The sequence below is a fragment of the Venturia canescens genome, chromosome 4 (genome assembly GCF_019457755.1).
Source record: "Venturia canescens isolate UGA chromosome 4, ASM1945775v1, whole genome shotgun sequence".
NCBI classification, from domain to species: domain Eukaryota; kingdom Metazoa; phylum Arthropoda; class Insecta; order Hymenoptera; family Ichneumonidae; genus Venturia; species Venturia canescens.
The window spans coordinates 5913402-5978221 of record NC_057424.1 but is presented as its reverse complement, the minus strand read 5'-3'; the positions used below and the strand labels follow the sequence as shown (position 1 = coordinate 5978221).

Sequence of the window (64820 nt, the reverse complement as noted above, 5' to 3'; positions counted from 1 at the left end):
GAGATCCCAGGAGCTTAGCAAAATGAGAGTGAGTAAGATGTTAAAAGGAGGCTCTTTTTACAGGCGCAAAAACTCACGATTTTTTCCTGATCGTTTGTTGTTTCATAGCAAATACTTTCACACGATATCGTCCCTTATTCTGGAATCTCTGGTCAAATATTTTGAACATTCGTTTGCACCGTTTTTTCATCAAAACTGAACTCGCATGATGAAAATATTCAATTTTTGTATTCAAACAAACTTTCACAACATTACGAGCATTCTCTGAAGAAAAATTAAAAAATTTAAATGAGTAAAAGACACCAAAAAAAACAAACATCGCTGACCATCGATCGATAAATCAATTATAAATTTCGTAAATTACACACCTAGAGCAGGAAAATAAGGAAAGTCTCAGATCACATTTAATTGTCGGCCGAGGCTGACAAACATGCGGTCTGAGGCTTTACTTTTTCCTGCCCGAGGTGTGTATACGATTTTTCTGTCCGACGCAGGCGGAATGCGGCAACTTCGGCCCGGAGGACAGAAAATAAATATTTTGTACTCCGGTGAATAGTTCGAAAGAGAAAAATATAGTATATTACACTACAATGGTAGAAAGTTTGATACTCCCTGCATTGCGCGTCGCAATTGACACGCAGTTCAGGGCTATCAAACTTCTGCACGTGTGGTGTATACTATTTTTCTTCACAGCCGGTCGAAAGTGCGTTTCTTTCGAAATATGCATAAAAAAAAAACAAGATTAGCAACGATAATTTGTATATGAATATTAGCATTCCTTTGAGTCTGAAAATAGATCATTATTCCGAACGACAATATTCATTTTATCAATCTGGTCACTTTATTTTTGGCCTTCGCATTGATTTTATCTGGAAAATGTAATAATAAATCCGTTATTCGTTCAGATCTGTAGCAGTATGGTGCTGTTTTGATAATAATGCTTGAAAATAATATGACATTTCTACAACATTTATTTCCGAATGAATAACATAACCTTATTCGTACGATTTGCGGATGACTAGACACAACCTTTCAAAAAACACGTAGGCAATATCGATTCAAACGTCAAACGTCAAAAGTCAAAAAAATAATTACGTCAAACCTTTCGGAAAAAAGTTTTTGCTCCCGCTGAGACAAATGAAGCGCGTGCAGTTTTGACAGCGCAGAAATGTTATACCTTCGGCACTGAAATCGGTGCCGAAGGTACGCACTTTCGACCGAGGTGTGAAAAAAAATATTTGAGTAATTAAAAAAACAATTAAGTCAATTGAAATGCATTTTATCACTGCTGCACGATTATTACGAGTGATAATTTTTTTTCTCGCACAGTGCCTCACTCAGTTGAATTGCTCGCTGAAAATAATTTGCAAGGAAAATAGCATAAAATCGTGGAAATATCAGATTGTAAAATCCGACGAAATTGTTGAGCGATAAAAAGAGAGATGAAAATCGATTTAACGAAGGTTCAACGCCGACCTGTCAGCAGGACGCTATTCTGCAGGAACTTCGTTTATGAAAATTTGATATCGCTCATTGAAAAGTGATGACGAGCGAATCCTCCGCAGAAGTTAGTCACCAAATATAAATCGACATGTGCAAATTGAGATGCCTTATCAAACCAGTTTACGCCAAATTTAACGTCGCGCATAAATCCCTCGAAAAGTCTTGAGTTAATTACGAATTTTCCATAATTAAGAATAGCTCGTGCACTCATCAAAATTACCTTCGACATTTAGTCTTAATCGCTAACTTGAAAGCACTATTTCTGGATGTCTCTCGTAGAATAAATTTCAAGCCAAAAAAAGTGATGGCGCATCCTCGAGAGCAGAATTTTCCAAGCAGCTGAAAAATGTGAAACGATAAAAAAGATCGACGTCGAAGTGTTTTTCCTTTTTTTCAAGCCTCCCCCTTTCCTTTTTTCTTCTCGAGGGTCTATTTGCCCGATAGCGAAATCCTCGCAGATTTCAAAGGGACTCGAGGCAGGCTCATCATGTTGTTTTCTCGAGGCCTCTGTCGTCGAGGCTCATATACACGCGTGTATTTTCGAGCCCCGTCTCGTTCGCCTGTTATTTCTCAGGGCGAAAATCCCCGGAGAGTAGCGATGCGGAGGGTGGGAGTGGGCGAGGGTGAATTCCCGTGATCGTGCAAGTCTGACGGAACGGTTGAAGCATCGTGGACCAAGAGGCTGCGACTACTGATGCGGGAACAACGGGCCAACATCTACATTTTGTTTATACAAGAGACTCGAGGGCTACCAATCGGCGAGAAGCACATAGAGAGACGTCGAGCTCTCGAATGGTGGTCTTTCCCTCTCCTCCTTCCCAGCAGCGCGACTCGCTCGTGCTCGCTCTGCGACATCGTCGCAGTGACGCTTTAATATTTAATGCGATTAAACTCGTTTCGTCTCGGATCCGAGAAGCGGGTAATTGCTTTCTGATTAGCCAGCCAACTTCTGAGTGCATGTATCGAAGCCCTCGTGAGTGTGACGGCACACATCGGAATCATCTGCATTTTCAGCTATCCCGGTCCGTCAAGCAAACACGCGATATGCAAAAGTATCCGATCGATGATTAAAGCAAAATGGATGGTTGCACGAGCGACCGAAGAGCGTCACAAAATCGAGCAAAATATGCGCAAATGGCTCGCAGCTTTTTTTGGGTCCAACGCGCTATTTTGACTCGCGGATCATTCTCGCAGAATTTTATTCAGAGCCCCGTAGCAAGAAGCGATCGTATGCAAAATCGTTATTTCTTTAAAAGTGACGGAAGCTGCGTCTCTATTTTCGTATCGATTGTCTTCGACCTCGCATCCCGAGGACGATTCTCTCGTGGAGAACCCGACGTGTCTCGCCTCGGCGTCCGCATACACTCGAGCCCGGGAGGGTTCGATGGCACTCAGAAATGGATCCATACCGACTGTTAAGGCAGAATTATTTAAAGAATGTTTCGTCGAGTCGAACACTGCTCTTCAGCGTTCTGGGACCGAATCGATTCTCTCACTCGGAATCATTCTGTTCCTTTTATCAGTTGTAATTTGATTTGCGCTTTTCTTGTCACCCGAAAAAGAAACGAGTGACAATAAGAGAGCCACGCTTCCACGGCGAGTTTCGTGTACGTGTGTTTGTATTACGGGAGTAATCCTCGGACTCAACGGGTGTCTCTACTCGCCAAAGTTTCACTCCATCTTGCCGTTGACAGAGGAAATCCCCAGTGCTCTCAGCAACGCTGCCCGCACGGCGTCCCAAATAGCGAAGCGAAAGAGAGACAGCGCGAGAGAGGCTGATCCGTATCTATCGCGAGGCCGTTCGCCCACGTTGTCCAATTAGACCACGGCGAAAACTTAATTAACGCCGGGGTGGACGGGAGCTTGGCGGAGGAAAGCCGACGGGAGGGGGTAAGAGAAGCGAGGAGTGGGGGCTTCGTCATCCCTCGCGGCTAATCGATGAAAACCGATTGATTGTGATGACAAACCATCGCCAGATTTCTGTTATGTTGGCGACGAGTTATGGACCCTGGCTGATCGTTTCTCGCGCGGTGTCTGAAAGTAAATAATCGTTATTACTCCCAACGAAATGATCCGATTGAAGTAAATGTTGTTTCAGACTAGCTCAGAACACTGGGAATACAACTAAATCGTGTTTCAGATTAAGCTTCTTTAAATAGCTCCTTAAATAACGGTCTCCATCTTGCCGAACCAATCTACTAAATTAAAACTTGAATGAATAAATCCCAACAGCGGTGAGATTGAAATCATCTTAACTGAGCAAACTTTGTTTCTTTTGATAATATTTTTACATCGATTTGGACAACGAAGTATTTTGGACGAGGGACCAAATCTTTGGTGAATATCGATCCGAGTGGGGTCGGCGAACCCAACTAAATTTCGGTAAAGTCAAACGTTCATTTGTCGTTCATTTGACAAAGTACCAGTGAAATAGTGTTATTTCTGTTCAATTTCTCTTGCAAAGATTTTTTCTGCCTTAGGCAGCCGAGATTCCAGCGAGTATTTTATTTGAGTGACTAAGAAGTATGCGCAGGAAATTGTTTGAGTGATTCGAGCAAAATCGATTAGTTGCGATCGCCCATTTGCTTGAACTACAAGAAATTTCTGAGTTTTTGATTCAACAAAAGAATCGTTGGATCCATTATTTTCCAATTCCAATCGAACTCGGTTCCATGAAGTTTACTTCTTGTACCATGTTTATTCCAACAGACAAAAAAGTCTTCCTGGAAACGTTTACATCCATCGATAGTACTAGAGCACTGTAAAAAATGGGGAAAATTAACAAGTGCAGAAAGCCAGATCGACCAGCATTGTAATTCACTCACGAGTCCCAGGAACTCCGCTCATCTTCTCACCTCGCAGAATTAGTGGAAAATTATAAGTTGCGACGAATTAAGAAATTTTGAAAAATTCATTGAACATACAGGGAATTAATTGCATTAAATGATTTGATTTGTTTTATTTTACGCTTGCTCAATCATTATGAAACGATACAAACGAGACCACAAATTATTAACAACACAAAGAATCTAATAAAAAAATCTTACTCGAGTCATTAATTTAATTAAATTATCATTTTTGTCAGACGTTTCGATTGCTCAGTAACAAATTCAACCGGAAAATCAATGTCCTCGTATATTTTTATCCTGGCGATGAAAAAATCATAAAAATGTTAATTTTAATCATTTGGTCTACAATGAAGTCAAGGGCTTTGAGAACGAAAGAGCTTTGACGATTTTTTTCTCGAGCGTTTTATCAATGTCGATGATTCATGAGTTGCTTTGATACTAGTATCAATAATTGTCGTTGTTACTGTCGTATTCGGTGGATAACGAGCGACGGAAATGGCCGTCGGCCGGTGCGGTATCCTGCACTTTCTCTTCGTTCATGTTTCGACGACGAGCGTGAAGAAGATCGCAGGGCACGAGGTACAACTGAAAAATAAACGTTTCTATTTATCAATCGAGTCGTTTATCAAATTTTTCAGTTTTATAAGAAACTCGCGATAATCAGCAGTATTCAGTTACTAACTTATGAAATCATTTTCGATCAGCGATCTTTCGCAGATTGAAACATCAAAAATATGCACTGAGAAAAAAATTTGGTTGAAATACTCGAAAAATATTCAATTCAACTAAAATATTTAGATCCATAGGCACGACAAAATATTTGTTAAATTTCACAAAATATTTAGATCCAAATAGACAGCGATTTCGATTAACAAAATTAAGGGTTATGTGACGATGTATGGGTTACTCTAACGTCATATTTTATTGTTGCTAGAACTTTCTTTCGAGGTAAACATTTGTATAGACAATTGATTTGGTTCGTCATCGATAAAATTTTGTTAAGCTACACCAAAAAAAATCCGAATATCAAAATTAATTGTTATTTTCCACAAATTATGTTGGCTAAAGTAACGATAAATTTCAACAAATTTTGGGTTATATTGAACCGACCAGTATGATTCGATTCACTAAATATTTATCATTCTCAACAAAATCGTTTAGATACTTCAGTACTTTATATTCAAATCAATATATATTATAAAAGTGCATGTGAATTAAGTAGAAACAAACAATCGTTTCGAGTTCTGGGAACAAAAGATTTGGTTTCACTCGTTTAGTTAATTCATATAAACCAGATTGGGACGAATTAACTATTCCTTATTTATCGCAAGCGAGTGTTAGTTAGATCAAGCAACAAAAATATCAACCAAAGATATTGAGTTGTCGCAACGATTTTTTTTCTCAGTGTGCAAAAGATTTTCATTTTTTATTGAGCTACTCCCTTTCTTGCTCTCTGATCACCTCTGAGCTAATAATTTTGTGCAATAAATTATTTCTCGACGAAGATATTAATCTCATGATATTCGCTAGAAGCTTCTAATGCTGCACCTCAATTTGATACCTCCTAATATCATTATCCACATTAGCATGGTTTTCTGATAAAATGAATTATAGCGTAACCTGAATGTTAAATACAGGCCAAAAGGGATCAATATTATCGCGATTCTCCGAGGACTTGTCAGCACGTTCGCCGCAGGTTACTAACATCAGAAATGTATGTACATTTGTACAGATGCACTTCTATGTCGAGACTAATTTTAGAGGCGACGATTTGTCTGTGATAATTTACGTTCCGATACGTTCAATGATGGATCGCAACCTATCTCGTTGCTGATGTAAGTCGAAATGATTTATTTAGCTGACTGCAGCATCCATTATTCCTAATCAAACCTCGAGAGAATCGCATAAGATTGAGGCCCTATACGAAGATCTTAAAGTGACATTTTTAAACTTGGAATTTGGACGGTAAAGAAAAATTCATCGAATCAGAATTAGTTGCAAAATACTGATCGGAGTTACATTTTATTTGAGTTTTTATGAACTTTCGATAAGGAGCACACTAATTTTGTGGGAGAGAAGTGAAAACAATGTTTTTAGATATTCGGATTTGTTTCGTGGATCGAAAAAGTCGATGAAAAAGTTACTTCCGGTTTCGAGCTTCGATTTTCGTACGGATATATTGGTCTGTGTAGTAACCTGAGATTTTCCGTTGGTCTTGAGCAGTGCGACAGCCTTTTTCGTGGAGCAGCTGTCCTCGCAGCAGAAAGTCGACACTGTTTCGGTCGTGCGTAGATCGACACTGTGAGTTGGTAAATCCAAGAGTTTTGCGATCGATAATGTGGCGAAATCGTTGCTGCGTTTGCCATTCGTCCACCCTCGACTGTATTGAAAAGTTTGGCAGGCTGCGACGTTCAACACGACCGCGATCACCAGCAATCTCAAAATCGATTTTGCCATCTGCGTAACGAGACAATAAAATTGTTTTTTGTTTATTATTCGAATCAACGAAAATTTTTGTTTTACTGAAAATCGTTGCGAACAAAATAAAACTTTATTTCAACGAAAATTCGGTCGATTCACTCCCTTCATTAGCCACGCAAATATTTCGTGCTACACACAACAAACACATTTTTTAATCAAACAAAGTTTTTTGAATCAATAAATTTCATTTTGGTGGACCCACGATAATCAAGCAATCGACTTTTTGCTGGTCTAAATCGTATATGAGCACGAATAGTCGAAATTTAATGATGAAGTAATTCAAAATTCCCATTAGTGACATAAATCTGCTAAAATTTGACCAAAATTGATTTTTCTTTTCAGGCAAATATGCAGTTTGGTTCTGCCATGATTTCGTTCGTACACAGAGAAAAAAGATTCGATTTGTACAGTGTGAGAAATATATTATTTTTTAAGAATTTTCAATGCATTTAAGCACCGATTACAAACAGCATAGTACTTTTTGAATTTTACAATTTTCCGTCCCTTCAATTCTAAACAGCTTTATATCGATAGCAAAAACTGATGCACGTCAGGACTATATTTCGTATTGTTTTCGAGTGTTATTCCTCGTGTCAGATCAGCACTTACTGATAAGTGGAAATGTATTGTAAATCACAAATTTTCACTGTCAGCGTAGTAAATAATATGATAAATGCACGAATTTACACTGAATACGTGTGACATTTTACGAAACATATAGTTTTTTTCAGGGTTGCTCGAGCATACTTAATAATACAAACATTTGAAGTGACTGAAAATATTTTTTATCGTGCTTGTAGAGAAAAAGACTCTTGAGTCTTTTGAATAAAATTCTCATTACTGCTCTTCGAATTAAGGCTGCAATCCAGTATGTGTGTCCCCGAGATACTATATTCTTAGGACTTTCCTCTAGAATTTTCGGCCTCGTTCTCTTCGTGTATAATAAATAAATGCAAAATGACTGCAGAAAATTTTGCTTGTCCCGAGAGACGTCGAATTCATTCCGCAGAAATGAGTGTATTGTGCGATTAGAAAATCGATAAGAAATCGACCGGTCAATTTCCGCCTTGTCGATTTTTCTTCTTAATTAGGAGCTGACGTAACATTTCTGTCGAGCACTTGGTCTCTCTCTTTCTCGCTCTTTCTTCTGGCATTGATGATTTTACGATGCTGCTGGTTGCTGTTTAAATCTTCAGTGAGCAATGAGCGTGAACGGTGAAACAATGGAGTAACTCAGAGCCACGTCTCGGTTGACTCGTCGGTTCAACGATCCGTGAGAGTAAATGTGCATACAGAATGGCAGGACAAAAATGGCCGCGGAAAGTTGAAAGGTGCAAAATTGGTGTTTCGAGTCGTTCGAAATGGAAAATTGTATTGGAAAATCCCGAAGAAAAGCAGACTCGATCAGAGCTCGCTCCATATTAATCCGATTTCAATATTTCAGCAAAAATAAAATTGCATAAACCCTCGACAGAACGGATTTTCCTGCTTCCTCATCAACCCACGATTTTTCCCAAACTCCTTAACGAAAACAGAAAGAAATGAAATTTATGTCCGCGCTATTACGCGGAGGCGAGAAGGGTTGTTTTTTCCGTTGAAAATTTTTGGAGGGTAACCCTGGCCTCTGCCCCTCCGAAACGCTAATTTTAAGAGGCCATTAACGCTATACCCGCGCGCGTCCCTGGTCATTAAGATAAGAGTAAGTGCTACTAAGTGTCCCGGGGATAAGAGAAGGTGGAACGCGTCTCTGTCTCGCGCTGGAGACACCAGAGGGCGTATATGCTCGGATCGAAGGACCCTGGACTTTTAACTCCCTTAAGCTCTCTTCGATCTTTAAAATACACACAAACTACGAGGAACTTTATGGCTCATCGGCGGTAGCCAATATAATGCAGCTTTTCACTCTCTTTCCTCGAAGTTCGCGCAAATTCGGAGCGCTATTCCACCTCCGAATTATTCATCGTTATGCATATTTTTTCACTCGACGGAAAGTCCATGGAAATAAATCGATACAATTTAACAATTCATTCAATTTATATTCCGATTTAAAGTTTCCCGGCGGCTCTGAAAAAACGAATAAAAATTAAGCGCTCGAACAGCGCGGAACGATGGCCGGCAGTTTTCGCTCGCTGAAAATTCCCCTTTTTCGATCTCCACCGTGAAAATAACATCAACGAAGTTCGTTAGCGAAAAAAATCATTTTTTCCTCTGTCTTCAACGGTTTCCTAGCAGCAAATCCAGCAAAGTTGCGAGCTTCGAGAATCCCAGGTGAGCCAGAAATTTCGTACCGGTTTTTTGACACGAGTTCGAATCCCACCATATAAATAAATCGCGAAATTGAGTCTTATTCACATGGGCGCGCAGTTTTTATTACTCGTGGCGTTCGATCGCAGGGCCCCTCGGAAATGCATGTATAAATATGTACATAAGTCCGCACGTATGTTTTATGTATGCTATTCTCGGAAAGACGCGCCTTCCTTGCTGCGGTTTCCACCCATCAAGCGAAACGGCATAACGGCTCGACTGCATCACGAGACATTTCACCCAACTTTTCAAATCGATTTTGACTCCACGTTTTTTCCTCCCCATTTCTCGTTAACGCTGCACCCAATCGAGAATTTTTCAATTGCACGCTATTTTTTACGAGATACAAAAACGTTACGGGGAGAACGAAGGTCTGCAAAGCTGAGAAAGAATTTTACCAAATACGAGCACGATTGATATTCGCTGATAAACCAGTCAAATTTCCGATCAGTTTCAACTGAAATTCGTCGATCGGAATAAAGCTCAGCGATTGCATTTCCTTTCGCGAATGACGCAACGAAATGTCGACATTCGTGCAACGACGCTCTCAATTTATGAAGAATCGAGCATCGAGTTACGATCGACGAGTGTCGATGATATCGACAAAAGTTTATACCAAATCCCATCTGAAAGTTTATCATACTTTCCAGAGATTCCTTTGCCATTTTCTGTGGCTGATGTCGCATCTCACATTCAGGCATATTACCGCGTCCATAACTTTCTTTCCGATTCAATGCTATTATTTTTCAATCTTGACGTCTCAAGCGCTCCAAACACGTACGATGTTAATATGAATTTATATTTGTGCGATTTCTATCGCGTTGGACGTTATTCTCGTGCTCGTCGACAAGCAGCGTCGTCTTTCCTGCGATTTCGCAAAACTCTCGTAGCTTTTTAACGATCTGCTCGAGAGTTGCGGCTCGGATCGACCAACGGTCGATTTCGCACTTTCAATTTCAATCCGCGTAATCGATTGCGCGATACAACTTACGGGAATCGAGGAATTCAACTGATCGAGCTTCCAATTTGTTGGACTCGTACTCGAATTTTTGATGACTCAATTATTTTTCTTAGAACCAAAACTGGCGAGGAATTTCTCGAGAAAATCAATCTCGCCAACAAATATTGTTGACGCAGTTCATTTCCTTCTTATTTGATTTCTTTTTTTAGTTACAAATTGCGTGGAACGAGAAAATTCACTCTTCGGCATCGATCCCCTACGCAGTAGATTAGTTAATGTGTTTTTTTATGCGAGAGAAATAACGCACGAGGAGCTCAAAAGTATTGTTTCGCGATATTGATTTTCTCGTTATGCGAGTTACGATTTCAGGTCGTTTATTCGCGTTATCCAAGGAGTCTTATACAAGGTAATTCTCGCGGTCGATTGCACTATTGCGAAGTCGAATGTGCAACGTCTTTGAACGAGAATTGTGAAGTTTTCGAGAAATGCTTCGACGCGTCTACGCTCGCTCGTTGAAACAGAATATTTTGAGCGCGAAGCCGCTCGGTTCGGAATTTCTTCGTCAAAAATTGAGGAAAACGGATAAATCGAGATAAAAATGGAATTCAGTTTTTATCGACACAGTCTCGTCGTCTTGTAATTCCGTTTGAATATTCCGCAAAAGCCAATTTTTCGGATGACGTCAAATATTAAAAAGCCGAATAAATTAATCGAAAACCTTAATTTTATTTAATTTCCCTGCGTCAGCTTCGACTTTTTTAGAAAATTATAAAAAATTGTTAACTCCCGAAGGATTATTTCATCGCCATCTCTCGGCCGAGTTTACAACCCGAGGTGAGTCTCTCGGACGGGTGTTGTCCCTCGCCGGGTTCGAATTCCCGACCAACGGTCAGAACCCGTCGTTTATCTTCCGAGAAGACGAAAAACTCGGTTGGTAACGCGTTAAAGTATTTGAATAATGGCGCAGATAAAGAAACAGAAAAAACTGACAATCGGAATGATCCGCGAGGCTGATTGAACCGCTGAATCGATTGGTATTCGAAAGATCATGGACCACCGCTCCGAGCTAACGAAGTAATTCGGTTTCCTGTCACGATGAAATAATTGCGACTGAGAAACGCGTCCGGATATTAGAGGATTCCGTCACTGGTTTGTTCCACTGTGCATCAGCGCTTCCTTCAGATTCGAAGGATTAATGAAAGTCGCGGGCAAAAAAGCTCTCTTCAGATGTTGGCTAACATCGGTCCACTTATCGGATGAGACTAACGGCATAAAATATCAAAAGTGTTACATCATTTCGTCTCTCGAAGGACTCGAAGGACCGAAACAATTGATCAAGACAAATCGAGCACTCGGACATATTGAGGTAACATCTGAATCGAGCTTTTTCATGTTTTTAAGGTCCTCAATTCAATCGCCGATACTTTCAATCGCTTCCGGGTCAACCGTCAGGAAGGGCAGTCGCAGGGGCACATCTGTCCACTTTTTACAATTGATATTCACGCACGTTGGATAAGTGACACTCGATGATGCATGAGCAGAATGGAGGAACGTTGAAAAAAATATGAAATTATCCGCCCACCCGAAATTTTCATCGTCGCACCGAAAAAAAGATCGAAAACAAAGGAAACACCGGCCCGCGCGAGCACGAAACGCTTCTCGAACAATCAATGATCCGTTTTTCACGAAAAAGAGTTGTTCGATTCGCACCAACATCGAATAATTCTCAAACGAGCCCACTAGAAAAAAAACACACAAAAAATAATAAGAGACAACCGTATAAAGAAAATACGAGAATCGATCTCGATCTGCAAATATTCCTTAAGGTGGTTCCTCCGCGAGACAGTTAAATTAGGAAATCATTTAAATTTGGCATACGTATTTTTTAACATATGAACAACATCTCTACAAAATTTTAACAAGTTTCACCATCCCGAACCCGAGATATATGTAATTGAAGTTGACTCAATTAACACGTAACATATGGACCATGCATAGGCAAACGGCACATTATTAATTCTACCGCTAGTACTAAAATTAGGAAGTTTATAAAAAACGAGGAGGAGCTAGAGCAGGATATCACAGATATTGTGAAAAAAAATCAAGGTGATCGACCATCTAGTTTGACAAATATAGTCTCGAGAAGTACGAAGGTTCAGGCTGCATAGGATATATTTTGCAAGCGAACAAGCCAATGTCGTCTGTATGGGCAATCTTTTCTGTGTGTTGAAGCGTAGCCCGGATAGTTCCGTCAAAAAATTTACTCGCGACGTCAGATCAAAAATACTTTTAGAATAAATTTTACGAAAGCAAATGATATTTGTACAATATCTGCTGGCACCGAGTACGTATATGTAGGATCATTACAAAGTTATTGATTACGATCCGAACGAATTATCAACCCTTTTAATGTGCAGACGGTACATAACTTTTAATTGGGCTTGTCGTAGGGGATCGAGCTTAATAAAGCGATCACAACAGAGTTCTACCGATTGGTTGAGGCAATGAAAAAGGAACCGTTCAATGAAAATCCACAGACGTTCTGACCCACCTTACAAATTCCTTGCACCCGTCGAACGTTCTGAGCAGGAAAGCGGTGAGTTCGTAACGATGAAATAGCCGATCGACGAATCAAAGTCCGAGCAGCTTCTGGAGCAGTGACCGATTCGAGATCTCTCGACGATTCGATGTACGGACGTTTTGCAACTGTGAACATGGGCCACAAGAGCTGTTGCACGTTTAAATTCTGTGAGAGCAATGTTGCAGGTAATGGTGTCGGTCCTTTTATAAGACATCCCCCACGCATGTCTAACGATGGGAAACTCGCGGCGACCCCACTCCAGCTCTCCAGGCCAGAGGAAGCTCCTCACAAAAGCTCATTCTCTTCGTCCTTTCTGAAAGAGACTTCGAGATAAATAAGCTTGATGGCATACGATTATTGTTGTTGTCTAGTTGTTATCCCCATGCCTCCCGACACATAGTTACGACTCGCTCATCTCAGGTGGCAACGCGAATGCCACATGACACCTCGCATTTTGTTAATGCCACAGGGCAAAGGTGGCAATCAAACTCTAATTAGCATTAGTTACCCATTGTGAAAATCACGAATGAGCGAGACGCTTTTTCCAACAGAAATAACACTTACGTCGCTTTTAAAGTTATGTCATGGTTTACGGTATTCTCGAAAGCTCTCGTTGGAGCTTCCCACAATATTCGGATGAGATGACAGCGGCGCCGAGAACCACACGTTTCGTCTCGTCCCTATTTTTCTTTTAATTGTGATATGGGCACCAGAATTCGACGCGGAATTAGGGAACTCGAAATTAATCGGCGACGAAGTTGACGATCGTCGTCGCAGCTTCTGGGAGAAAACTTTGCTTTTTTGGAGTTTCCGCAATTCCGAATATAAACTTTTAATTTGCTTATTTTGCTCTGACGAAGGTTTAAACTGCTATTTTTTCCTATACGTAATTGATCGAGGAAACACTGTAAAATTTATGTTGACTCGATGATGATCTCTAAAGTAGAATTATCATGTCGTTTTGCTATGCTTAGTACTGTTTTCACAATTTTAATTTACAGTTGAGCATAGTCGAATTTGAGGAGCTCGAACACAAGCATCGATCATGCGCCAAAGTGTTTAGACATTTATTAGACAGAATTTTGTTTTGACATCACACATCAATTTTCATCGAATTCTCGCTTCACAAAAAATTATTATGTGTTTTCGTAATTCTTAATTCGTAATAATTCGTAAGAATTAATAAATATTACGATATATAAAGCATTTTTTAAATTTCTTTTCCTACGGCTATAAATCACTAAAGAGTTTTGGGTTTTTACTGTGAAATGAGAAAAATCGAGGTATAATTTCATCCATTTTTCAATAGTCGTCGAATGAAGTTTCTGTTTTGATGATATTTTTTAAATTAGAACGATCGATCGGAAAATTCGTTATAAATATTTGTGAACAAAAATAGAAAAAGCAGTTGAAATTATCGGAGGTTGAGCTTGTGTTGAAAAATGTTGAGGAATTTGTCGGAGCCCCAAAACTCAGTTGCATTCTCGAGAAAATTAGACGACCTTGAGGGAAGAAAAATGCTTGCATTCGATAATTTCCAATCAAAAGAATTGCAAGAGGATCGCCATAATGGAGTTCCTCGATGGAGATTGCGAGTGGTAGAACTGAATTCGCATGCGTTGGTACTTCGCTACAACGTCATCGATGCTGTTGTACGAATATAATTAAAAGTGTAAAAAAAGGGAGTGCAGTTTAGTGCTGGTTCATTATCGAAATTGATCCCCGTTTGGTGTTTCCGGGGTAGTTTTACGTGCGGATATTTCGATGTTAATTTGACGTGCTCATCGAATTTTCGATCGGTTGCTCGCGCGGATTTCGCGTTCGGTTGTGCACTAATGCACCGACTCAAATGAAAAATTACGCCGCCCGAAACAATATTCGAGTAAACGAGGATGAAAGGGCGACAGTGAAAGCCTGAAAGTCTCGTTCGGTAAATCGATCAGCTGGACAGAAAATACAATTTTTGCTAAATTTTTTGTATTATCCAATAACACGGATGGCACTGCAAAATTCAAACGCTTATAAGTCTAAAACGATTTGAGATACAGGGCTACCGTTTTGCGTAGATGCGTTAATCTGAGAACAAGCCCTTCATTCTCTGATAATTTTATCAGAATTTGAATAAAAATACGAATCCTACGACGTTTTGAAATTTTTAAAAAAAGGGTGTCGACGCTCCAACTTCTGCAAATTTTAAGATTTATTACTAATTTTTTGTTTATAAATAGATTATCATAATAGGAAGATTGGTACTGAATTTGGGAAATATCGGTAGAGCGGTTTAAATTTTATGATTTTTGGAATTTTACGAAAATATAGGTTTTTCGAAAAATCCGCTTTAATTTTTGGAAATTAATTTGGAAAAGTTAAAAGTCAATGAATAAGTTAAAATTTTATTTATAAAAAAATTTTAAAGTAACGAATTGCTTTCTCAAGCTTTAGCTGGACGCTTAAAGCTTCCTCTATGAGCATCGTGCATCCTGATCATCTTGAGGAAGCAATTTGCAAATTTTTTCAAAACCCGTTCGACTGAAAGTTCAATCGAGAGTTTCGCTGAAAGAACGCTCGAGAGCGATGTCTTGGATTTCATTCTTGGAAACAACGAGCACCCAATCGATATTTTTTCGTATCGTTTTAGTATTCGCCTTCAGAGCTATACCCTAATTAGAATTTTCAAAAAATCGATTTTTTTCATTGCATTTATCGAAAGTATACATATTTTAAAATATCGTACTAAAATTTTATAAAGATCTGAGCAGTCTAAGTGCACTTTTGAGCAACGTTTACTCGGCTGTCTGTGGTACCGCGTACCTGCCTTTGTTTAAACGCGTTTTTCTCAAAATATCGTTTTTGGATGGCTCGTTGATAAAATCTCCGAAACTATTCAATCGATCCTTACCAAAATTTTACCGCATGTTCCTCGAGATTGTAACTAAAGCGCATATCATACGAATTTTGAAATTTTGTAGTAGCCGCCACTTTGTCATTTTTGAAAAAATCAAAAATCGTATGGTATGCGCTGGTCATTTACCTACTGAATCTAAAACGATTTTTTTCCTTCTCAGATCATCCATTCGAGAGATTCTATCAACAGCGCACGCCCACATCTTTTTTTTGGACATGTTTTCTCTCCCATTTTTCTGAACGAAAACTATGAGTAAAATAAATATAAAAAAAATTTTTTGTCTATTTCAAGAGTGTATTTTTTAATTGTGACACTTTTCATATCCATAAGGAACGAATGTTCCTTATGAATATAAATGTAAATACTTATAAATATAAATATGAAAAGTATAAATACGGAAGTGAAAAAGGAACATTTGTTGGAGGACTTGTTTCGTATTCAACAAAGTTTTTCTTCGGTGAACAAACCTAGGCGAAAAAAAATGGAATTCTCGAATATAACAAAAATTTGGTTGATTCAGTCACTTAACTTTTTGACTCAAATAATTAATTGCTCACAACGATGAAATTATTTTCGATCCTACAAAAGTTTTGGTTGATATTTATAAGTGCATTTTTTTTAAAAAGATTCAAAATCAAAAAAAATGATCGAAGTTTTGATAAATAAAAAAAAAAAAAAATCGTTTTTACGTCTGGATTTGTTGAATCGCTAAAAAAGTTTGCACTAATTTCTCTCCTCGGAGTATTTTATGCGGAATTTCTGATGGCGTAGCTCATTCGATTTCGGTCGCTCAGTTCATCGTAGTCGAAATCTCGATAACCTCTCAAATTTTCAAGTGTACACGGCGGAGTCACCGCAATCTTCGTCTTCGGTTCGACTCCATGCTCGGATCTTCAGTAATCACTTCCAGATGCAGTGTTGCCGAGAAAATGCTCCATACACTGGTCGAACGAGTGCTAAATGTTTAAAATACATCATCGAAGAGTTTGAGGCGTCGAATAAATGAATTGGAGCTCAAGTAGGACCAAAACATCGCTTTTAATAAAAAAAAAAATAATAACCGATGGATCCAACAATCTTTTGTTCAAAAAACCCCAACCATGCCTAAGTCCGATTCGATTAAATCTCAATAATAAAATTGGAAAAACCGTAATCGTTATGATGACCAAAATAGTCACTTAACCGGAGCACTTTTTCATTGCATAAATTCTACTTGACTGCCTCCAAGTTTTGTCGATTTGGTCCAAGGTTCCTAAACTACACAGGTTGTTTCATTCCCACTTTTTCTATGACGTCACAAAGAATCCTGTGCGACAGAGACACACAAATTCCGTCTCACTCACTTTGCTCATGCGCGTTTCATGGCAATCTGTAGTAGAGCGGGTCGCAGCGTAGCAGCCGGCAGCCGCTCAATATAGGTATAACAAAGCAAATCATTATATATGATTCCAAATGGCCGAAGCGATATCGTGCCAGTTACGAGATGAAGGGACGTCGGGTTCGATTCTCAGCAGACAACATTTTTTTTTTATTTATTTCACAAATTGAATCATTCATTCTGAAAATCTATTTTTTGTTTTGATTATTTTACTGTTTATATCATCACTGTTATTAGTTATTTTAATATGTTATCTTATTTAAAGCTCAAATTTTGTGAACTTGGACGGCGGGATATTCTTATCAAGTCATTTGTGGTACATAGATATTGTTTTTGGGTTAGATTTAAAAGAAAAAATGACAATGTTCTCGTACGCTTAATAATAATATAACCAGTCAATAGATACAAATTATTTATTAACCCTACCCCTCATGACCGGGGTTTGAACGCACCCCACTCTTTTTCTGCTTATAAATCCGGTCCTACGATGCTAAACTGACTTTATCCTACACCATTTTCTTCGTTTTTTTATAACGAAAAGAATGATGTACGATAAAACTATATTCAATTGAATTTATGTATAAAAAAATCCGTCGATAATCAGTCGATAATGTCGCTTGTTAGGACGGGAGCGTAGTTTAAAGTTCGCGTGGGGTGTGCTCACACCCCAGTCATGCGTTCTAGGGTTAAATGTTATTATACAGTTTTTCGATTTAAATAATATTTTTAAATATCATCGCTCAGCACGACCGTGGTCAACATCCACAAATCATCCTTCAATGTTAATTCATATGCTTTTTTCGATGTTGCCTGTGTGGTATCTTTAAATTGATAACCACTGGGAGCCCCATAGAATGAGCGACTCTTGGATTTGGTCAGCAACTTGTTGCAACATTCATAAATCACTACGTCTAACCTCAAAGTTATCTCGTTGCGTCTGCCCCACCGAATATTTTACTTCGAATCTACGAAATTTATTCCAGTCAACACAATTTTTGTCACAGTATTGTTTTTGTCCCAAGATAACAAAATACACAGGGAGGAAAAATAGTATCAGAAACATTCATATGGATTGAAGACAAACATCTGTACTAAGTCAGTATAATATGCTACCACCGTAATCTATCTCATTATTTTCATTGTGTACGATCGCCAAAGAAAAGGCGGGAAAAGCGGGACGATTGAGCTCGTAAAAATAAATGTCTGATGCCTCGTTTTCCCAGACGGTAAACTGTCTTGGTTTATTGATCATCATATTGTAATATCGTAATGTATCAGTGACGAAGTTAAAGGTCACGTATCTCAATCGAGTTCGCACCCTAATATCTATTTTTTTACGTGGAGCGTTTCATTTTCACTGCCGGCGAAAATATCGAGAGGTCAACAAACGGAACATGAGCCAGCAGGTATACAAACTTATTAGCCGGACAATGACATAATTCACGGATGTCGATGTAGGGCGTATGTAACCCTCAAGAAATTGCTCTGTTGTTTCTCAACGTGTAAAGAAATTTGTGCGAAGTAGACAAAAACTGAAGCTGTTGGTGCACCATCAATGCTTTCATTATCTTCGGACAGTGTTCTTACCACGCGAGAGCTAAGAAAAAACACAAGAATTAAAGTTTTTCGGCACATACTCTTACGGCAAAGCAGCGAGCAGCGAGCTTCGGTAACTAAGATTACGACCACTCGGCGGCGCTGATGCAGCGTTGGAGCAACTGCGCACGTACAGTTGCGCATCCGAGGGCGCAGCTGTGAGCGCATGCCCAGTGAGACAGTGCAATCACGGCTCTCACGGCAGTGTCACGGACGCGCAGCTCTCGTCCGATACATACTACACTTCGGAGCAAAGCATGCTCTGTTCAGTGAATAATTCTCATTTCGAGACTCGTTTCGTAAACGCCCGTCAAGAGCCTTTGTGCTCTTAAAGGGATGAAAAATAATTTCGAATAGAAAACAAGTGGAAAAGCGAAATAAAAAGAGTTTTTTAAAAACCGTGAATGTCCTGGTTGTCCCCGAGTGCCCGGAGACGACGGTTGAACCAGGTGAGACTGCCAGCGACGAACAGAACGTGCGTGCGTGCGTGCAGTGCATGATCGTCGCTCTTGAGTTATCGATATGACGCGAGTTTTGAACACGCGTGAATATTCTCAGTGACCCGCGAGTGGGGAAGGGGGGTACGGAGACGCAACGGGAGAGACTAATTCCCGTGCACCGTCGAAGGAACGAAATGGCGATGGAGTCCATCAGAAAATGGTTCTACAGGCCTAAGGTAGGCTGAAAAACACTCGAGAGACAAATACGTAACAGAATACACTTTTCATTCGTACCCTTCCTTTTTTCCGAAGGCGTTCGACTCTCCGCTCATATATATCTTTATAGCATAACCCATTTCCGTGTCTCTATATACATTACTCACTCCTACATACCTATAGACAGGAACATATTTTTTACACGAGTTTCATGAATCATGAGTACGCGATCTCATTTCGTTCATAAACAGTATCTTTATGGGCAGGAACAAATATGAGCTATAAATGCCCACCTGTTTGACAAATATTCTACATTTAATTCCTCCCCCTTCCATTCTTCGACATTCTTGTCCCAAAAATCTCTTCGTCAAGATAAAAGCCAAAATGGGATTACTTAAAGATACCACGACCATGATAAATCATGGAACGATGAAAAAAAATCACACGAATTACAGCTACGAACCGCAGCCTCGAGATGACTCTTTTGTTTACGACTGTCAGTCGCGACAGGCGCTGCCACTTTTGCGCAGCCGTGTTTACGCGGCCTTCGGGCCCCGTGGCTGCTGCACAAATACGAACATGGACTTCGAAATTTGCTTCTTTTTATCTCATTTTCTTTTACTCTTTACCCAAATATTTGCTTTTCATTTTTATTTTTCGATTTCTCGTATCACGAGAAACTTGCTAAAATCCTGACTTTCGCAACGATAATATTGCGGAATTTTAGTTTGCACTCGGTGACTTTGAAGTTCGCGCAGTAGAAACTGCAAGAGAATCAAGTTCGGATTCCTTTCTGTATTTGAAAATCGACTGAATTCACAGAGTTGAAAACGATTTAAAGAAACATCGAATTAATCGCCGGAATTTAGCTATCCAAATATCTGATGATTGAATTATCTAACTAAAAAAAGAATGAACGAGGGAATATAAACTTTTTGAAAAATTAATAACCTTTGATCACGCACCACCTGCGCTGTCTCCTCGGATCTCTCGGTCGAAGTAGTATAGATATAATTTATAAAAACCTCGTACGTGTACGCAAGTGCGCGGACGATGGACGAAAACGTTCACGGTTCGCGCTGTCCTCAAACTCTCAACGATGAAAAAGGACTTCCAGGTAGAAGGAGGTTAAGAAAATGCACTTGGGAAATTCGCCTTTGTCTCGGGTGACGCATCTCCAGGAAAAATTAATACTCACGACATTTTTCAGGCTTTAAAAAACACTTGAAATATCAAATGACGTTACAACGTTGAATAATTTTTTTCAATAAACTGATAAATTTCATAGCAACTCGAACAGATTCGCGCGATTCAACGAAATCAATTCAGCTCAAGATGACATTTAAATTCCCAAATTGTGTGCGGTAAACTTTTTACTTCCGAAAACTGACTTTTCACGAACAAAAATGATTTTTCCACGCTAAAAAGTTTCACTCGGGGGGCTCGGAATTCGGTGTGAATTCTCTTGACGTTACGAGAAATACAATTATTTTAATTCCAATTATAATTGAAGGCAATATGCTATGTAATTGACCCATCTTACACTCGATCTCACAACTGGCGATGCTTGCGCCAGCTGATGCCTACGCTCATTCAGATAAATCGACCCACGTGCTTGTTTGTCCAATTATTTGAATAACACGATTTTGCAGTTGCATTGTTGGGACGCAACGGAATTTCTTTTTTTTCTGTATCAATCAAAACTTTTTGACACAACTCGTCAAATAATGAGGAAATATTATTTTCTGATAACCGAAACATCGAATTGCTGTGTTCTCACTATCGATTGTTACCGTTATTATTGTTGTTATTCGCCATGAATAATAAATCTCTAGAAAAGAAAACAGGAAAAGTCATTAAACGAATGAAATGATTTTTTCATTTGATGTTTTAATCGAAGGTTTGAAATATAGAAGAATTTTATTTTTCCTCGTGATGTATTATGGAAATATTGATTTCTCGAAAAGCATTATTAATTTTGGTTCTTCGGGACGGACGGTGTGAGATATTTTTGGGGATGAAAAAAGGCGAAAAAAAGAAGGATTTTTCATCAATCGTGTACTGAAAGGAGAAAGAGAGTTTTGTTCGGTGGGACTGTTTGTTTGTTTTGTCAATCTGCCGCGGGGATATGCCGATCGGACTTGTGTACATTGGTCTCTCTCACTCTCGCTAAATAATTCTTGCGTATCGTATCTCACTTGGAACATCGCGTTCTCTTCAGCGGGACTCGTGACGCGGGAACAAAGAATTGTGAAATGTTTTCCGTGATAACGTTCGCAAGAAATTGAACGTGTCCGACACGATTCTTTGTTGCGATGCTCGTATGAAAATAATGAGGAATGAACGGCGTGTGGGTCGAACCGTTTCGTTAATTTGATGAGCATTCGATTTCGCGCATTCGTTTCAACGCGATGTCCTTCTTTCGCTTCTCTCGTATCGAAAAAGTTCCGAAATTCCGTATCGTAGATCGTCGAGATAATATTATCAGGAATATTTCGACGTCGGTTCCATCGGTTCGATAACAAGTTGATGACTGTTTGAGGGAAAACGTAATCTGCGAAATTCCACCGCCCAATGCGTCCGAGCCATGCTCGTCCGTCGTCCTCCAGGGCAATGTGAATCGAAATTTATTTTCGAAATTTCACCGGACACGACCGCGTTGTTTTTTTCTCTCCAAAAAGCGCGATCTCATCGGCTTTCGAGATTTACGAACCGTTTCAATGGAAGCATACATTATTGATGAAACGATGAATTGAAAATGTCACAGGAAGAATAAAAAGATTGAGATCGCGGTGCGCGATTACATAATTAATCGTTCTTTGTCCAGTTCTCATTAACAGTCTCTTTCTTTCCATGCTTCGAAAAAGTCTCGTAGACGAGTAAAACAAACGAGTGTTCCTCCAGTGACCGTTAACCACAATATTTTTCTTCATTTTTGTCCTCTCCCCCCTGCGCCGCTGTCCACGTTTTCAAGGTCCCGGAACACGCTCGACTACCGAAAGCAATCGGACGAATTCTCGATAGACAATAAAGACCGTTTATTATGTCGAATGCTGCGGTAGCTCTGGCTAATAAGAAGCATTTAGATGCATCTTCGAGGCCGGACGAAAAATAACATTGATCTTCGCTGTTTGCATATCAACTGTAATCGACGTCGCTCGTTGCTTCCTTCGAAGCAACGAATTTCCTAATCGAAATCTCAATTGGTAAAAAACACGTGGAATAATAGTCCACAGGATCGGAACGATCGTGTTTTTTTCTTATTTATTTTTTTCTTTCATCGTTAATCGAATGACAAACTTCTTGTTTTCGAAGACACACGACCAAAATTATGGACATTTTTCGTTGTTTTCGTCACAACAGCGTTGGAAACTGACAAACAAATAAATTTTGTGCAGTTTTTTTACGAATAAACGTCACTCGATTTGAAGAAAAATCATGAGAATCCTATCGAAGAGGAAACGCAACGGTGCGCTTCGATTCCGACGTTTATTCGTGTCGGTTCGAGGATTTTATCTTTAGTCCCAATGTCAAATAAAAATCGATCGCATAATTAGAGGAACTTTCTCTGAGCTGAAGTTAAACTGCGTAAGAAACGAGTTTTGAAATATATTTTCAATACGTCAGGCTCAGAGAGAAATGAAATTTCTGCTTTTTATAATCGAGCTGGATATTCATTTCTAAATGGAGAGTCCTAACGCGATGAAAACGCTCAACTCGTGTGTTTCTCGCGGTGAGGCGAGAGCCTTCCCTTCTCCGTGCGGCAGCAAACGCTCCTCGTCGTCCGGGGAAAGCCGCATCGCCGTAGTAACTACGTGACGAACCGAAAGTAAAAGTGCGTGTGAACGCGCGAGGACGTGTGCGCTGTGGCCTCGGCTCTCTGTGTGCAGCCTGCTTTCCTGCAACCCCAAAACGCAATTCGGACTCTACTCTAGCACGAGAGAGCTATATAGACGCGGCGCAACAACTCGTTAAGCGTTTCGCTTTTCCCTCGTACCTGTAACCAGCGAAACGAGAAAAAGTCCTTACCGCGACGAGAAACTTTGTTTTATCGAACTCGAATTTTCTCATTACTTTTCAATCGGTTATTGAATTTCGAAGAGGCACACGAGAAAATCGTGTTTCCTTTTCGTATTCGATACCCCTTTGGAAAATCAACATCGAACTTGTGACAAAAAAAGTGCTGAACAAATTTTCCACGTCCGAATTCAACGAGCGTTTCTTTCGCTGTCTTAGTTTTACGGTTTTTCCTATAAATTTTCGTGTTTTCGAGATTTTTTAAGGGCTATGAACGTTGGAATTTTAGGTGTTTTTTGTTTCTTTTATTAATAAAAATTGGTCGGATGGTTTTACGTGAAATCTTGTACACATCTTTTACACACTCAGAAGTACTGGAAAAAATTGATTATTTTATTTTTTTAGTGGTATATTTTTGTACAACGGTGCGTTGAAAATGGCACCCCGTAAATCGGCGTTGACAGCAAAACGAAAAGAGTTTTTATCCTAGCGACTTTATTCAAATTGCATTTTGTAGGGAAAACTTATGTTTTTATTATGACGCAGTGGTTTTTCGATAACTTTTTTTTTTCTTTTATAAACAATTTTTTACTGAGAAATCCACAAAAACCGTGATTTTTTTTCTTCGAATGGTCGACATTCTGGTTTCTAAAGAATATTTCGAAAATCCCCTGCGTCATGCTACAGCTAATAGCACATATTTCAAGAATCTTTTTGGTTTTTTGTCCTGAGACGTTTCATTTTGAGATTGGCTGTCAACGCCGATTCAAGGGGTGCAATTTTCAATGGACACTGAGAAAAAAAATTACTAGAACCAATAAAATGTAGTTTTGAAGCGAAAAAATCATTTATTTCATTATTCGCCAAAACATATTAGATTGGTTCCCTCATATATTTACTTGTTTCATTTATTTCAGTCAATTTCATAAATTTTCATTTCAATAACAGTAGTTGCTTCAATCTAACAATTTTTTATCAATTATATGTAATATGTAGTTTGAATCAATAACACATTTTATGATTCAAAACATGCATGTTTTTGAAGTAAGCACTTATTCTTTTTATGAACTATGATTTTAACTATATTTTATTATTTATGTACTTTAACTATATTATGTTATCAATTGCAAAATTATTTTTCACTGCCCGTGATGGTCATCACAGTTTATGGTACATCTCTGAAACCATTTTAATCGAAGAAATCCATTAGACTACCACGACATTGTTAGATATAAACTGAAAAAGGAATTATATAAGTTGCGAGAAGTATTATTGAGATTATTTATTTGTTGAACCATGACAATCACTCTTAATTTGAAAACATATTTTCAAAGATCTGTCACTTCATTATATTAAACTCTTATTTAATAGTAACAATTAGATTAAATATTGTAATAAAAATATTTTTAGAAGCAAAATAATGATGGAAGAAAATAATTTGTTCGAAAAAAGCAATTTCGTATTGAAGTCATTTTTTGTAGATTCAAATAATCTAATGTTTTTGATGCGATAAATGTAATTAATCCGATCAATAAAAATTTAATCAAATCTATCATGCATCTAATTGATACTATTAAATAAGAGTTTAATATATAATGAAGTAATAGATCCATGAAAATATGTTTTCAAATCGACAGTGATTGTCTTGGTTCAACAAATAAATAATCGAAACAATACTTTGATTTAATAAGTAAATACATGCGTTCTCAAATTCAATAATTTTTTCTCTCAGTGCACCATTGCACCATGAAAAGAATTTTTTTTAAATTTTTCCCACTACTTCCGAGTACGAAAAAAGTACGAGTACAAGCTTTTATTTAAATCACCGAGTTGGATGTCTTCGGAAAATAAATGTCAAACTCGTGACACGAAAAAGTGTTGAGAGTTTTTTCATTCTTCCAATCGCTTGCTGCTCCTCGCTCGGCTCCTCGCGTTTTTGGGATTGTTTCAAAGCGTTTGCTAATCGAGATCCAAGATGAAATGTGAAAGAAATTTTCAAAGTTCGAATCTTTCGAAGTTTCGGTTCAAATAAAAGGAAAACTGCGTTAACGCCGGCTAGAAAATTCATTTTTTTCGGAGGAAAGTGAAAAAAAATAGCGGCCCACTTGCGACTCGATAAACAGCTTCGTGTCGAATCGCGAGTTCGAACATTATTTAATGCCGTTATTATCGTTTGTTCGAACGCGCGTGCATCGACCGTCACAACAAACGGTTGTGTAATATAATCATATCTAAAGTTACGAAACTCATTTATGAATTAATTGAGACGATGGAAAGAAGGCCGTCCAATATAACAAGACTGCGCTGACTCGGTGCGTACGAGCAGGCTTCGACTTATCAAAATCGGAACGTTTCGAGCGCGATTACTGTTCACATAAAAATGTACACACAATGAAGAGAAAACCGTTCACTGACTAAGTGGGTCATCTTTGTATACATTGACACTAATTAATTTGTATTTACGAAAGAGAGAGAATGTTTGGAGGCATGAGAGTTGTTTGAGGTCATTAGCACCGCTGCTCGTCGTTTTTTGAACCGTTAAATTCGTGATTTCTGTACTGGATAAAAAGTGGAGGCCCCCGACGAAAGTTCTCTGAAACCCCGCATCGATAAAAACTCGACGAATTGGTCAATCGCGAATCGACGGAGAGGAGCCGAAAGTGGGAAACGAGCTCGACCCAATCGAGGAGTTTGCGGAGCTCGAATGCTCCTATACGCACGAAACCGGAAGCGCTGCCATTTTGTTGCTCCATCATTATCAAACGGTACGAAGCCAGCTGGAAAATTGCAACTTTGGCCAGTACACGCGGAGGAAAATAAACGTGCGGAGGCCGAGATTCATTCGCGTTAAACGCGAACGTCGAGCTGCGCTTTTCCGTAAGAAAAATCGACGAAGATAATCCTGCAGAGAAATACGTTGGGGGGGCGACACAAGGGAGATGCTGTGGGAGAGAAACAGGGCCGCTCTGATACACGGTGAATGGAAAGGAAAGGTCGACCATGTGCAACGACGACCATTGTGCCGTGGGCTCTGCAACACGACGCTTGGAAAAATATGAGGGGGAGGAAAATCAAGGGAATGGGGACTCCGCACACATTCGGGGGATTTTCTCGCTGCTCTTGCGACGATTCCCTGTGGGGTGACTCACTCTCGACCCTCCTCATCCGCCTCTCTCTCTCCATCTCTCTTTCCTTCTCGTCTCAGCTGCGGATTCATCGCAGCCACGCAGCGGGCTCGCTGCAGCGACGATCTAACCACGAGGCTTACTTAGTTCGCTTCACTATTTACTCGCCTCCGGAGACAATTCGCTTTTATATTTTTACGCGGTTTTCAATCTCCATGCTCATTTTCTTCGGGCTCTCTGACGCAGAAACGCTCAAAAGTATCGCTCGGCTTCCGCGTCTTCGAGGATCGCATACAATCGAAACTGCCTCAGTCGAGTCAAAATATGAAGAGAAATCAATATTGGAGGTCTCTCGACGAATTTTTGTCTCCGTTTTTGGCAGGAGGGCTCCCATTCGAACGGTCGTTTCCAATGAATCAACGACGCTGAAGTTTCCAACGTTGGAGTTCAACGAAATGAACGAAAAAAACGTTTTTAATTCACCAATTTTTTATTTCACGAATCGTTGGTGCAGCTTGCAAAACTACGAATCGCAAATTTGGCAGGGAACAAAATAGGAGAATTACTGGAATTATTGGAGAGTTTTTTTCGATCATTTCGTTGGACTCCAACGTTGGAAACTTCAGCGTCATATGAATCAAAGGTCAATATGAGCGATAAAAAACCCAACAAAATTCTTCGAAGAGAACGGAAAATAGGCTTGGCGACTGAGCGAACATCGTCACGTTCGATTACATCTGTTCTCGGCCACTCGGGCTTCTGGTTAAAAGAAAAAACGAATCCGACGCGAATTTATATCGTATCGTGATCACAAAATCGATAACTGCGAGTGAATTGCTCTTTTTCCAAGCATCCAGAGATTAGCGAATAAGCGAATTGATATACGAGCGCTCGTATCGGTGTCGAGATGTTTATCGGCGGACTAAATTCGAGGGAAGCGCCATGCGAAATAACTTTTTTACGGAAACCTCCCAAGCCTCGAATTGCTCCGTGTCCACATTCCTCCTTAATTAAATATCGATTGCATTCGAATTATAAATAATCCCACGAGAATAGCTTCGCCGAAAAAGCCTGCTTCGATAGAAATTACCGGAAATCGCTTGACTCTCTTCGCACGAGAAATACGAACTCGGAATAGATCCATAGAAACGACGGCGGTGCAAAATCCATTGAACGCTAATTGACCTCGCTTACATCGATCGATCCGATTATTACTGGAGTTTTGAAAACCATTGTCTTCCTGGTAGCTTTCGAATGGTTTGAGAATACTCGGACCGTGAACGAGTTGAACTTTTTTGACGCCAATTCCGGTCGAGTGGCGTGGGGAATAAAAAAAGGTCGATCGGGACGAAAATCATTGTCTTGATTGGGAAACAGTGGGTGCGAGGCTGATGCGATTTGGTGTCAAATTTCGATCATTTGATTAAATTCTTTTCAGTCAATAATTTTTTTGTTTTAGTTTGTTTTTTTTTTTCTCTTTCTCCCAAATGTTCCAAATTTAGATTGATTTTTCACACGTTTTAACGATTGACGACGATCAAACGGGCGAAGGTCGATCCACGAATATTGGAAAGAATCGAGGAAAAATATTGTTCGCAATGGAACAGGGTCGCTGTGAAATTCTTTTGCTATTGTACGTTACACGTGTTCAACATTCTCGAACGCCCCCGTTCCTTTAGCATGGAAGTGGATTAATTAACGGCACGAGCCTCGATTGCCAGGATTATGTATCTCCGGTCGAACAACGTTGCATCAACCGAGCGAGCTTTCGTACTGATAAAATAAAATACTCGAAAAAATCAAATTGATTTCTCGTTCGTTGTACGATAAGATCGGACTCGGGTCATCGCTCGATTCGCTTCTTCACGATAAATCGCGTTTTCTAATCTTTTCGTATTTTTCATTTGCTACGAGAAATACAAAATTTCAAATTTTGTTTCCGCAGATGCTTGAAAAATAAATGATCGGAGGAAGTTTGACTTTTATAAAAATGAATTATCGAAAAGTTGACTGCAAAATTCATCGACAGTTTTCACTATTTTCATTCGACGAATCATCTCAATCAAAAAGAGCGAATTTTATTGAAGTTTTTTGTGTTAACGAAGGAAAAACGAGGTTCAAAATCGACCCTGTTTCCCTCTCTTCGATGCTCCAACGAGTCTACTCCTTAAGGACGTTCACGACTGATAATCGAAGACAAAATTTCCGTATTCTCTCGGCTTACTTCAACTGTCACTGTGTAGCGCGCGCCCCTCTCCCTACTTCGAAACTTTTAGCACAGACTCTATGCACTAATACGAATAAGGCTCTGGCGCACCCTATAAATATACACTAATACAAATATCCTTAGAGCGATGCGGAAATCTGGCAACCTTGCTTGCCTGCCACGTACTTTCAGTAGTATTCCATTTTGTATAAATTAATTTATTTGTTATTGTTGATAATTTTTCATATCTCATTTTAATATTTATAATCTCGAATGCTAAATTGAACATACATATGTATGAACAACTTATTTTTATATAAAAGTGTCATTCCCAAAAAGTCTCCAAAAATGAGAGCTAAAATGTGTAGCCATAAATGGTTAAATTGACAATTCTTTATGAGATAAATCGTTGAATATGATGAAAATAAATTCCTGCCAGTGTGCATGCGCGTGAAGTCCCTCCCCCTTGCCCTTACGTATCGTTGCCGAGCAGTGTTGCCGCTACACAACGGCGGCATCCCTTTCATGCCGTGGCAAAATCAGGCTCGCAAAATCGTCAAATTTATAGCTTTTGAATCGTTACTACGTATGAACGACACGGCTGAGCATCTCTATTTTTTTATATTTTATTCTTAATATCAATATCTATCATGATGCATTTTTTAATCAAATACTATAGAAAATTGTGACTGCTATTAATTAGAATGTCTCTCAAACTCATGATTTGCTTATACCTTGCATGTTAAATTTCCCAACTTCAACAACGAATATCTCCACTTTGGTACGGGCATGGTCTTCAAAATTTTGCAAGTACATTAAGGAAGCTATAAATAGTGTGTCATCTAAATTTTAAGAAAATCTATAGAAAATCGATTTACTCGTGAACGTCCTTAAGATAGCTCATGCTCGAAGGGTCGTATTTTACAGGTGTCTAAATTAAATCGATCTAATTAAAGATGTAATCTTTAAACGAATGTCACAGTAATTCATACGAAATTGTAAATACATTTTTTCAACTTCGTCCCTGGCCAAAATACTATAGTTTTTTATGTAAAAAATCGCAGAGAGCGCAGAGGGAAAACACAACGGGAAATGGATAAAGAAAAAAGTATGAATAAAGAGTCAGAAGGCTGTGATAGGAATGGGCCAAGCCAAGCGAAGAAACAAGACAATCGTCTCGATTTTTTTCCCAGACTTTCATTACATATACTTTATTGTTATTGTGTACTTTTTCATAAATTTTGTAAGAAGCGTATTTTTATTCATATTTAAACACATTTAAAATTTGATACCCGTGTCCGTCGACTGTCCATTTAAACTCCGTGTAAATTTCAAGATTTTCTTAAGAAACTCGTTTCTTGCATGTGCAACTACTTTAATTTTGAAGATTGAAGTACATTTGATTTGCCTCTTCGGCATAAAAATTGTCAGCAATCTCAAAATTCTTGGGATTCAATTATTCGAAAGTTTTCCCATCGTGGAAGCGTGTCTCCCAATATAACGAAAAATTCTCCAATTTGACGGTAATTTTATTTATGTAAAATATCGATAAAGCAGTGTCCCGATGGCGTATCGGGGACGAGACTTTTTATTTATTCTACACACTTGAAGAGTGCGCGAGGGGTCAACATCGCGTCAGGTCAAGAAATCGCTAGCAGTAACAAGATCAGCGATACGCTTGTCTCTTATCGGAAAAAGTTTGCTCGGCGAATCCCTCGGTTCGTACGAATTTATAAATGTAAGCATATTTTTATGATTTATGGAGCACCGTGATCTCGGGTGTTGTGAGTGCAGCAGGAGAGTAAAATAAGAAAAAAGAGGGAAGGCTTGTCTCGAGAGTGACCGGGGAGCGGAGCACGTTCGTTTCACCGATGGCGATTCGCTTATCGAGTTTTCATCACGAAACGAGAGCGGATACAAACTCAGTTGAAACTCGTTTAATAAATAATAAAGTAATTTCACGTCTCGCCCACTTTTCCTGCGGTCTTCGCTCGCATCTGTGCCGAAGTTGCGTCCGAAACTCTCCGCGATCGACACAATTATAATATGCAAATAAATGTGAAAAAAGCGTAGGAAAAACAGCAAAGCTGAGAGCAATATTCGCGTCTGCGTCTCCAAGTTTCCTCGGGATATATTAGCTCAGGCTCAAAAGTTCGAAGATCAATTAATGATCCCCTCATCCATTGAATCGAGGAAACTTTCGCGAAAACCGCGCATCAGAAAATTCATATACGCGCTGTGAAAAAGCTCGAATCGCAGGAAAAAATCGCTCCCGCATTTTCTCGGCTTCACCGTTCGGTTTCCCCACTTTTTAATACCCATAAAATCCGGCCTTTTTTCTCCCTCCTGTCGAGTTAATCACGCGGAAACGATTCGCTAAATCTTTTTATAAACATAATATATGGGTACAGCCGACTTTACCGCATAAACCCTTTTCGTATACTCCAGACAGGAGAGTTCGGACGAAACGAAGGGGTGAAATCCGACACGACATTGTCGTCGACCGCAGCTCTCCGTATTTCTATACTCGCATACGACCGGAGTGCGTCTGTGCGAAAAAAAAAACGAGTCTCGAATAACCTGGGCTTATTCAGCTTGAAATATAAAGCCACAGGTCTCGTATCAAAAGGGCCAAATGCCCAAATGCGCAGTGACCACGTGCGTGTGTGCGTGCAAAGCTTTTTCGAACGGTGAATACGCTGCTGCTTCGCACTTTGGCTTCGCGAGTATTTCGACTCGAGTGCAATCCAAGCCCGAGTTCTTCGGCAACGGCGCGTCGGAGAAGGTTATTCCTTAGATCTGCGGAGAATCAACAAAAAGGACGTTTTTGTTCTCGGGAAAGTCGATTTTCGGTCTTTCAAAAATGACTTTGTACGCCGAAATTTATTGCCTGCAACGAAAAGCAAAAGATCAACGAAATTTGGGTTTCCTCTCGCAGCGACGATGACGCACGATGAAACGGATGATTCGATCGACTGTACAACGACGGGGAAGGGTGCCAGCGCGAGGAAAGCCGCGCAACTAAAACAATACGTGAAAATCTTATCTATTATTGTTTGAACAAAGAGCGCTCGCGTGCTGCTGGAAAAAATGGCTTGAAAGCGTCGATTGGCCGCTGCTGACGTCATGCCGCCTGCTATTGGTCGGCTCTGACGTCATACCCTCATTGATACTTGATTAGCGATCGCCTATTTGTTTTCTCGGTAACTCTGTATCGGGTTATTCAGTGCTGAGAAAATTCAATGTGAAAAAGTATTTTGCTGTCGAATCGAATCTCGCGTAACTGCGATCTCCGTTGTTGTCATCAGATTCATTATAATATTGAGGCTTTTGAGACGTTGAGAGCTTCCAGACGGGAATAAACGATCGCGATTGATCGATTCGGAAAACATTCCCGTGCGACGCTAGTTGAGCTTTCGTGCGTTAGCGGATGCCGTTATTGTACGGGAAACGATGAGCACGAGAGCGGAGTTTTCGTATCGTAATTCCGCGTGCGCGATTGATGCGTCGATAAAAGTTTAAACGCTCGGTGGAGCCGAGCCGATAGACGCGCACGTATTTTAAATAGATCGGTAACGACGCCGACGAGTCTCGTCGACGTTGCACCTTTGCTACGCTGCTCCAGCGACGCTGCAGCCCGAGATATTCGAGCGGATCGACTTTCTTACGAGTATTTTATCCGCTGTGCCGAGATTCGATGCTACTGCGATTGAATTTATCGCGGGCGAGGCGAGAAATAAACAGTCAAATGATAAAAATCCACCTCGCGAGTGAACTCTGCACATTTGCGATACTGTTGCTCGATATCGACACAAAAATATCGCGATTCTCATTCGATAAAAAGTTATCGCGAAAATAAACCTCCGCTGACGTCACCAGCATTTTCACAATTTCTTTCACCCCTGCCAGCCGAGGAGGCGGCCAGCCTTGTAAAAAAAGCTGCACGTTGCAAAACGATCGCCCGTGCAGGCGACGGACGTATTACAAAGTACAGCCTTATAAACGTCGCCTTCCTCATACTCACTTCATTTTTATATCAATATAATCTGCTCTCTTGGCACGCGAATGAACCTCGTTCACTCGATAAAGCTCAATGCACGTGGACGCTCGCTCGTACTCGCATTAATATCTGTCCACATACAAAGTACGCGTGTCAACATCCGAAGAAACTCGAGCAAACGCGCGCGACCTTTATGCGATTTCATTCGAAGTGAATTCAAAATGAGCTGAACCAGTTTCGACGAAAACGACGAATCGTTCGATTTTTATTTTATAAATAACGAGCGTTTTCGTCTCGTGGAAAAAAAAACAAAAAAAAACTAAAGAAACACGACGTTTAGTCAAATAACGTGGAATCAACGAGGAAAGAAATGTCGAAAAAGCAACGATACTACGAACACGCACGAGACGTCATGGTGATTAAGAAGTTTGTTAACACGAGCGGATGCGTACCTTAATATAGATATGGATGCTTGTATATTATTTCGTACATGACTATACAGCTGCTCCTATTATTGGGGCTCTCGGGTGTACTCTCTCGCGATCATTAACGTGTCTCTAATTATCGCACCGGAGTACCAAGAGCACGAAGCCTCTTTAATTACAATTTACAATCAGACTCATTGTCGAACGAGCTCGCAGACGACGCCCCGCGCTCACTAATATCTTCAACGATATCAGCTTGAATAGCTCTAGAGATTGGAAAAATACCGGGTTCCTGTAAACTCGGGATATATTCGAATTCCCGTGTAAATACAAAGCTTGCCACACGAAATGGAACGACGATCTTCCATCGACTCGATTCACAACGCGGTTGATTCGAATTTGAGTTTTTCTTTACGACGTTCGCAGTTCTTTGTCTATTGCTCCAATTTAATTTTTTTGGTGGGATGGTACGTTTGTATTCTGTTTGGAAATTTACGGATGTGAGTATCACGAAATTTAGTTATAGCATTTCTTAAAATGTTGCCAACTCGAGAGGCTGGCGGTAGACGAACTTTCTTGAAGCTATTTTTTATCGGAGGAAGAAAATGAAAATTGACGAAAGCTCGCGAAGCCTGAAAAAATAGTAGATGGAGATAGAGAAACGGGCACTTTTCTTCTCTTTCGTTGGTCAGGAATGTCGGATTATTATTAATATATAAAACAACGAAATATCCATGGATTGTAAACTCGTAGAAATCCAAACAGAAGCGAGTTCGTCCACCTTTAAGAAAATCTACGAAACACGAATTTTCCACTTTTTGACAGCGGCTTTTAATATAAATTTTATTTTGTTTTTACGCAGAGGGACGACACGAGTCTGCTGGCTCAATTTTTCTACGCAGACGAATCGCTGAACGCAGTGGCTTGCGAGCTCGACTCTTTCGACGGTCGCCAAGAGCCTGAACGTTGTACCATCCTCGTCAATCAGCTGAGACACTGTCAGGACAAAGTTCTGACCATATGCAATCAGATAATGGATGAGCTCATACCCGAGAGTCGCGCCAATCGCGACTTCAGAGTAAAGTTTCCTGACGACGTGATGCAGGAAAATTTAGCTGGCCAATTGTGGTTTGGAGCTGAGTGTCTCGCAGCTGGTTCCTCAATTATGAATCGGGAAGCTGAGAGCTCGACGATGAGGCCTCTGGCGAAGGCCCTTACCAAATCGTTGGAGTTGGTGAGAAATCTTCTTCGAGAACATGCTCTCAAAGGTCACATGAATTTGAAGGTATTGAACTATTTTTAGTTTGGAAAAATATCCAACAAATACGCGCAGTGTGCTGATAATTAAATTTATTCGAAACATTCTGGAAATGCGATTAAAGCTGATAAGTTTTCGAGCACAATTTCTTTCGTTCAACTCTCAATTATTAAAATCCAGGAATTCAAATATACTGCTTAAACGGTCATCGATCGATCAAAAATACATGCGACCAATATTGTAGAGCGTAAAATTTTCTGTGAAAAAGTTCTCAACGACGTTTTTCTATTTTTATTACTTAGGCTTGTAAGCGGATCGAGAAAGGTCCTTAAAACGTTCTCACACGTAGTCGTCGAGAAACGGGTCGTTTTACGAGCCTCGCTAAAGACTAAACCACCAGCGTATAGAGAAAACTGATTTATGACTGTTTTATAGAAAGTTGACGCTCCACAAGTTTGGTCCTGAGAGGCATTTTTCTTTAACTTTAGCCGTTTTGGTACAGTCAACGGTTTAATGTTTTTTTTTCTATCTTCCTCAATAGAATATTTTAAAAATTAAATAATCGAATTAAAACGTTATTTTCCAGGCTCAAAACCAGCTGGAACCTTCGATTGAAAAGCTCATCGAGTCTCTGAAAATCTTTGACCGCCTTTTCGCCGATTTTGAGCTTTGCTACGTCGGCGCAATGGTTCCAGTGAAATCTACCAAGGAGTACGAGCAGCAGGAGCTTGTGTGCGTACTTTTTTCCGAAACTCTTCAACGTGCCCTCGAACGTGGTTTGCTAAGCCAGTCTGACGTCGACAATTATGAGCCAGCACTGATGTTTACTATTCCAAGGCTCGCTATTGTCGCTGGACTCTTGGCTCCTCCCGGAGGACCGTTGTGTCTCAATTCACCCGAAACCATCAGTGAAATGTTTCGACCGTTCAGGGTGAGACGTTTTTTGAGATTTTTCTCTTCGTGTACCAAAGATTGTTCTGTGAAAATTTATTCTTTCATTAACCTAACCGGATTATTTTTTTTTTCATCACTTTGCTGAATCATCAATGATTTTAAATTGCAGAATTTGCTGCTCAAAATTCGGGAGCTTCTTTGGACGCTGAACAATCGAGAGTTGTACATGCTAGAAAAGTTGTTGTGTTCAAACGAGGAGCCATCCACGGCTCCGTTATCACAATCGACAAAAACAACGTGTCAGGACATCCCGGACGTCGATGAATTCGTACACAATTTTTATACGGATTATCCAAATTGCAAAGATTTTATCGTTGATTTTTACACTATAACTAAAAATACGGGCGCGAATATGGATGAAACTGCGAACGACGCGGTTCAAATATTGGACGAGGAGAGTGGGAGAATCGAGTATTTGATCGAGAGGAGATTGCAGCCTGAGCGTGAAAAACGTACACGAGAGAGAAAGTCTCAGCGAGAAGAAGAAACGAAGAGTTCGTCCTGTAATCAAGGACAGTCGAGAACTGATGCGGATATCGAAGGCGATTCGAGAGTCTCGAATTTGCGAGAATACGGCGAGACAACGACGAGTCACTCGACATATGCATCGATAGAAAATTCGTCGCGGACGAGCGTAGCAGCATCGACAAATTGCGAGCAAGAGAGCGAATTGGAAACGTCGAGAAGAGAACACAATTACGGTTTCAATAACGCTGAAACTTTCGCAAATCTTCATACGGCTTTGGCTATCCAGGAATCCCGAGAACGCGTGATTGAGGGCATCGCTTCGATTGAACAATCTCCCGAAAACAGGACCCAATCGATCATCGAAGACATCACAAACCCTGACATATCTCAAATTCTAGGAACTCAAACCGACAGTATTGAGATTCCACAGACGCAATATCTTCTCAATCAAGTATCGCACGAAAATAACGTAACGGGCGAGACGATACACGTTGAAAATTCATTGCCCGATGTGGATTCGCAGAAATTAATATCCGAGGCCAACAAAACCCTCTCGAATCTCTTGCTAGAGGGCGAATGTCACAACAACGAGATTTCCGAGCAAACCGACTCGGGAATATGCACCGTAATATCGTCGGAGAATACGAGTCTCTACGACAAAAGTCCTGAAGAGAAAAAAACATTCGCCAATGAATTGGAAAACGAAGAATCGGAGAGTCTGGTGCGCGACGAAGATGCGCAAGAAAACACGAGCTACTCGTGTTCCAATTTCGCCTCACCTAAACGGAAAAATTCTACGATACACGAGGGCTCGTCTTGCGTTTGTAGCACAAGGGGAACGAGGAATATTACTTCTGTCGATAGTCACATGGAAATGTCGAACAATCAAACAGCTTGCAGCGACGACGTATCGAAAAACGTGGCGAGAATATCGTCCAGTTTCAACGGCACGAACGAAGAGTTCGTCGGAATCGCTTATGGAAACGGTCAAATATCAGTTTGTGACTCGAATCCTTCGACTTTTCAGATCAATTATTCAGAAAACTGGGAAAGCCTCAACCTCAACATCGACTCGACGAGGAACGACGGGAGCAAGCGCGAATTTTGGGGTGAATTCAAGTGTCAGAATTGTCCGTCCACTTCGCACCGTGACATCGCAAAGATTGGGAATAACATCGAGAGATACGCCCAAGAGAGAATCGCCGCTCGACGCGGCAAAGATGGCAAAGCGAAAAAACGTCACCAGCGCAAATTCGAAAGGAGGAACGGTAAAAAGAGCCACGAGGATGCACAGAGGAGTTTCTCATCGTGCAACGTACGAGGAACTTCTGGCGTTCGTTTTCCAACTGCGAGCAGCGAAAGTTCAAGATCCAATTCGACCGATCGTTGCTTGAATCCCAGGTTGGTTAATTTTGGTGCGAGCTTACATCCCAGCCAGAATACACGACAAATGCCAAATTTCGGTAGTCACAGCCCACAGCGAAGTCCGAGACTCTGTCATTTCGAGCCTAGAGCCGACACCAGCGGCAATTCTTCAAGACCCACCAGTTCACGTAGCCAATCTAGTAAATCCTCGAGTGCTCACAATCGTAAATTGTTGGATCATCGAAGATCACGCTCCGAACAAATAGCGAGAATGAAGAAAAATTATATTTCCACGGAAATTAAACACGAGGCGAGAAGAGTCGATGACGTCGAGGCCAAGTTTGCCGATCAATCAACCCCGAAACGCGGCTCGAACAGTCCGGATGCTCTCATGAACGACGGCCTCGGACCAAGAACGGATAAAAGTGGCCTCGCTACCGACTCACCATCTCCGCCACCGATCCCTGATAACCGCTGTACTCTTCGCTCTAATTCTCACGAGAACGAGCCACGAAGAGTACCCAAAGCAATGAAACTCGCCAATTCTACGAGGCCGGCCCCACCGAACCTCGAACTTTCACTCACCAGACGAGCCAACGTTCCTTCAAGCTCCAGCTGCTCCAGTTACTGCGATTCTAGTTCCGAAACTAGCGAATTTCAAAGCGACTGTCAAGATGATGAAGAAATTGCACTTGCCATGCAAGCTGCCGAAATTGCCAACAGAAATCAGATTAGAGCTAAATTTCGGTAAATTTGTCTTTTTAATTTATTCATATTTTTTCGATAAATACCATTAACCCGTAGACACCACACTCCCTTTGAGGTCACACACTCACCATACTGGTGCAAATTTGCACTTGGACTTTTCAGAACTTTTTGTTTCATCCATGAATGTATGGAATTAATCATACAACGAGACTTTCTAGGGATAACAATTCCTTAGCAATCGATTACAATCATTTAAAAAATTAAAAATAAAGATTTATTTTAGAAAAATGGCCAAATTGAAGAAAGGAATTTTGATATTCTAGACACTTGAAATTTTCGTGGGTGCAAATTTGCATCAGTGTGGTATCTACGGGTTAATAATAAATTCATTATTACAGAAATATTTCCGTAGAAATGCAATCGACCGATGCAAATCAAACCATTCTCTAAAAGTATTACTGAAAAGCAGCAAAGTGATCATCGAATTTTCAATTTTGTGGTTGATTCGTTAGGAAATGCAGGCCCGCGTAGTAACAATAGGAATAATGTGCTTGCAGGTCGTCCGAGGATCTCGTTCATCGACTCTTTGTCTGTATCGCCGGCGTCGCTGACCAATTGCAGACGAATTTCGCTTCGGATCTTCGAAACATTTTGAAATGTGTTTTCCTCATGAATAGTAGTCAAACTGTCGAGACGAACGAGACGAAGGACGAAGTCCCGGAAGCCCCGAGCACACCGCTCGATACTCAACCGCCTGATTCCCCGGTGACGACGGAAACGAGCGAAAATATTGAGCGACAAGACTCGTTACAAGAGGATGAGGAAGAATTTGAAGAAACTACGCCCACCAATGAGAGAAGTATGTCATTTCATTGGGCTCAATAATTTCCAATATTTCAGTATTTGACTCTGTGAAATACCGTCTTTAGCCAAAATAGTCGGAAAATGACGTATTCAAAACGAATAATGTTCGGTAAAAAGCTCGAAAAATGTAAAATTATTTATTCTCGAAATTATCATTCTGTTAATTGATTCATACGTCGATAAATGTTCGGACAGATAGGTTCTGAATGTAAGCCGAAAACAAAGATACCAGATACCACTTCCATTTAATCTGGAACAAATTTTATACAAACAGTGATGAACAAAAAAACAAAAATATGTAAGTTTCCAAAAAAAGAAAGAATATTTGAATTGTGTCCTAATATAATTCAAGAAAAAAAAAACAATTTCACCAAAGCTGAAAAGCATTTAGATATTTAGAATTTTTGTGTGAATTTTTATCGAGTGGATGCTTTCTTGATAACAAATCTCTGGACCGGTTGATGGTAAAGATGTATTTGGATGCAATAAATTAAAAATCCTTGTACCATCGACCGCATTGGCGATTCGTTAGCCAGCAGTAAAAGTTGAAAGTCATCAAAATCGTTTCAATCCTCTCAATTCATCCCAACTTTTCTACTCCCTTTTTGGTTATTTTTGACTTTTGACGACTTCTGAGACTCCCAATTATGTGTTAATTTTTTTGAATGTTAGTGATTGTCAATACCGACCAAGATGAATTAAAGTCAAATAAAAGAACACAACTATTAAATAAATTTGAGCTTGCTTATTCTTTACTTCAATTTCATATAAATAATTGCTTTTCTCTACTAATCGTGCATTTAATTATTAACAGGTTCACCGGTGACGGAATGTGGCGAGGAATGTGTCGAAAGAGCACCGGCCTGGGTTCCAGACAACGATGCACCAAGATGCATGGCTTGTCAAGCCGGATTTACAGTTGTGAGACGAAGACATCATTGTAGAAATTGCGGCAAAGTTTTTTGTGGCCGGTGTAGCAGCAACAACGTCCCGCTGCCTCGTTACGGTCACACCAAACCCGTGCGTGTGTGCAACAGGTGTTTTATTTATCAGGTCATGCCGTTCACCGTGTCACAGGTCACGCCGACCAGTTGAATATGTGTATTTGTTTTTCGTTATCTCTATTTTTTCTCGCTCGTACCGACTGTCAAAAAAGATTTGCACAATTTTCGGAGCGATTGCGCCCGAGCGAACATCGCCAAAGATAATCATCTTCCCTGTCGTTGAAAATCTTTGCAATAATTCCAGAGAAAAGATAAATATCGAGAATAGTTGTACAAAATACGATAAAATAGAGTCTCCGTTTAAGCACGAGACGTTTCGCGCACACGCTTTTTTTTAAATGCGCAAACGTCATGACCAATCGTTAAATTTGCATCAGACACTTCCTCGATTTTCACTCGTTTCGTGCTATATCGATGATTGGCAAAAATCGAATCAGAATCTATTGAGTAACGCCGACGCGTTAAACTCACTGCAGCGAGTTTATCGAAAACGTTTCTCCCAAACCCCCTTTAATTTTTTCTTCCAATCATCAATTGAGAGACGAATTCCCGTCATAGGCTGACCCAAAAAATATAATGACTGTAAATATTTTCAATCCCTGACTACGAAATTACTAAATTCTTTGAAATATTATAAATAGTAATTTAAGGACTTTTTTTGTTATTCCGTACTTTAATCGTTCGACAAGAATTAGAATCAATAAAATTTTAGTTATTCTCGGAAGATGCTTCACACATCAATGTCTGGCTACTAAATTTCTATTCAGAATTTCGTTGTTATTCGACAACAATCGTGTCTATTGGAATTTTATTTCGAGGTTACAAACCTTTTTTATAAAAATTGACAAATTCTTTGTTTTTCATAAAAAAAACTTCAAGTAAATTATCGTAAAAGTCGAGAAAATTATTCGATTTTTCGTTAATAACGTTTCGACTTCAGTTACCTTTGCAAATCAACGTCCACATTCGAAAGAGGCCGAATTTTGTTTTAAATTTCTAGTCGAATGACAAATTACCAGATTCAAATGAAACAACATTTTTATCTAAACAAAAAAGATGTGCAAAGCATTCTCGATTATCCCGGATCGGAAAAAATGTAAAAATAAGAAAGAAAACAAACATCTCGAAACATAATTTGAGAAATAGATTTCGCAGATGTATCGGAAAAAACGATGAAAAAATGGCGGCACCTACGTGCGCGTGTGTGTGTATGTGTCATTCATAAACAAATTGGCCGATTTCTTCTCTCACTGCAGCAGTGTTTTGTAAGAAATATTATACGACGTTCTCAGTGTGATTCACCAGATACACATATAAATATTATATTGTACACACATAAAGGTCGACTGTACGAATCCAATGCTTCGATCGCTCGTTTCTTCATGATCAGTGATCACACGAAATGTACATATATATATTACGATAAAAGATTTATTGATATGAAAAAAGGAGCATAAATAATGTAAGCTCACTTGTATACTTGATGACGATAAAAATTCATGACTTCTGCAAGTAGTATGATGTTTTGGAAAATTTGTGAGCACTTGAAATTACGTGCTGACATATTATTCGGGGCGCAGCGCCGTTGAATCTTCGAGAATTGGCTGGTGATCATTCAATGAGGAATCCAATTGAAAAATACAAGAAAAAAATGCGGAAATAACGGAAAATGAATAATTGTGACTTTTTAACAAAATAAATATCGGGATTCGAAGCTAGTGGCATTTGGTTAAGAAAAAAATTGGCAAATTTGATATCGAATCATTTTATTCAGACTGGAACGGTGTTGATTTTTTATCAACTATTTTATATGATTCCATTTATTTAATCAATTTCAATACGACGAGAAGTCGATTTTCAAAATATTTGTTCTCGAAGTTCTCGAAGATCGATTTACGGAACAGACGACTTGTGTAAATAAATCTCGTACATGAATTACTGCCTCAACCGGGTGATCGGCAAACCGACAGAACTTTTATTAAGACAATATTGAAGTTGACTATTAACATTAATTTTCAAAGTTGAAAATTGAAAATGGATGTTAATAATTAATATTGGTATTAAATAATTATTATTGAAGTATATAATTAATATTAATACGAGCAATTGTAATCGTCGATGGGAATGTACGGAAAAAAAACAAACAAACAAATCTCGTAGATTTTGTGCCAAATTAAGGTGACAATAAGTTTCTTCATCTACGATAAGAAAAACTCGGTTAAATCGGTCTCTCGGATCGATAGATTTTTCGTTTTCTTTTTTTTTCATACATTTTAATTGTCTAATTTTTCAAGAATCCTGAACAAATTTTTGTTAATCATCTGATCAATAAATCCTTCGTTTGGACAGTTTTCGTGACAGATTATAAAACTCGTTTTATTGCTTTTCGAGTTGCGAACAAAACTTTACGACATTGATGCGTGTGTGCATTTGCATTCAGAAGACTGTTCGATATAGATGTCCAAGTAATGTATAATATTCATTCGAACGAATAATGAAAAAACAAAAGAAATAGAAGATTTTGAAAAGCTAATATAATATCCATAATCACCAACGATCGTAGGCGAGTTTAACATTCTTCCGAGGTTCCGGACTGTTCGTCGCTTTGCGTTCTTCTCCCCTCGGTATAGGCAGGGTCGTTTGGATTGTTTTATTGATCAATTGCGTACATAAATGAAGCGTTTTATTCAGTATTTCACTCTAAATTGATAACTCGCTTGTAAAAATACGAATATTCAAGCCAATTATTTTGATTCATTGAAATTTGAGCGCTTCGCGACTCACCAAAGATCCGAAACTTTGGGTTTGCTGTAATTATCGTCACTTCCGTTCATGAAGGGCGCATCAATGAAAGTGAATTTTCTCGAGGCTTCGGCAAAACTTAAAAAAACGGAGTTTTTCGAAAATTCACCTGCACCCGAAGTGTCGCCAGCGTTGACAATAGCGGGGAGTCCAAAAATGGCTAAATTTCTCGGATTTTTGTCGAGTTGCAACGTTCGAATTTATAAAATGAATTGCAAAGTACGAAATGCGTCATTTCGAACTACGAATTTCTATTCTCGCTGGTGATTTCAGCGATAATTTCATTCCGCCAAGAGCAATTAGTGATCCCGTGAAATCGTCTGTACATATGATGAGAGAAAAAAATAATAAGAATAACAGTAGCGGCTGAATGACGCAACTTTGAAGTTTCGATAATCTTTGTTGTCGCAACGCGAAGAATGAAAGATCCGAATATCATCTCTAAGTGGTGATTAAATAGTCGAGAAAAAAGACCTAAAGTAGAAAGAGAAAAAGGAAGAGAGGAGAAAATAAATTCAAAAGTGTATTTTCGGGATATTACGGCGTACGGATAAGCATTGAAGAAGTAGGAAGTAGGAGAAAAAAGCGAAAGAAAAATAATTCTATAGAGCGACGCATTCCAAAGTCGCGCGTTACGACGGTGCGATTCGATCACGATTTTCGATTTCGGCGTCAATGTAGTGTCACGTGCTTCATGTCTTTGAATATTTGTGTACGAATTTGAGCGCGTGTGTGAAAATAAGAACGTGTAAATTTTCGACCGACTGAAATGAAGATTTGCGAGGACTCGGACTTTATTCGCTCGTCATTGGAGTGCATGTGATTTCGGAGAGATTCCATACTCGATTTTCCTCCTCGATTTTCGCCCTCGGGAGAGCGGAGAGTTCCAACATACGAAAAAGCCGTTAAAAAGGGCTTGCCACGCTCGACAGCGTGTGTCGAGTGCACGTTTCGACTCATTTTCTTCGCAGCTTCCCTGAGAGGACGAAAATTCATAAATAAATTAACTACAGCCCAGTGTGTATATTTAGCTCAAAGCTTTTACGAAAAAACGACGGAAGTGAGGATAAATTAGATGAAAACTTGACAGCGTTCGAACCAAAATAAGTGAGACGAGGTGTCTCGGCGGCCCAAATAAAAGCTTCGCGTTTTAACGAAATTTTAGAAAGAGAATTATTTTTTACATAAGCGATATGCCTTATCGTAGGGATTATCAAATGCGATAAAACAACAGGAGCATCACACTATTCGTATCGAATCGAATTACTTTATTTTATTTTTTCTTCCCAATCAGTCGCTCCCTCGCTCGATCCTCAGCCGTACAAAAACAATAAGAAACAAGTGGCATCGTTCGACAAGTCCAAGAGTTTGCATTTTGGAAATGAAGCAGCAATTTCTCCACTTTCGGTGGAAAAATTCCTTTTTCTTCTCCCTTTTCTTCTTGTGTATCTCTCTCGATGTAATAGTGAACGAGGAAACGGTGACGTGTTCATGTGGTTGGCAAAAATCAGTGCAAGCGTAGCGACACATCTCTTAAAACAATTTCACTATCATTTGCCCGAATCGCTCGTGTGCACACCGTTAATGACTCGTCAAGCTGTGAGAGTAGGGAAAAAAATGATTTCTTTCATGGTCTCAAAAACGATTTCTTCGATGATTTCTCAAATCAGTTTTTTTTAGGATGATTGAGTTTTCGAGACTTTTCCAATTGCACAGAAAAGACAATTTATTCAGAACGTGCATTTTTTTTCGAGTCGGAAAAATAAATGAGTTCTTGTACAATTTGTAACGAGTCAGAGGACACGATGCTCTCTTGTGACGTCCATGATTCGGAGAGGAAACGAATCCTGCACAGGGTAACGGACAATGTATGTAAAAAAAGAGAAATAAAATGGATTTAAGTCGTAACTGCTTCTTGAAGGGTGATTGTTCATTGATGTTCATTGATACCAGCCTCGTCGGACGATGGAATGATTGTTTATTGCATCGAACAGAAGACTGGGATCAAAACTCGTTTTTGATCCTGCATCGGAATGTTTTTTTTTTTTTTCTCAAATACGAATTGTTTAAACTGATTTGTATCGCTGATATTTTTTACCCGATTCCCATCTTCTATCCGCTTCGTTATGCTTTCGGTTATTGACTTACGACGATGTGAATGTAAATATAAATAAACAGAAGCATTTGTTATTCAGCGATCGGCGTTCCCTTTACTTCTCCATTATTATCCTCTTTTCAGATTTGCCATCAAGAAATGATAAACGAACGAATGTTCGTGAGGGAAATGTAAAATCGAGAAAATAGTTTGCGCCATTTTCTGCGACGATACTGAACGACGGTGACGATAATCGAAAATTCTGATATGTACCATAGCTCCGAAGGAAACATTTACGAATCCTGAATATCGATTTTGTACGAACGTTTCTTGGCAATGGCACGGAAATTCCTTCATCGTCATAGCTACGAGTAAACAGGACGAAATCAAAGTGAACGTACGGAAAGATTCTTAGTCAAAGGATCCGTGCATAATTACGCAAAGTGTTTAATTTAATGGAAGTTTGAAAACGCAGAAATTTCAGAAATACGCTGATCGAAAGACGTTGTTGCTCCCTTCTTTATCGTGATTGAAATTTTAATTGAGAAAACACATTCAAAATGGACATGGAAATGAACGCTGAGATGGAGCGGGTGAGATGGAATTCAAATTTATCACAATCACTTATAAGTTTTCCTAATACCCACAAATTGAACGAGCGCGTTTCCAATTAGAGATTCACTGCTTTTGGGCATTTCGAAGCGTGACTTTAAATCTCTAATCAAAAGTCCTTTATTTTGAGGAAGAAATGCCGCAGTGATCGACCGAAAAATTTTCAATTCTCACGAAACTATTTATTCAATAATCGAACCCTTTTCGTTGCGTTTTCATTTGGCCGTTTCGGTGTCAATTTTTATTGAAAAATATGAAAAATTTATAACGATGAGACAGCAATGCTTCACTCGTCGGAATCTTGAGATAAAAAAATTCCATCATTATGGAATTTCGAATATTTTCTCTTTACATTTCCCATTTCCAGTCTCTTTTCGTGTCGAGACGAGAAAAAGTAGTGATCGATTTTTCAAAAAATCAGCCATGTTCCAGGGCTACAAATGCGTTCAGCAAATTCGTTGAGTTTTCATTGAAATTCAATGAACCGCTTACTCGAATGTGGAAATAACTTTCGACGTTACAATGTTTTTTCACGAAAGTCGAGAATTGACACTGCACGAGATTCAAAAAATCAAATTTCTTTCGGTGTCAGTAGCGTTTTCAAGTTTTTCATGAATTGAAATATTTTTTCCTTTCATTCCAACTGTTTTCCGTGTTTCTATACATTTATCATACGTGACCAGACGTTTCTTCAAACGGTCCGTAAGAAATGAGAGTGTTGCCAAAAAAGTTTGATCTCCTTTACGAAGAAAGAGAGTGCGATTCGACGGCGGTGATTGCATCCGGGATGAAACAGCCGACGTTTGATATTGAATTTTCATTACGCGAACAGGAAAAAGAGCAGACGGAAACTCGATGAAAGTTTGGACTCAGCAGCCTCAGGAGTCTGGCTTGGCCCGAGTCTCCGTAAACGAATCTTTGGGATATGAAAAAAGGGCAAAATTACAGTGGTTATTCGAGCAGAAATCGTTCGATTGTTGGTACAAAAAAAATGAGTAAAGTTGGATCGTTGGTTCCGAGTCGTTTAGCGGTTGATTACAGATCCGAAAAACGACACCTCGAATGAAGAAACAGAGAAAAATGTCCCGAGAATAAGAGAAAGAGGGAAAAGAGATATCGCAGACAAATGAGACATGAAAATTTATCACTCTCAACGACCCGTTTGAGAAAGTCCAACAAGAAGTTCGAAAAAAGTAGAAAAATAGGGGGAAAAAACGAAATGAATGGGAAAAGAACAAGTGAGAAAGATCGTACTTCGTCGTTTGGAATTTTCACGAGATAAACCATTCTCAGCGTTCTCATCGTTATTTTCACTTTGCAGTTCTTTTCCACCGCATACTTCGTAACAATTCCGTTCTCGTTATCCCCGTTAACGGAACCGGAAATGGATATACGATTTTTTATTTTATTCAAGCCGAGCAAATATTCGTGAACAATGATGATAATTAGCCAGTGAAATTTCCAATATTCCCATCGCATTCTCCTGATGCATTATTTATTTCGAGGAAAATCAGTGTTGAATAAATAATTCACAAATTTATGAAAAACCCTGAATTCGGAGTTTTGACCATCGTAAAAATCGCAAACCTCGCCACTCTCAAGATTATTTTCGAAGCAAAGCAGATTAGTTTCGTCGCGTCGCAGCATCTCTGCAGCGTCACAGGGGCGCATATAAATTACACGAGAGCTTTTGATCCTCCATTAGCGATAAATAATACGCCGCGTGGTTCGTCCCAACGATACGAACAGTTGTATGTATGTAGCGTAAAGACTAAGAGCGTAGTCGGGGTAGAGATCGATGGGCAAATAAAAAAGGGTCGTCTGGAAAATTCCTGATTTTCTTGGAGAAAAATCGGGAGACGAAGAGCACTTTAGCATCGTTTTTTCCGACTTCTTTCCTTTTTCGACGGTGCTGGCTTGACGCGTGGGTCTGTCGACGAAGAGACTTCGTGAAATTCGATTGCTCCGGGATGAGACAAAAAACCCTCTTTCGGAGCTTTCAGTGACATTTTTATTGTTGTTCAAAAATAGAATCGAACGTTTCTGTGGCCCAAGATTTCTTACTCGGAAAATTCAATAATTTCGGTGTGAACCAGACCGAATTTCTTTTCACACGCACACACATACACACACACAAAATCAGGGCTTGACCGCGATGGTCGCTTCACAGCAATAAGTGAAATTCATGAAATTCGAAGCAGGACAATGAGAAATAAAAAAAATCGTCACTCCTTTGTCTCATTCGCGACCAAATGGCCGTGACGCTTGCCGAGGTAACCTACGTAATCTCGTGAGCTCGGCTGTCATTCCCATTCCCCAGGTCCATCGACATCTCACTGTGTAACCGCGACCTGTAATTAATCCACTGAAAATGTCGAATGCGGAGGATGGAAAGGAGGATAAAATTGGCGGGAGCAGGAGACGAACCGTCTTTAATCTGGATCCTGTTCTTGTAACAACGGCGTTTGAAAAACTATTTGCGATCCTAACCAAAACTGCTATTGACCTTCGCTCACATTCGTATTAGAGCTGAATGTGCTGGAGCGAATATGCTAAAATGATTTTTCCAGTGATGCGCAAACGATGCATCGGATGAAGAATTTTTTTGAGCGATTTCAAATAGTTTTTTTCATCTTATTTTTCGTCATCCGAACAGCCAATGATACGGAACAGTATTTGAGTGGCGGTGACTTAAAATTATTGCTGATTAAACTTTAAAGGAGCACTCTCCTTGATCTTAGACTCTCGAAAGCAGTGAGTTACGTTCGCGTCATTGAAACACCCGTATGTAAAAGACTAACAATAATAATTTATGTGCAGGATGAAGGGAGCGAAAGTCGCGAACCCTCGTCAGTTGGAAGCTCAGCCGGAAGTGTCTATTGCGCCCTGGAAAGAGATTACGCGAGAGTAAGTACATTGAACCCTCCTCAAAACGTGAAAGATGAATCCATCTATTCAATGAACATTTTTTATTCCAATAACGGATGGATCTATAAAAAGTAAGGGAGGAACATTTCGCCGCGTTGTATGAAAACACGAGGAGCCATTCGTCGCTCGCATAATAGCCCAACACTTGACGGCCATTCGATCGAGTTTTCGTCGGAAATTACTATCATTTCAATTAAGATTTATAACGATGAGATTTTCTATCAGAAACTCCCGATAAATGTTCAAGTTTTTATGACCGCTGCGAAGTTCTAAGCATATTTTATTTCCAATTTAACTTGAATAATTTTCATTTCATGCCAAATTACAAAGTGGGATTACGTTGTAGGAATATTTGCTTCCAGTATGAACGCGTATACGCTACGCTTTTTTTTTCGTTGCAGATAATAAATGAAATGAAGAATAACGAAGCACTGGCGAGTTACGAGACCGAGTACACGAGACTGTTCGAGTCTCTTTACGAGACTCGCAGAAACGAGGATACTCTGATGGAAAAGTGCGCGGATTTACAGGTATTTTCATTTATTAGACGTATAATCTTTTGATTGCGCATCAGTGAAGTAATGTTCTTGCGTTCGAGAGTGAGCACGATCAATAAAAGATCCATTCGACGGTATTAATGCCTTACATACACTTGCAGCGGACAAAAAAAACGTGATTTTCTTGATTTTTTTTCGACGAGAAAATTTATCGAATTTATCGAAAAACTGTGAACGACACTCATTAGTACATATGTTCGTGTACTTGTACAATTTTTTTCATCAAAAAATTTGTCAAAATGGCGCAACCCCAGCTGTCTTCCGCAGTAGCACCTTTTTTGAGCATCAGTTGCGGTGGACGTAACTAAAAAACTTTTAATCCCATCCATTCGAAATTTATACCACTTATTTATTATGATAATAGCTTGGGCCTGGACGGAGGATTTGTAAAAATATTGATTTAAAAAAAAATGGCGGCAGCTTTAACCAAAAATTCGATTTTTATGGTGCTAAATTTTCGGTTTTTTTGTTACAATTTTTTTTCCAACAAAATATGAAATCCTTCGTCCAGGCCCCAGCTATTATTGTAATAAACAAGCAGTATAAATTTCGTATGGATCGGATTAATGCTTTTTTAGTAATCATGTTCACCGCAAAGGTATTTTTTCAAAAAAGACGATTCTGAGATAATCGCGTTTAAGGATATTTGGTACAGGCTTACAATGTTGCCACGGTTGCCACGCTAAACCATGCTAAAAACATAAAAAATTTCAAAATGATCAGAATTTTATAAAATTTGGTGAACATATTCTTTAGTGCCAAATTTGACAATACAAATTTTTTAAGATTTTTCTCCTGTACAGTTATCGAGTAATTGATCACCAAAGTTTACGTGTATAAGCATAGCGTTTCCATATATATAGGTATACATTCCAGGCATAAGAAATCTGCTTTAATGCGTAATTACTCGATAACTAAGCAGAAGAAAATTTTGAAAAAGACTTTTGTATACCATACATCGTTAAAGATTGAAGCATTAGAGGGCCGCGCGCAGTACCGAGCGAATTTCGTGAGAATATTCTTCAGACATTGTACTTGAAAGAATATCGAGTATAAAAAAATGTTCGATTTTTCTGCCCAGCACAAGTGTATTAAGGCCTTAACAAACATGCATAATTAAAATTCTTCATTGCACGTGAAAAAATGGAAGATCGCTCCTTACAACATTTCGAAATTGAAAACGAGTTTCGAAAGGCCGTGTTTGAAAAATTTGTTTGACCTCTCAACAGGATCAAGTGATAGAAAAAACTCGGAGATGTTACGACCTCGAAAAAATAATAGAATCGCAAGAAGAATCGATGGATAAACTGAAGCAGGAAATAGCCGAAGCATCTCGATTAGCTGACGCAGCCCACACTCGTGAGCAGAATGCTCAAGAGGTCATAGAGAATTTACGGTTGACGATCACGAAACTCAATCACGAGCTCGATTTGAAGAACAAGCAGCTGGCAGTAGACGAGGAGTAAGTCCGGTAATTCAACTCCGATGTACTTTAATCGACGATGAAATGATGTTGCGATTGTGACAGAGACTGGGGCATGGACAAAAAAGGGTTAAATGACATTATTTTGCGCTGATATAAAAGCGGAGAATATAACAACGTTCTTTGGCTTATTATTGCGTACATAAGGCGGATTATCATTCGGCCAGAAAGCAAGCAGCGAGCTTGCGATATCGTCCCACGTTAAATTTTCTTTCGTTCCTCAACATCCGTGATCATCATTATAATAAAACTTTCGCGTCTCGGTTTCCCCTGGCACAATTGCAGTCGGTATTTCCCCGAGATTGTGGCATTCTATCGTGTTCGAGTGGTCGAATAACGAGATAAGCTCGCCCCGAGGATCATCTCTCTTTTATGATTGAAAGGGGACGCGTCTCAGCAACGCAATAAAATTTTCCAGTCGGGAAAAGCAACATGAAATCAGAATATCAGATTATCCTTAATCCGTGGAAAACTCTAGTTATTCAGCAGGTCTGATCATTGTAACGAACTTCGATGTTTATGGACTAGAAACTTTGTCGATGGAAAGAGTAGAATTATACTCGCCGAGGGAACGAATGAAACAAGAGACATTTTCTGGCGTAATGACTGTCAGCGACATTGCTAATAGGTTTTAAAAAAAAGAGCGTTTTCTTCGTGCGTTTTTTAAAGAAACTTATTCATTAGCAGACTCCGTTGTCACTGAATCGCCAATTACGTTCGTATTTTTTGCATTGTCAGATTTTTCAATACAACGGAATAAAATATCTCGGTTCACTGTCGAATTGTGAAATCCTCAATATTCATCAGTGGCAAAAATCTCGTTATAACGTTATGATCCAATTGGCTCGAAGCCTCAGGACGTTGCTGATGAAAACTCGATAATCTGTCCACTAACGATGATATTTAATTAGTTTTATGAAAGGACTCGGATCACTTGCAAATCCCTGATAACAGTGGAGCCCCGAAACAACGTCCGCAGCTTATAAATGTACGCAGCATTATTACGAAAATCTCGTTCCATTGTTCTAACTCGAACGGAAGCGAGGTTCAATTGATCGAGATTTTGGGCCGTTACGTCGCAACGTTTGCCAGTCCGTGATGGACGTATTTACCGCTTTTAGAATATCGTTAAGAACGATTAAAATTGAAGGGAATTTTGGAATATTTGAAATCTAAATCGCTCTTACAATGATGCTGCGTTTTAAACTTGCAGCACTACGGTGAACAAGCAAAAAGATGGATTGCTGAAGGAACGCGAACGCATGTTCAGCGAGCTCGAGACGCTCAAACAAAGGTTACGAAACATGACGAATTACACTGAAGAGTTGGAGAGAAAAACGAGCGAGTACGAACAACAAATGTCTGAAATGCGAGAAAATTTGGATATACAACGAAGCGAAATATCCAAGGATCAGAGGATACGAGAAAGACTGGAAAAAGAGATAAATCAGTTGGAGGAGAGCCTTAAGACGAAAGACAATCAGCTACAGGTTGAATAGTGTTTTCTGCTCTTTAGCCTCTGCCCGATGCTTCCATGAGAAGAAAAATTAATCCTTTCCCTTCGCTTTTTCACAGGGCACAGAAGCATCGAATAAATCGATATTAAACAACGTAACGAAACTCGAAAATGCTCTCAGGGAGCAAAAAACAGCGAACGAAAAACTTCAGAAAGAGGTCACCAAGTTGATGGTGAAACGAATGAATCTGCAGACTGAGTTGGACGCAGCTCACAAAAAAATGGAACAAACAGAGAGAAGCCAGAAAGACAATTATAAAGAATTCCTTTCACTGTCGAGCGAGGTAAAGAGGTAACGTTTTTATTTGTTTAAACATTAAAGTTGTTTCGCGAAGGAAAATCAATGATGATTATCGTCGAATGTCGAAAATTTCGTCGAAAACGATAAAATTTCAGAACTCGAGAAGAAAACGGGAGATTAAAGTCCGAAAGAGATGCGACGACGAAGAAAATCTTACGAAATGACAGCGTTAGACTGAAGCTCGAAACGGACGTGGAACAGGCTCGAGTGAGTCTGAGAAACGCCGAATTGGAAGTTAACAATTTACGACGTCAGGTCGACGACGAAAAAAAGGCTACGTCGGGAGTGATACGTGAAAAAGATGCTCTCGCCAAGACAATAACGGGATTGAAGGAAAAACTTCGGAGGGCACAACACAGCTTGACAGCCTTCGAAATTGGCAAACGAAAGACCGAAGCCGAACTCGAAGAGACAATGCAGGAAGCGAATGAATTGAGAAATAAGGTTGAAAGGATTGAGAAAGAACGGGACAGATTGAATCAGGAAGTAGCAGAATTAGCGCAGCAGGTCAGTCATTGCGCAAATCCTGAGGACTAAAGTTCGTAATTTGTTCATTTACAAAACAAATCCACTCCGCAAGAATAGACCAATTTTTGAAAAATAACCATTTTGAGAAACCATTTTTGTCAGTGATTCCAGTACTGAAAATACAAGCCTGCAAAATTAACTTTATACTAAAATTTTAATTTCAATTTTATTTTTATTGAAATTTCATTTTTATTCTACGTAGCGAACTTTTATTATGTTCAATTTTGATTTGAAAGACTCATTTTTTGTGAGAAAAAAAATATATTGATCAATCTCCACTGAAAAATCTCTCGCTTTTATTGCCTTCCACAAATTCTCCATGTTTGGGAATAGATAAGGGTGAACGATAAAGATACGAAAAAGGGGTCAAAGCACTCGAAAAAAGCTTTCCTCTACAGGGCTAGTAAAAGTTAGCAATAGAATGTGTCGAAGGAATACGAAAAATGCTGACTTCTTCGGGTTAGTGGACTGTTTTTGCTTTTATTTTATTTTTGTTTTTTAAATTGGGTATTTGTAGCTCAGCTATTTTCGAAGAACGTGAGTTTCGAATGTGATATTGTATCAGCACACAATCGACATTTCCTCGATAACCGATCGACGAGAGTGCTCTGCTGGAACCTTTTTTGCTACGTGACGAATTCTAATCCGTTGGCTTGTTTTCCTCTCAGTTCTTTCTTTTTCCCAAATCCCCAGGAACTTAGTTATTTCCATGGAGCATTTCATGCTTTGTATTTACGTTGCACGAACAGGTCGAAGATCACTTGGACGACATGAAGCTCAAACAAAGTGAAGTATCCGATTACAAGAAACGCATGGCCGAAGACGAAGCAAAGTTTCGACAGCAACAAAATCTCTTCGAAGCTGTCAGGGCTGAACGTAACACGTCTGGCAAAGCTCTCGTCGAAGCACGCAATGAAATTCAGGAGCTCAAAAGTAAACTCAAAATAATGAATCATCAGATTGAACAGCTGAAAGAAGACCTCAGCGTCAAAGACGCGGGCTTTGTTAAAGAGGAATTTCGTGAGTATTTTTTTTTTCTTTTTTAACCGAATGAAAATAGCATTTCAACAGATTTTCCAGATGACATTTTCTTAAGTACAAAAATAAGTACAATAAAGTAAAAAAACGAGAGTTTTATAGCAAAAACGACTGCAGCGTGCTCAAAGTAATTGATAAATTCATCGATTGTTCGGTTGGAACTCCATAATTAGTACGTAAAATACTTTGATGGCAAAATGCACTTGATTACTGAGCTTTCAACTGCAGCGTCGATGAAAAGTGATCGCATGTTTCTGGGAACATTAGTGTTTTTCATAAATAAAAAAAAAAAAGTTTAATAAGCTACTCGACGAATGGAAGTAACTTGATGTTTTTGTATAAGAGAGTTCGAAACGTCGATTTGTAACTTAGTGTTGGGAAAAGCTGAAAAAGACAAGGACAATCTACGAGCCGAAGTGCAATCTTCGCTAAAAACGATAAAGGATCTGAGGAGAGAGGTAGACGAGAGCAAGAAGACTGAAAAACGTTTGAGACAAGAGATCCACGTAGCTGACATGGAGGCTAGTCGTTTGAAAAAGGACATAGACACGGTGATGAACGAGCGTGACATTCTCGGTTCTCAGCTGGTGCGACGAAACGACGAGTTGAGTTTGCAATATGGTAAAATAAAAATTCTGAACGTTGCGTTGCAACGAGGAGAAGCTCAGTACGTTGAAAAACTCGGCGATACGAGACTGCTCAAACTCGAAGTTAAGAAACTTCGATCGGAGAAGGTGCTGCTGGAAAAGAGCATAGAAAATATGAGCGACTTGCGGCATGAAATATTTCATCTTGAACGCGAACTGACCAACGAGAGACTCAAAGTTATGGCGCTTCAGGAAGAAGTGCAGAACCCATTGAATGTCCACAGATGGCGAAAGCTCGAGGTAAAAATGTGGTGATTTCAAATGACGTTTTATTATTCGATGTCAAATTGGATTTTATGATCAGTCTATTTATATTCTTGATCAGTCATTCGATCTTCAATGTCAACTTGCCTGAGCTGCGGTCGCTACTCAAAATGTAAATTCGAAGCGCAAAACAGGAAACACACTACTTTATACACATACCGAAAACTTCAATAATTCATAGGGTGTTTAATATTTAGGGATCAGATCCAGATAGCTTTGAGCTGCTTAAGAAAATACAGATACTGCAAAAGCGTGTATTGAAGCTAAGCGCCGAGCTGATATCGAAGGAAAAGAAGATCAAAGAGTGCATGGAATTGTATACGAATTTGCGTCAGGAGATCTCGAAACGTCAGTCACCGGAAGCTGCGACTTGCTTGATGGAAACTCAAAAAGCGTTGCGCGAAAGGGGAGAAAAAATGAAGGTACGTTATGGAATCTGTAATAGTAAGAGAAAACGTTGAGATAAGATTCCATCAGTGATCCTAGCAGATGCGTCTTCATATGCGAAGACAGTAACCCGTTTTCTTTATCCATTTTCCGATACTGTTTGCTTCCCCACGAGGAAGGAGTGTCAAAGCCAAATGGATATTCATTTTATTTAGCCGTCGAGAATTTAAAGCAAAAATTTTTATCTGTAAATTTTATCATCACATTTCTTTACACTGAGAACAAATAATTATTGATTCAATAGCAATTGATGTTATTGGAAGAGTATTCTTCATTCAACTGCAATGTTTTCGGAGAGAATGAATCTGCAGTTTGATCCAAGACTATTATATTCGTTTAAGGTAGATCATGCCCGAAGAATCGTATTTTATGGGTGTCTAAATTGTGTCAATTTTTACTCCCTAATTAAAGATATAATCACTTTAAATTAATGTCAGAGTTTTATTAATCCGAAATTGTAAATTGTAATACAAAAGATTCAACCAATCTTTTGGCGAATGAAATTACAAGCCATTTATCAATAGGGGATCCATCGCTGACTGAACCCCAAATTTCATTCATCCCTGGCGAAAATACTATAGTTTTTTATGTAAAAAAACACAGAAGGAAATGGATTGAGAAAAAAGTATTAATAAAAAGACAGAAGGCTTTGGCAAGAATGGGTCAAGCCGACAAAAAACAAAATGCTGAAATAAGCTAATGCAAAGTTATACGAGATAATCGTCTCGAATTTTTTACCAAACCTTCATTATATACTTTATTGTCATCGTGTACTTTTTCATAAACTTCGTAAGAAACGTTCAATCGTTATATGAAAAAATGAACGATTTTTTACGCATAGTCTCTATAACCACGTGTATTTTTGTTCATATTTAAACACATCTATCTCAATAACCAATGAGACGAACCCTTTAAAATTTGATACGTGCGTCAGTCGACTGCCCATTTAAACTCTATGTTAATTTCAAGACTTTCTCAAGAAAATCGTTTAAATGAGAATGCCACATTTCGTTGTTCCAATGACTTTTTTTCCTCAGTGTACGATTAACTTTAATTTCATTATGATTGGAATAAAGCTGGTAACAGGAAAATCGAGTTAATTGAACTGGATCAAATCAACATTCGTAGAATTCGAGTTCATTTGCAACGCAGTAGAGATAAACAAAATTTGATCATCAACATTTCTGTCCGTAGCAGAACGAATGTGGAATCCTGAACACTGAAATATTCACGATTTCACAGGTTTCGTTCTCATACTTGATTTCATCAGGAATTTGAAATTTGCATCAACGAAAGAACTTTATTTCAAATCGTTTATCCCTGACAATGATAAAGATTAAAATCAAGAGAATGAAAAATTTGTTCAAGTGTTTTCGCGTCATTTTTCAATTGGATTTCGCTTACCATCCGATGAATTTGTTTCGATGCAGAGCCTCGTAGCTGAGCTGAACATGGTGGAGAGTCAATCGAACGAATACAAATTTGATCTCGAGAGAACGAGCCGTGAGTTGCGCGACGTCAAGTCAAAGTACTACGCACTGAAACGAAAGGAGCAGAAATCGAAGGACAACGAGAGGAGAAAAGTGCAGTCAGCTTCGGATCCGATGTTACCAGCGATTGAAGCAAATCAGAAAAAGTTTTACGGCGGTGGTTTCAGCTTAGGAGTGCTCAGGTCGCGCAACTGTTACAGCCTCGACTCGACACAAAAGTAAAAATAGAGAAAGGATGCTCATCAAAGGAGCTCTGTAAAGGCGCAGTTTTCATTCATTTTCCTATAGAAAATGTAATTTAAAAACGAGGATTAAAACGCTTTTAATACTTTCGAGAAGTACGAGCTCCAAGAAGTTTCATTAAAAATTAATTGACAGAAACCAAATGAAATTAAGTTTTTTTTTCATTTAAAGTAAACTCCGAGGAGAACAACCGGCGGAGATTGTAACGTACTGAAAGATGATGACGCCACGCGCAGTGATCTTCCAACATCGGGGGGTAAAAGTTTCAGACATGATATTATGTGGAGAAACAGGCGAAACTTACGAGAGTATTATCGTTTACTATGTTATTCATGGGGATACATATACGAAGGAAATTCAGGTAAAATTTTCACCCTCGTAGTACTCCCACAAGCCCCTGGAAAACGTGTTCCATCATTGTACAGCATGGTGCTCGAATTTTTGTGCAAATTACCATTATGGGCTTTTGTCGGCTTTTGTTATTATCGTCCCAGCGATAATTTTCTCTATTATCGTGATTCCACGTGCTCGGGGAGTGAAAAGAAGCCAAAATGGGCTTGGGACTTAAAAACGTGGGATGACGAGTGCTTCGCATTGAGAACGGAATTTATATTAGATTTTAAGGGAAATTTGTTGGATTTATACCGACGGAGAATCGTAAAAGTAGCTCGTATAAATTTTCGTCGATTTCGCGATAACCTTTGGGAGTACGCAAAGTGATACATTCCAGGATTTTCGATAGTCTGCCTCTTCTCTTTGGCAGCAGCAGCAGCAGCAGCATCTCGTACGATTCTTAATGCGGAGGAGGATTGATGAAAGCTTTTTTTACGGTTAAACCTGGTGCTCGTGTTCTCGCGATTCACCGTTTTTACAGCGTGTGGTTGATAAGAGATAAGTGTAAGTAGAATGAGAGATAAAAGTAAGTAGATTGACAGAGAATAGCTTTTTTCGATTTTCTTGTACACAAAGGCTCGAGAGAAACTCCCTTATGGGGAGAATCGAGTCGCGTTAAACTTGAAGTGACGAGCGTCCTTTGAATTTACGATTTTTCAGAAAGGCTATCGCGATAGAGTTTAAAGGCCTGGAACGTTGAGCGTTCTCCTGCGAGCGGACTCGAAATCGTGGAATCTTATCAATAGCTACATCTAATCTTTATCCTCGGCACTTTTATAATGGAATTTTGGAAATTTCACGGCCGGCTTGCTTCTCCGGCCGAATAAGGGAAAAGAGCATTTGTCATACGTACCAGACCGGAGTCGGGCTCCGTCGCGATATTTTTTTCCCCTTGGGAGTGCTCGCTTTGTATTTTCTTCGCAGTCGCATAAAACGCCTCGGGACCAATTACTTTTTTCAACCCGCAACGTTTTCGTGGCCCGATAAAAAAATGGGGTCATAAACCGAGCCCACTACGGAGCACCGACATTCTTGTGCAATTACTTTTATATTAGTTTTTTCTCGCGCCTCAACGACCTTCGTGTTCGTTAACCCTTCGCTATGCATGCAACTATTTCAGCGTCAATTTACCTGTTGGATATAGTTTACTGACTATTTAAACTTCAATGAAACACGAAAGTAGAATTTTTTCCATCTGCCACTATACGAAACGAGCTTTTCTGCGGGGATCCCACACTCGTTGTCTCCAATCCTAATCCAAGTATCGCCAAATGCGACTCAAATCACTGAAAAAATACTTCCACTCGTGAGTACACTGGCTCGGTCGGTGCTTTTAATCGAAAACGATTGTGCAGGCCACGGTTTTAATTAAAGAATTGTATTTTATGGGAGTCTGAATTGGATCGATTTTTACTTCCTAATTAAAGATATAATCACTTTAAATTAATGTCAGAATTATTCATTCGAAATGTAAATACATTTTTTCAACTTGGAACCAAAACTTGGACTAAACCCGAAATTTTATTCATCCCTGGCGAAAATACTACACTCTTTGTGTCAAAAATCGCATTAGGGAGCGCAAATGTCAAACACAATGGGATCAAGAAAAAAGTATTAATAAAAAGACAGAAGGCTGCTGTGACAGGAATGGACCGAGCCAAGAAGAAACAAAATGCCGAAATAAGCAGATGTGCTCATTACCAATTTCGTTCAATCTTTAAGGTAATATATCTTTATCACTAGTAAGACAATCGTCTCGAATTTTTTCCCAAACCTTCATTATATACTTTATTGTCATCGTGTACTTTTTCATAAACTTCGTAAGGAGCGTTCAATCGTTATATAATAAAATGAACGATTTTTTACACATAGTTTCTGTAACCATGTGTATTTTTGTTCATATTTAAATACGTTTATCTCAATAACCAATGAGACGAATCCTTTAAAATTTGATACGTGTGTCAGTCGACTGCCCATTTAAACTCTGTGTAAATTTCAAGACTTTCTTAAGAAAATCGTTTCGTGCATGAACTACCTAGTGGAGTGGATGGTCGAGTTTTCCAAATGCAAAAAAAATGAAGGCTTGACCTTCGATGAGTTTTCCACGAGGGTTTCGTCCCTTGTAAAAGAATCCTCGTGCACTTAAACGTAAATGAAACGTAAATGTGTCTGAATTTAGGGAAACCCCAGCTCCGCAACAAAATCGTTTTTCACCCCTTAATTACCGAGCCAGTTTAACTCAACGGTTCAACCATCCGACTCCACGATTAAACCGATACATAAATAATGCAGCGAGCACCCTAATTATTCGTGGCTGGTCATTGCCCCAGGCATACATTCAAATATGCATTCGCAGTTTACAAATTTCTCTATTGTCGGTCCTGCATAAACCGTGTACGCGATCACTGTCACACCGCGCTAGCCAACCTTCACAACAATTAAGGCCGCTAGATTAATTAACGGCGCGCGCTCCAACAACGTACATTGGATAAATGCGCCCTCGTGCACTTCGTTCGCGTTCATTCAACTGGCCTTGAGAAAAATGTTGCTCCACCAACACACGAATGCGATTTGAACTTTAGCGCACTGTAGCTTCCGCCGCTCTGTTCGCGTGGCTTGAAATTCCTTCAGCAACGTTGTTCTCTTTTATCTCGAAAAATAATCGTGCAGCCATTGTCAAAACTGCGTTTACATTCGTAATATCAATTCAGCAGTGTCGGAGCGTTTAAAAAAGTTTACAAAATTATGTACAATGCAAAATGTACGTAATTGACCAAACATTCACTTTGAGCCCCCTTCATAGTCGTATGACAACGCGAATGCCTCTTTTTCAAACTGAGAAGCCAAATACCTCGAGAAATGTATGAGACCAGCAGGTTAATCAATTAATATTGCGGGATGTTCGCTATTAATCATTTAACTGTTAAGTGATGCGGATATTAGTCATGCATCGTATCACGATCGTATGTTTTTTGTGGGATGTCAAGCGTCAGAATAGATGAATGAAGTCCGTACGATCTAAAGATAGAAGCGGATGTGTGTAAATACAGGCAGATTCGAACCCGTGTCGCAGCAGGATTTTGTGGGTATTTTTCGCGATTCTTTTGCGGGGAGGAAAAAAGCATAGACTTTTGAAATTTGAAGGGTGCGTTTATTGTCATTTCAACTCTATGATAGAATTTTTTGACTCTGATATCTCGGGTAGATTCGGTGTTGAACTACTTCACAGACCATGCTTCTGCGTGGTCTCCTCGATTATCCGGAGGATTGGTTTATCTGGGATCAATAAATGAAAGAGCGTTTCGATTGGTAAAGCAGTGGCTATCGCCTGAACTAGAATGGCACAGAAATATTGATAATTGAATAATTCCGCGCTTTGAAACATTTTTGAAAATTGGAATTTTGTGTTCTGAAGCTCGAAAATCCTTGAATTTTTAATATTTCTGTATGATTTTAGTTCAGACGATAGCTTTACAGTGAAATACCAGTAAATAAACCCTTAAAATTTCAAAAGTCTATGTTTTTTGCCACACGGGGTGACGCCCTTAAATTTGATAGAAATTTCCAAAGCCTTTTAGTGACTTTCAATGTTTCATGATGACTCGCGATCCGAGTTGAATGGGAAAAGCTCGTCTGTAAGGATGTTTCCTCGAGATCGGAATTGAGTTGTTACCGTTCCACGTAGAAATAATAAGGCAATTTTCAGAAGTTTCAACACTTTTTTTACGATTGGATCTTCGATGTTGCAACTGTACGTGTGGCTCGTCGAAGTTTCGTCATAATCTTGTCTCGGGTATTCAACATTTGCTCTATATTATCGCGTGACCCTTACGATATTTCTCTGTAATAAGAGCTTCCATCGTTGGAGCGAGGGTAGCTTCCGGGAGTCTCACTTCCGAAAACGCTTCCGGTCCATTCGCCAAGAGGGCGCCAGTCTTTCGAGAGACTTTCAACGAGTTCATGAAGCGAGGCTCGTTAAGAGCCAAGAAACGTTGCTACCTCGCCACGTATACACTGATTAAGTTTTGCGCTGAAGTTGAAGTACATTGCATCTCTTGCTTCTTATTTTCTTTTCATTTTTGCGCTTAACCTCTCGCCTTTTCCTAACTTATATCGAGGCGTTTTTTCTCCACTTTTTTCGTTCGTTCGACCAAGGTACTCTTCTCTGTAACTGGTATCGTCGTGGTACATCGCGACCGGAGACCTGCTGTGGGACTTCGTTATCCATTGTTGGAGCAAACACAATTGCGTTGCCGAACAACTTTTGCTGCGAGTCAACGAGTTAAGGCACTCTCTAACTTATCGGAACTTTACCATCACTGCAAAAAACTAGAGAAGAATCGTCAAATTGACTCAAACTCGATCACTCTTTTCTCAATTCTCGATTTTCCCTGCTCCTCACAAGCTTTTTTCTCGCAGTAAAAAAAATCTTGTCCCAACAGTTTCAAATACTTAACGACAAATTCCGAAACATCCTGCCCTAATTCACCACGTTTTCCAGATGAGTTTTTCCAGATCAATAATGCAGGAGCCCAACGACGCGCGGTTGTCATTGCTTTCATGACCTCGCAAGTCCATTTCCGTAAACATTTATACCGCAGCTTTGTCCAAATATGCTTCGGATCCATATGCATCGAGCCGTCGTAGCTAGTGAGCAGTGATTTTAGTACTTCTGATACCTGCTGAATCGAGAACAGCTACGACAATAGCCAGCCGAATGCTCGTACGAACACAGGGTTTTATCAGTTGTTCGGAGTAGCAGGTCGATGAAGAGACTCGTCAACGAGCGGAGCTTATCCCGAGTGCTGCGGGTGATCGATATCCGTAATCGTCACTGTGTGTGTGTGTAATCTCTGCCGATTATCTCCGTGGGAAAGCAGAATCTCTGGTCCTCGTGCGTCGGTTACAACATATCTAACGGAAAGTATGTTGCGTAATCTCGACGGCGTTAAATCGCAAGAGGCGAAGAGAAACCCTTCAAGATTCGAGTATCCCGGACGAACGAGTTTCTCAGTTTTTTCGAACGGTGTTGCTGGCCAACGATTTCGAACGACGTTGGAATGCGCGTTTCCCACGTGGAAGTTTTTGGTGCCTCAATAAGCTTTGTGGATGTTATCGCGGCAAAGTTACGGCGCGGGTAAGTTGAATCTCATAAATTCATCGTAGATAAGCGAGTGGCAAAATCCTGTTTCGTAAAATTTTCAAATGCCCCTCGTAAATTGGTCTTCCAACCGATGTAACGCAGCATCCTTTTTTGTTTCGTCTCCTTATTAGGGCGGATATGAAATAAAAGTACTGCTCGTTGCGGCAACTTTTTCTACTCTTTATTCTCATGCAATTCTTGGTTACTCGAGCATTTCCAACTTTTACCATAAGCTTGCACAACGAAGTTAATAATCCAGATATCATACAACTCCGGGGCACACTCGTAATGCTTTCTTGTTAGCTCCTCAAACCTCTGCTCTCTTCATCTCTATTGCTTCTCGGTGCACAGGGCTTTTTTCCACCTCGAGAGACGGATTTACCGAGCCTCGCGATCAGCAGTTTCATTATTTTTCTCCACTTTAATTAATCTCGCGGGCTCGCTGAATTACGATACTCGGGAGGAAATTATCGCAAAAATGATGAGATGCGGGAAGACTTCCTATTCTGAGGGAATTGAACGACGCGACGAGAAAGCTAAATGCGATATAATTATTTTACGTCGCTGTGTATCATCCGATATAACGAGCTTCGAATTTCGTACTACGATCTTCGACTACTTTAGACGGAGACGAGATACTCGATTCAAAGCACTGGAACTGTGATGTAAACCCTTCGCGTTCTCCTCATCGAACCGGAAGTTATCGATTGGTATTAAAAATTCACTCGAAAAATCGGACGATTCGACGAGGCATTGTCGGATCAATTGGATCAGTACAAAACCGGAGTTCTTGATTATCAATTAACTTTCCGTTTCGGTGCTTCAACACAGAAGCTGGAATCCGCATTCCTCGTGATTTCAATGAAATCGACTAGAAAAAATTGAAGTTTTGTAGCCTTGGTTCGGTATTCTGTGCATTGGATTCATTTGTTGAATATAAATCAGAGATTTTGGGCTCAGAAGACGGTCGGCTTTGCTCCACTGCTATTGTGCTCCCGCACAAAATTCTCATTGCGTCGAGATAAAACAATAAGCTCTGCATGAAATTCATAGCAGCTTGTCCCGAGGACCTAATGATAATTGGCTAATATTTTAGCTGCGATTTTCTTCGCAACCCTCTTCACGTCTGCTTCTTATCCACGCGCGGTCTCGAACCGAGCGTTTTATTTGTACCCGCTATTAGAAGATCCTAAAACTGATAAAGCGAATCTCGAGGGTTGTATAGAATTCGCCGATTAATTAGAGCTAATCCCACCCCAGTGGGAGCACCTTTGAGGAGGGCACGCCTGCGGAGGGACCTTAAGCTGATTATCATTGTCCCAAACTGAAGTTTAACTCGTTCATAAGGGGCGCGAGAATCATTCCAACGTTTTGGTGGTCTCGAGATTATCTGCGTTCGTTCCTGGGGCTATCAAAAGCTCGGAGTGGACAGGCGCGAATCAGACTCGGGTCGGTGTCCCGTTATCGTGAAATTATAGCGCGAGACTTCGTGTGGGAATCGGGGAACGAGAGGGCGAGAACGAGAGACAGCAAGAAAACGAGGCTTTAAGAAAAAAGCGATGTGCTCCAAGATTAGAGGGTGAAGAGGACAAACGTCAGGAAAAAATTGCACGAGACAGACGCTGTAGAAGGCTGATGACCAAGCGTGGGCGCTCCTGAGATAACGAGGATCAGCGCATTCTTCTGACCTCATCAACGATGACAGAATCAACACAGGAGTTCGACCACAACCCACCAAAGCTGTAGTTACGAGCTGCGTCATCCTCGTCGACTCTTCCGCTCTGGAGGTTCGACGAATTATGAATAACTCATCCATCACTTTTCGCCCACACAATTTGAGAACCGAATGCACCGATTCTCCGTTGGAGGTCGAGCCGCTTTGCTATTTTGACTCGTCACTCTACCGAAATAAACAAAGCTTTTATTCTCTGAGTCGGTTTTCGAGCTCACGATTTAATCGTCCATTCTCCCTTGTGGTTTCACTTCGCGCAATCATTTTCCACTTGCCTTCTAATTAGCTAAAGAATAACAGATTATTCGAGCCACTGCTTGCTCCAATTAATGCGAGTCTAACGTGAACGTTTCAATTTTTCTCTCCTCTCTGTACTCCGAAGCTCTCAAATTAGAGGCGACTCAGACGGTGGTTGCATATTCGGTCGTTCGCGGGTTGAATGTAGAGTCCCCGTGGGCGTAGAACGAGACGGAAACGGATAGGATAACCAAGGGAGAGACTGCACGAGAAAATCTTCGTGAATAACAAATTCGTATCATGTCTCACACGCTCGTTACAGCATGTGCACGTGTGCATATTTACAACTTTCCCAGAGAGAAGAGTTATCCTGGGAACAACGCACTTCTCTGATTGTCGTGCTCCGAAAACGACTCAACCAGAAAATAACTTTTGTAAAGGAACTTCTCCGGGAAACAACTCTGTGCCGAAGTGTTTGTATGAGCCTACGAACGCAGTCGAACGTCACGCCGGAATTTTTTGGAACTGTAACGAAATGAGAAAAATGACATAGATTTTTTAGTTTTTGCCCATATTTTTATCAAATGCGTCAACTTTGCCATTACTATTAAATCATTAAGGCAGTTTATGCACGAAACGATTTTCTTAAGAGAGTCTTGACATTTACACAGAATTTAAACGGGCAGTCGACTGACAGGCATTTGAAATTTTAAAATAATTTAAATTTTAAATTTATTGGTTGTTGAGATAAAGTAT

The 64820-nt window shown here is 39.7% G+C and overlaps 3 protein-coding genes across 3 annotated transcripts; 2 read left to right on the top strand and 1 right to left on the bottom strand.

Moving 5' to 3' along the window:
• Positions 1–4433: 4433 nt before the first annotated feature.
• Crz (Corazonin) lies at positions 4434–12983 on the bottom strand. Its single transcript, XM_043416091.1, has 3 exons — positions 12650–12983; positions 6549–6809; positions 4434–4937 (listed from the first exon to the last, which is right to left on the bottom strand). Exons 1-3 carry the CDS (start codon positions 12902–12904, stop codon positions 4797–4799), a joined length of 657 nt encoding a protein of 218 aa, XP_043272026.1. The 5' UTR covers positions 12905–12983; the 3' UTR covers positions 4434–4796.
• Positions 12984–18754: 5771 nt separating this feature from the next.
• Positions 18755–44604, top strand: LOC122408952 (lateral signaling target protein 2 homolog). The gene is made up of 6 exons (XM_043416090.1): positions 18755–19234; positions 33850–34272; positions 34832–35176; positions 35309–37779; positions 38298–38599; positions 39419–44604. The coding sequence occupies exons 1-6, from the start codon at positions 19193–19195 to the stop codon at positions 39697–39699; spliced, it is 3864 nt and encodes a 1287-aa protein (XP_043272025.1). The 5' UTR covers positions 18755–19192; the 3' UTR covers positions 39700–44604.
• A 413-nt stretch (positions 44605–45017) lies between these two features.
• On the top strand, positions 45018–56830 carry LOC122409004 (cilia- and flagella-associated protein 58-like). The gene is made up of 12 exons (XM_043416175.1): positions 45018–45098; positions 47938–48024; positions 48447–48575; positions 49832–50064; positions 51299–51575; positions 51661–51893; positions 51998–52409; positions 53180–53450; positions 53841–54355; positions 54577–54801; positions 56257–56609; positions 56731–56830. The coding sequence occupies exons 1-11, from the start codon at positions 45066–45068 to the stop codon at positions 56536–56538; spliced, it is 2697 nt and encodes an 898-aa protein (XP_043272110.1). The 5' UTR covers positions 45018–45065; the 3' UTR covers positions 56539–56609; positions 56731–56830.
• The last annotated feature ends 7990 nt before the right edge of the window (positions 56831–64820 follow it).

Bases quoted from the DNA above. Each gene is read 5' to 3' on its own strand.
- LOC122409004 (XM_043416175.1), top strand. From the start codon at position 45,066: ATGGACATGGAAATGAACGCTGAGATGGAGCGG. The intron at 50,065-51,298 runs GTAAGTCCGGTA...TTAAACTTGCAG, and splicing joins CAGCTGGCAGTAGACGAGGA to CACTACGGTGAACAAGCAAA. The intron at 52,410-53,179 runs GTCAGTCATTGC...TTGCACGAACAG, and splicing joins TAGCAGAATTAGCGCAGCAG to GTCGAAGATCACTTGGACGA.
- Crz (XM_043416091.1), bottom strand. From the start codon at position 12,904: ATGCGTGGGGGATGTCTTATAAAAGGACCGACACCATTACCTGCAACA. The intron at 6,810-12,649 runs GTGGGTCAGAAC...CTCGTTACGCAG, and splicing joins GGGTGCAAGGAATTTGTAAG to ATGGCAAAATCGATTTTGAG. The intron at 4,938-6,548 runs GTTACTACACAG...TTTATTTTTCAG, and splicing joins AGACCAACGGAAAATCTCAG to TTGTACCTCGTGCCCTGCGA.
- LOC122408952 (XM_043416090.1), top strand. From the start codon at position 19,193: ATGGCGATGGAGTCCATCAGAAAATGGTTCTACAGGCCTAAG. The intron at 34,273-34,831 runs GTATTGAACTAT...GTTATTTTCCAG, and splicing joins AAGGTCACATGAATTTGAAG to GCTCAAAACCAGCTGGAACC. The intron at 37,780-38,297 runs GTAAATTTGTCT...ATGTGCTTGCAG, and splicing joins CAGATTAGAGCTAAATTTCG to GTCGTCCGAGGATCTCGTTC.